Source organism: Monodelphis domestica, chromosome 2 (genome assembly GCF_027887165.1).
Source record: "Monodelphis domestica isolate mMonDom1 chromosome 2, mMonDom1.pri, whole genome shotgun sequence".
NCBI lineage: Eukaryota > Metazoa > Chordata > Mammalia > Didelphimorphia > Didelphidae > Monodelphis > Monodelphis domestica.
The window spans coordinates 529862610-529931054 of record NC_077228.1 but is presented as its reverse complement, the minus strand read 5'-3'; the positions used below and the strand labels follow the sequence as shown (position 1 = coordinate 529931054).

The window sequence follows — 68445 nt, the reverse complement described above, 5'->3', positions numbered from 1 at the left end:
ATGCACAGTTTTATGGCCCTTTGGGCATGGTTCCAAATTGCTTTCCAGAATTGTTGTATTCACTCACAGGTCACCAACAGTGTATTAGTACCCCAATTTTTCCACATCCCCTCCAACATTCATCATTTCCCTTTTTTGTCAAATTAGCCAATGTTAGGTGTGAGGTGGTACCTCAGAGTTGTTTTGATTTGCATTTCTCTAATTGATCATGATTTGGAGTGTTTTTTTCATATGACTAAATATAGTTTTAATCCCTTCATCTGAGAATGACCTATTCATATTCTTTGGTCACTTGTCAGTTTGGAAATGTCTTGTATTCTTATAAATTTGACTCAGTTCTCTATATATTTGAGAATTGAGACCTTTGTCAGAGTCTCATGATGTACAATTTCCCCCAGCTTGTTGTTTTTCCCTTTTAATCCTGATTGCATTGATTTTGTTTGTGCAAGACCTTTTAAGTTTAATGTAGTAAAAGTTATCTATTTTACACCTTGTAATGATCTCATTGTCTCGTTTGGACATAAATTCTTCCCTTATCCATAGATCTGACAGGTAAATTATTCTATGCACTCTAATTTGTTTATGGTTTCACTCCTTATTTCTAAACCATGTATCCATTTTGACTTTACCTTTGTATATGTTATATAAACAGATGGAAGCCATGAAAAGCAGCATAGACCAAACTGAAAGGGAAAAATCAAAAGATTATAGCAGAAAATCAAAAGATTATGGAGAAAAACCAGTCTTTAAAGACCAGAATTAGGCAATTGGAAGCCAATGATCTTGCAAAACAACAAGAATTAAAAAAGCAAAGTCAAAAGACTGACAGAATAGAAGAAAACACAAAATATCTCACTGACAAGATGATAGATCATTGAAACTGGTCACAAAGAGACAATTTGAGAATCATTGTTCTACCTGAAAACCCAGAAATAAACAGAAATCTTGAAATCATACTACAAGAAATTATCCAAGAAAACTGCCCTGATGTTCTTGAACAAGAGGGCAAAATAGACATTGAAAAAGTTCATAGAACACCATCTACACTAAATGCTCAAAAGACAACCCCCAGGAATGTAATTACCAAATTTAAAATTCCAAGCTAAGGAAAAAATTTTACAAGTAGCCAAAAAAAGACAATTCAGATATCAAGGAGCACCAATCAGGATTATACAAGATCTGGCAGCTTCCACATTAAAGGATCGCAAGGCTTGGAATATGATATTCAGAAAGGCATGAGAAATGGGTCTTCAACCAAGGATCACCTACCCATCAAAACTGACTATATACTTCCAGGGGAAAATATGGGCATTCAACAAAATAGAAGATTTCCAAATATTTGTAAAGAAAAGACCAGAACTAAGTGGAAATTTTGATATCAAAACACAAAAATCAAGAGAAACATGAAAAGGTAAATAAGAAAGAAAGAGGAAAGGGGGGAAATGTTTTTTTATTTAACTTTTCTTCTTTAAGGGCTTCAATAAGATCAAATTGTTTATATTAATATATGGGAAGATGTTATTTGTAACTCTCAAAAATTATATTCACTATTATAGTAATTAGAAGAATCATTCATTGGTAAAGATTGGGGTAATAAGTGGTTTAAGATGATATGCAAAAAAGAAAAAGAAAAAGGGAGAGGGGAATAGAAGATAGCACCAAGAGAAACTAGAAGGAATAAGATAAATAAGATAATGGATATCACACAAATGGGAAGGGGAGGGGACGAATACTATTATAAGAGGGAGAAGAAGAGAGTGCTAATAGGAAATACTTAAACTTTACTCTCAATGAAATCAATTCTGAGAGGGAAGAGCATCTAGATCCATTGGGGTATAGAATTATATCTTACCCTACAGGGAAAGTGAGAAGGGAAAAACTAAGGGGGGGGGGTAGTGGAGCAGGGAGTAAAAAAAAGGAGGGAAAGAAGGGAGAAGGGAACTTAATAGACACACACAAAAAATAAGAAGGGAACAAAAAGGGAGGAGACAGAAAGGGAAGTATAATAAGGGTAGGGATTAGGGGGACTGATCAGAAGCAAACCACTGGTTTAAAAAGATAGCAAACAAAAAAAGGGCATAACTAGGAGAGGATATGAATATGTTGGGGAATACATAGGTGGTTATCATAACTCTGAATGTGAATAGAATGAACTCATCCATAAAACAAAAGCAAATAACAGAGTGGATAAGAAATCAGAAATATGCATATGTAATATGGGTATATGCATGTAACTATATTTATATTATACATACATACATACATACTCCCCAATCCCCAGGCAGGGGAAGTGGTATGTATATGTATGTATATTTGCATATATATATATAAAACTGTTTATGTATATGTATCTGTGTGTGTGTTTATGGGGATTGGCCCTCTCCCTGAGGCAACATGAAATCAAGAGGATACTCTGGGAGTAATGGAATAGTGGCTAATAAGCCCAGTCTTTAGGAGTATATGCAGAGTGCTTGGCTAATGTGGTCTCCATGAGGACTTTGAAGCACATATATAGCCCTTTTATAACTGATTTCCTTCTGTCAACCATGTGGTATAGAGGAGCATCTTCAGATAACACAGAGCCAAAACTGGGATTGCATTCCAAAGGCTTTAGCCAACCGGAATATCATCTACTTCTTCCAAACTGTGTGCCATTAAGAGAAGAGAGCCAGTTCTCTAAAGGGAGAAGCCTTGGACCCTCCTCATCCAATGGCCAGTTAAAACATCCCTGGTTCTTTGCTCCAGGATTTGTTCTCTTATTTTAGGTAAAGGATATTAGAGGTGTAAGGGTTAAAATGGAAAAAGTTGGACTAAATATATGAGTGTGGTCACTGAAATGAATATATCTCAAGTCAGAATGACTTTTTATGGTAGTTTATTTACAAAAGGAAAAAGAGTGAAAGTAAGGAAATCAGAGAGAGAGTAGATAAATTACTCAGGCCCAGTCTGAACCAGACAGGGCTTCAGAGGCCCCAGCAAAGGGGGCCCAGAGCTTAACTAAACAAGGGTTCTAACCTCCTCCAAGAGGAGGGTCCTCTCTGGAGACCAGTACCTCCAGAAAAGTCAGAAAAGGAACTCAGCCATTTTTCACTCACCCAGATGAAAAGCAGTCTGAGGTCCCAAGCTGGGGCTCCTTAAGTTCTAAGGTAAAAGAGCTGGCCACAGGAAGTTCTTGCCACTTTTAAAGACCCTTCCTTTCATCACTTCCTGTGCCTTCCTTCCACTTTACATGGACCAATCACAGCTATGGCTTTGCTTAGGACTGTCCAGGGGGCAGTCAGTTGATTCTGATTCATCACTCACTATAGCACATGGGTCACAGAGCTCCCCCACTTAAGGATAAGTGGGGTGGATAGGCTTCTGGTATTTAAATCTAAAAATGGGCAGGGGAGAGTTAATCCCATCTTCACAGAGGCTACAATCTTTTGAGTTTTGAGAGATCAGAAGATAAAGTCACCAGGAGATTCAGGTGTGGAGCCCATACTGGAGTGTAGAGCTAGCCAGTTCAGCTGAGAACTGATGAGTAACTTCCAGGACCTAGACCAGCAATAGCTGACACAAGGAGGCTTGTAGCCACAATCCTGCATTTCGACATGAATTAGGTGGGACCGATGCTATGTAGAAACTCTATTAAGTCTGAACCCACTCTCCCTAGGGACTGAAATAGCATTGGAGAGAATGTGCCTCTGACTGTGTGAGGGAAAGATTTGCTTTATACTTCTAGTCCTACTATTTCTTTGAGATATATGTGAGTGTATGTATATATATGTATCCCTTGTAAAAATTAATAGATTAAATTGATGATGGGTATTAATCACAGACAGGTAACAATAGGCAGATTACACTAGAATGGAGGCTTGAGCCAACAGCTTTAGAGAAGAGATATCACAACTCCTTAGGGGTACCCCTGGGGCCCTGTGGGAAAGCTGAAGCCAAACTGGCCCTGAGAAGTGTTTATATATAGATATAAACATACATAACATATACACAAATACATGCATAAATAAGTGAGGGTATAGGGACTAGACCTGTGGTTTTATTAGCATGGGAAACTTCCAGATAAGGATACTCCCTCTACCAAAGCAGGCTGTCACATTTACCACTTAGAGTTTTACAAAGTTGCTTAGAACACTGAGATGTCTAGTGACTTGCCCAGGGTCACATAGTGTGGATCAGAGGCAGTCCCTGATCCCAGGTATTCTTGAGATTTATAATTTATTTTCTGTTCACTACTCCATGCCATTTCTCATGGGAATAAACCAATGTTGCCTTTAAGATCTTTTAGAGCCAATCTTGAAATTAGTTGAAACCCAGTAGCTAATCTAAGGCAGATTGAAAGAGGAAAAGCTGAAGTCTGAAAGGCAAGTTCCAAGGTCAGCAGAAACAAGCAATAGCTGGTCTGCTATCTTGGAAAGGCTCAGGAAAAAACATTTAGGACCCTGGAGAGTTCCTGGGCAAAGCTCTTCCTCGGGCAGTTTGAGGGCAAACTAAGGCTCTTGACCAACTGATCCCTGTCCAATTTCATGAGCTATACCCTTTCTCTGGAGTTTCCTGGCTGCTAAAAAGGAGATCACTTTTTCCCAGGGTTACGCTCTTCTGACCAAGAGCTTCTGGATCAGGCTGGAAATCTGTCTTCTGGGATCCCATAAATGTACACCCATCATCAATGTCTGGTGGCATCAGGGTTAGGGATTCAGTTTGAAGCTGGATACCTGCCTACATGTATAAAGAAGATCATGAGTGGAGAGCTGAAAGGGATCTCAGGAGGTAGACTGAGGATGCTGAGGCTACTGACTTGGTTAAGGTCACATCTGGGGTAGGATTTGAAACTAAGTTCTCTTAAGCTGCAGAGTCAATGCTCTTTCCATTTTATAGGATCATAGAGTTGAAGCTGGAAGGGACCACAGAGATCATTTAGTCCAGCCCTCTCACTTAACAGAGAAGAGCTCAAATTGAGGAAGGGACTTGTCCCAGGTCCCATCAGTAATAAGCATCATGGAAAGAATTTGAACTCTTATCTTCTGACTTTAGAATTACAAGAACCACACTGTTCCCAACACATTTATATAATGCTTTAAGTTTTACAAAATATGCTACATGCATTATCTCACTGGACCCTCAGAACAGTCCTATTAAGAAAACAGTGATGGAATTATTGCTCCTATTTTACAAATGAGGAAACTGAGGCATAATAGAGATGACATATTTTCAATGATTCTAAGACTAGGAAGAAAACTCTGAAGCCATCTAGCCCAAGTATACTCTCTGGCATTCCCAACAACAAGTGGTCATCTGGTCTCTACCTGAAGGCCTCCACTGAAGAGCACCCCATTGCCTCTTGAGATCGTTTATTCCATTATAAGACAACTCTCTCCTGATATCACACTCAACTCTGTCCCTCTGTAAATTTCTTCCCCTTGGTCCTTGTTTTACTCTCCAGCATCAAACACAGAAATCAAATCCATTTTGCACCCAACAGCCCTTCAATTAGTTGATGACAGCTATAATGCCCTTCAACCAATCCTTTGGACTTGTCTTCAGCTCTCTCTCCCTATCGTGGCCATCCTCTTTTGGACATACTCCAGCCTTATGTCTTTCTGAAATTAGAGTATCCTTAGCTGAACACAACACTTTTGATGTAATGGTTCCTGAGTAGTGGAATATTGGGAAAAGGCCATCTTGCTCATTCTGAACACTGTTCCTTTGTTAATGCAGCCTAAGATAGCATTTGCTGTATGGGCACTATGTCACATTGCTGACTCATGGTGAGAAGGACGTCCACTAAAACCTAGGGGTCATTTTTGTTGAAGCTATTGCCTGGCCACATTGTCTCCATCCTGCTCTTGGAGATTTGACTTTCAAAACCCAAGTATTTATAGACATTAAAAATTTAACTTATTCTATTGAACCTCTTATCCTACTCTGCCAAGATCCTTTTTGGATCTAGACTTCGTCAGCTACCAAATTAGTCATTCCTCATTACTTCTTATCATCTGTGAAGTGGACAAACATGCCTTCATTTAAGTCATTGATAAAAATGTTAAACAGCACAGGACCAAGGACAGATCCCTGGGGCTTTCTACTAGGAAACTCCCTCCAAATTGCCTTTGAACTAGTGATAATCCACCCCTTAGTATCTAGGGGGCACAGAGATAATGGAGTGTATAGAGCATTGGGCCTTGAATCAAGAAGACCTGAGTTCAAGTTGTCTCAGATACTTCCCTAGTTGTAGGACCCTGGGCAAGTCACTTAACACTGTTTGCTTCAATTTTCTCATCTTTAAAATTAGATAGAGAAGGAAATGGCAAATCATTCCCAGGGTCTACCAAGAAATCTCCAAAGGGGATAAGAAGGAGTTGGATATGACTTAAATGACTGAACAATAGCCAATCTGGTCATTTAGCCATTTTCATATCCACCTAATGGTATTGTGAACTGGCCTGTATCACTTGATTTTGCCCATGAGGACATGAGAAACTTTGCCAAATGCTTTGCTGAAGTCCAAAAATATAACAGAGGTTCAATATTTCCCTGATCCAGCTGATGGTTTGGAATTGTGATTTGTTCTTTGGAAACTATTCTAACGAGGAAGCTCTGCTTTCCAGTACAGACAACAGGTTTCCAATCAATGGTCTCAGTGTCTAGTTCTGAAAAGTTCAGAGCTTTAGTCATCTAGCTAAAAAGTGTCAGAGGCAGAATATAAACCCAAGACTGGTTGACTTTAAGACTGGACCTTGAGATTCATTGCCATACTACTACTCAGTCTATTTACACTGTTATAAAAGGGAATTCATTTATCCTGGCACAATCTGTTCTTTATGAAGCCACTCTGACAAATACTCACAAATCAGTCCTTTCACTGATCACTTCTATAATTTTATAAGAAACAGAAGTCAAGCTCACTGCTTACTAGTTTTCAGATTCTGACCCCTTCTCTCTCTCTCTCTTTTTTAAACTAGGACAATAGCTGGGTTGTCAACAACTTCTAGACCTATAGCATCTTTCTACTTTTCAATGATCTTTGAAAGATCATTGAGAGGGCAGCTAGATGACTCAATAGAGATGGAAGGTCCTGGGTTCAAATCTACCCTCAAACACTTCCTACCTGTTGTAAAGATTAAAATTTAGGGGATACTGAGGCAAGATAGAAATTAGTTTCTCTCTGCAAGGAGTATTATATTTTTATGAGGTTTATTAAAGGTTAAGGATTAAAGAAAATACAGAATAAGAAAGCACATGTCTAGGCTAGAGAGGCCTAGACAAGATCACCTCATATCATGAAAAAAACGCGTCTGCTCCAAAACGGAAGTCCAAAAAAAAAGACCAAGCCTATTCACAATCAGATTAAATACCCCATCTCGCTCTCGACCCAGGTGAGAATTCAGTGAGATTAGAAGGCATTCTGGGGAAGTAGAGCAAGGATTTCTGGGGATTGAAGTCTTGGATTCGAGTCTATTTTTACACTGTGTGAACCTGAGCAAGTCACTTAACCACAATTACCCAACCCTTATCACTATACTACCTACTCTACATAGTATCGATTTTTAAAAAAACCTTTCCCTTTTGTCTTAGAATCAATATTGTGTATGGGTTCCAAGACAGAAGAGTGGTAAGGGCTAGGCAATGGGAATTAAGTGATTTGCTCAAGGTCACATAGCCAGAAAGTGTTTGGAGCCAGATTTTGAATACAGGACATTCCATCTCAAGGGTTGATTCTCAATCCCCTGAGCCACCTAACTGCCCCCCCCCCCATTATATTGATTCTAAGACAGAAAGTAAGGGTCTTTAAAAAAAGAAAAGGAAGGAAAAGGAAAGAAAGAAAAGGACAGGAAGGAAAGGAAAAGGAAAGGGAAAGGGAAAGGGAAAGGGAAAGGGAAAGGGAAAGGGAAAGGAAAAAGGAAAGGAAAGGAAAGGAAAGGAAAGGAAAGGAAAGGAAAGGAAAGGAAAGGAAAGGAAAGGAAAGGAAAGGAAAGGAAAGGAAAGGAAAGGAAAGGAAAGGAAAGGAAAGGAAAGGAAAGGAAAGGAAAGGAAAGGAAAGGAAAGGAAAGGAAAGGAAAGGAAAGGAAAGGAAAGGAAAGGAAAGGAAAGGAAAGGAAAGGAAAGGAAAGGAAAGGAAAGGAAAGGAAAGGAAAGGAAAGGAAAGGAAAGGAAAGGAAAGGAAAGGAAAGGAAAGGAAAGGAAAGGAAAGGAAAGGAAAGGAAAGGAAAGGAAAGGAAAGGAAAGGAAAGGAAAGGAAAGGAAAGGAAAGGAAAGGAAAGGAAAGGAAAGGAAAGGAAAGGAAAGGAAAGAAATAGGCTACAAGCATAAAACTTATGATTCTAAGAGGTTTATTAGAATGTAAGTTTATGAGCAAAGGGATGGTTCCACTTTTTTTCTTTGTAGTCTTGGCACTTCACAAAGTGCCTGCCACTTAATGAGTACTTCATACATGCTGACTAACTAAATGATTGAAGGGCATGCTTTAGAGCCAGTAGAGGTCTAGGGATAGGAAGAAATAAGTTGCTTCTCAAGTCTGTGTCTTAAGTTGGATCTCTACCAGTTAGCCAAGGCCATGGATGCTTGTGATCTATGTGTAGAGGAAAAGATAGGGAGTATGAGAGAGGCTCTCCAAGGAGCCTGTAGACAAGAGGTGGATAATTCTCAAAAGTCTCAAGGAAGGTTACAGGAAATTGTATGGTTTTCTACCCATTGTCTTAAAGCTATATAAATGCTGGTGATTATGTAAGCAGCATGGGAGCCAGCTATGTCAGATAACCTTGGAGAAGGGAACAGTTTTTAGCTTTAAACTTCCCTGAAGTTGGATCCCAAGCCTTCCCTTTTTGTACAAAAATCCTGACTCACAGTAGAGATGTTTTGGTTTCTCTGATTCTCAGGGATAGTAGAGCCATGATTGGCTGGATGGGATAGTGAAATCATCCCTCTTATCTCTGCTTATTATTATCTATGATCTGCAGAAGCTAGGATGTTACTAACAACAATAATAATGAACTTTACTTGGGCTGAACAATTATCACAATTTTGGGAAAATGGAGTGAAATAGCCCCAAAAAGACCAAAGATGGAATCCTTGCCAGCATTTTTAGGGAACAGACCTGGCTTCCCTCCCCCAGGAGGTCAAGTTGTTTATGCAGATAACAAACTAATCTCTACTTAGCTTGGGGGCAGGAGACAAAGAGGAATTTCAGGAATATCAAAAGGTCAGGGAACTAACATTTGGCTAATTGAAGATAAATACTCCTTAGATAATCAATCCAGTGAATCTAAGGTTGTCTCCTCATCTCTGACCCCACATTTCTATGTTAAAGTTTGTTTTATTGTCAAATAAGAACCTGTAAAACTCTGTAATATATATAAGCTATCCTGTAATGTCAGTCTGATGCAGTCTTCCATTATGGAATTCTGTCCCAGCTGGTAGATTCTTTATTTCTCTCTTTTATTAATAAATTGGGGTTCCAGTAATTGAAATTCTAGGTGTTTGAACTCATTTGTGAAGTGTACCACTTCAGGAGAAATCATCTCACCAGTGTAGGGATATGAGGCAAAGTCAAATTATGCCAAGGGAATGCCTAACATTAATAGATCATCTACTATGTTCCAGCAGGAATAGCTAAGTGTACAGCTAGATGGCTCAGTGGAGAGAGTGCTGGGTCCAGAGTCAAGAAGAGCTGAATTCAAAGTCCAACCTCAGACACTTATTAGCAATAACCCCAGACAAGTTTCTTAACCTGTTTGCCTTAATCTACCAGAAAAGGAAATAGGAAACCATTCCAGTCTCTGCCAAGAAAACCCCATGGATAGTACTGAGGTACAATGGTCCACAGGGTCATGGAGAATCAGACACCACTGAACAGCTACTATATTCCAGTTGCTTTATGAATATTATTTTCATTTTATCCTCTTAACCTGGGAGGTAGGTGTTATTATCATCTTCGTTTTATTTTGGAGGAAACTGAGGCAGATAGAGGTTAAAGAACTTGCCCAGGGTTATACAACTAGTAAACATCTGAGGCTGAATTTGAATCAGGTCTTCCTGGTTCTGAACCCAGTGCTAAATTGATAGCATCACCTAACTGCCTTAGTAGACCTGCTTCTCAATAGGTACTATAAAGGGGGCAGTTGGGTTGTTCAGTGGTTTGAGAGCTAGGCCCAGAAATAGGAGGTCCTGGGTTCAAATATGACCTCAGACACTTCCTAGCTATGTGACCCTGGGCAAGTCACTTAATCCTGTATATTCATGCATTTATACCTTAGCAAGAGATATCATTTCATTTTGTTCATGGAAAAAGCTTAGCACCTGCAGTCACAAAAATTCTCAGTAATAGGGGGCAGCTGGGTAACTCAGTGGATTGAGAGTCAGGCCCAGAGATGGGAGGTCCTGGGTTCAAATCTGGCCTCAGACACTTCCTAGCTGTGTGACCCTGGGCAAGTCATTTAACCCCCATTGCCCAACCCTGACCACTCTTATGCCTTAGAATCAATTGATTCTAAGACAGAAGGTAAGGGAAGAAAGAAAGAAAGAAAGAAAGAAAGAAAGAAAGAAAGAAAGAAAGAAAGAAAGAAAGAAAGAAAGAAAGAAAGAAAGAAAGAAAGAAAGAAAGAAAGAAAGAAAGAAAGAAAGAAAGAAAGAAAGAAAGAAAGAAAGAAAGAAAGAAAGAAAGAAAGAAAGAAAGAAAGAAAGAAAGAAAGAAAGAAAGAAAGAAAGAAAGAATTCTCAGTAATATATTTTTAAAAGGAAAGAAAAATCCTTGACAGCAAATGCATGTTTACATATATTATTTTAAAGGATATAGAAGGGGCAGCTAGGTAGCATGGTAGATAGAGTGCCAGGCCTCAAGTTGGGAGGACCTGGGTTCAAATCCGAACTCAGAAACTTTCTATGCCACTTTTCCACCTTGGAACCAATAGTTAGTATTGATTCCAAGATGGAAGGTCAGAGTTTAAAAAAAGGTGGGGGGGGGGGCTATAGAAGGGACATCTGTATCATGGATAGAGAGCCAGGCCTGGAGTCAGTAAGGCCTGTAGCCTCAGATACTTCCTAGCTGTGGGACTCAAGGTGAGTCATTTAATCCTGATTGGACTAGCCTTTACTTATTCTTCTGTCCTAGAACTGATACTAGGGCAGAGTGTGAAGGGTTAAAAAATAGATATATAGAACTCCATATAAGACAACCAGAATAGTGAATATAGAGCCAGCCTTAAAGCCAGGAAGACCTGAATTCAAGATGTACCTCTTACATGCTGGTTGTTTGACCTTGGACAACCTATTTAACCCTGCAATAGCTTCCAAACTCTTTTGGTCATCCTGCACCTCTATCAGTAATTATAGCCTGTGGGTTTGGGATTAGGGTATAACTACCCTGGGAGGCCAATGTCTGACTCTGAAAAAGAGTTGGGGGCCTGGGTAGCAGTGGAAAGGGAGTGTTGGGCTGTAAAGGATTAAAGGATAGCTTTGGTTGGGTTAGAGAAAATCCTTATGACTGCTTCTAACAGGGAGAGTAGGATGTGACCCATCTTCTCACTCTCTCATTGGCTGATCATAAATGCCATGTGGTCAAGCCATGAGCCCTCACTTTGAGGCCCTGCTTTGAGGCCCAAACACATGGGTCCTGCTCTAGGCCACTCTCTAGGATTAGAATTTGCAGAGAAGGCTCCTGCCTACATTGGGAGATGGAGTTTTCTCATCTAGGAGTTCCCTTTAGCAATCAAATCACAGGTTCTCTGCCCCAACCTTTGTCTCTATAGAATGATAAAGACCATTTGGAAAGTATTACTCCAACTCAAAATTGGTCATCTCTGTACCATGGTGCACGGCTGCTCTGAAATAGCACCCAACCCAGTCCCCTCCACCCCAAGCTAGGCCTCTCCAAACTTTTTCTTCCTTTCTGTTTCACAGCTGACGCTTTTTTCCTCCTTCCCATCTCATAAAATGCCAGGAGAAGCTCCATCAACTTTGTAAAGGTCAGCTTAAGTCATGACTCATCTGTTCCCAAGAGGATGCATTTATTCAAATAAAGCCCTCCTGGTTCACCAAACCCATCACATATATATAGTCATTACCATGTCCAATTCCCACGCACTGTAAGGGATGGATCAAATCTTCACAGAAGAACATTAGACCCCAAATGGAGAGTGAAAAGACTTTATATAGGTCAACTCAGCTCTTGTTACACCCAATCCAATTTACAGTTGACATTTGCAAGATGAGTGCTGGTCTGCACCAAGGATCTCTGACAAGGACCTGATACTCACAACATGTAGGGAATTAACACAAATACATTAAGACTAAGGGTCAGGGTGGTGGGAGTGGGGGAGGAAAAGAAAATGATCTTTTTTTTTCCCAATAAAAAATGTTTGAAAATGACCAAATAAAATAATGTTTAAAAGGAAAAAAAAAGACTAAGGGTCACTTCCCAATAGATAGGGGGCCAAAAGCTACAAAGAGTTCCTAAAACAAGAATTAATTGAAAACTATTAACAACTATAATAAAAAATAGCTCCAGATCATTAATAAAAGGAGAAATATTCATTAAATCAATTGTGAGATTTCATTACACACCCAGGAAATTAGCAAATATATATTTACATATATATTTTTAACTCTTACCTTCCATCTTAGAATCAATACTATGTATTGGTTCTAAGGCGAGCAGTAAGGGCTAGGCAGTGGGGGTTAAGTGACTTGCCCAGGGTCACCCAGCTACGAAGTTTCTGAGATCAGATTTTTTTGAACCCAGGACTCCCATCTTTAAGTCTTGCTCTCTAAACACTGAGTCACCTAGCTGCCCCCAAATTAGCAAATATTTTAAAAGACTAGAAGAGGCAATACTGGACTGCAAAAAAACAGGTTTAATAGAACAATATTGGAAGCTCTATGAAGGGGTCCAACTATCCTGAAAATAAATTTAGAAATTTTCTTTAAAAAAAATGACAGGGGGCAGCTGGGTAGCACAGTGGATTGAGAGTCAGGCCTAGAGACAGGAGGTCCTGGGTTTAAATTTGACCTCAGACACTTCCCAGCTGCGTGACCCTGGGCAAGTCACTTGACCCCCCATTGCCTAGCCCTTACCACTCTTTTGCCTTGGAGCCAATACACAGTATTGACTCTAAGATGGAAGGTAAGGGTTTAAAAAATAAAATAAAAATAATAAATAAAAAAGTACCAAAAACCTGTACCATATTACTCAGAAATCTAACCAATAGGCCTACAGCCTAAGAAGGTCAAAGACAGAAGGGAGGTTCCATGCTTGCCCAAACTTTCATAGCAGCACTTGGTAATCAAGAATGGGGAACAGAGTAGATGCCCATGGATAAGGAATGGCTAAATACATTGTAGAATATTACTGGGAAAGTGCGGAATATGAAGGTTCTATAAAAGCATGAGAAGACATATATCAACTGATGCAGACTGAACTATGCAGAACAAGAAAAGTGATAACCACTATGACTACAACATTGTAGGAGAGAAGAGGAAACCGAGCATTGCTCAATGATAGTGCCACGCTTGGTCTTCTTCTAGCTCTGGATACGAGACATATCATCCTTGATGACATTTACTCATGTTTCTTTTCAATTTTTTCAGGGGGTTCATATCTATTTATTCTTTTATGGTTGAAGGAGTTGGATTAGATAGCCTTAGAGGTCCCTTCCAGGTCTACCTCCATGATTTTACATAGAAGAATGAAAAAACCAGAGGATTGGATTTGAATCCCCCCTCCATTGCTAACTGCCTTGTGACCTCGGGCAAGTCATTTAACCTCCAAGGGCTTTAGTTTCTTCAACTATAAATGAAAGGATTTTAATTAGATTGCCCTGGGATCTCTTGCAGCTCTAAATCTTACTATCTTCCCCATTTCAACTCTTGGCCAAGTCATCTATCTCCCTAGGGCCACACACACCTTATTCTCACCCCTACTACCCCTTCTTTACCTAAGAGATTACTCTAGTAACCATGCAGCTTTAGAAAACCTAACCCATAGGGGCAGCTGGGTGAGTCAAGCCTAGAGGCAGAAGTTCCTGGGTTCAGATCTGACCTCAGACACTTCTTAGCTATGCAACCCTGGCCAAGTCACTTAACCGCCATTGCCTAGATCTTACTGTTCTGCCTTGGACCAATAAACAGCATTGATCTAAACTGTGTCAACATGGAATCTAGAAACCCCAAACTTGGAGCCTAGTAAGACCTGATGAATCCCAAGTTTCGGGACTAGATTGTAAGTTGGAGCCCCCAAAGCTTGTACTTGTTCCCTGTTCCTGTGAGAATCCACCCTTGAAGGGAATCTTAGGTTAGCAGTTTCAGACTGAATGATGGACCCTATGTAGGTAAAAGACTATCCCAGTTAGGTGGGGCTAAGCATATGCTAAGTACTCTTTGTGTTAGGTAGTCTTCCCCATTGTATCAGAGATCCTTGCCCCAGGAAAACCCACACCTGGGCAGGGACCATCCTTTCAGTATCTAGGGTAAGCAGCCCTTTCCCTCACTTCCTAGCCTCTAGCTATGACTTTTCCCCAAACTTGATTGTATTCTCTCAGTATAGTTTGAACACTCCCATTTTCTTGTAACCATCATAGTGTCAACCAATCATCTTTCTCAGTCCCCCAAATCAGGGGTCCCCAAACTATTTACACAGGGGTCCAGTTCAGTGTCCCTCAGACCATTGGAGGGCCAGACTATAAAAACCTAACCCTAACCCGGCAGCAGTATACACAGTGCGGAATCCCCCCCCCCATCACTGCTCATCATGCTGACGTCTTCCATTGTGCAGACACATAATCCTTTGCACCTCTTTCTCCTTCAGTTACTCTCAGAACAAGGCACCATGCAAAGGATTATGTCACCAGAAGTAGTGCTGTGTGTGAGTGATGCCCCGCTTTGCAGCATCGCCACATACAGTGCTCCCCTCACTGACCACCAGTGAAAGAGGTGCCCCTTCCAGAAGTGCGGTGGGGGCCAGATACATGGCCTCAGGGTGCTGCATGTGGCCCACAGACCGTAGTTTGGGGACCCCTGCCCCAAATGGTATATAGGTTGCCCAAATTCTTTTGTTCCTTGGAATTGTCTTCTAGTGCAGTGGCACTCCCAGGGATAATGTCCCCAGAATCCAGGATGACTCTTGAGTAAAGGGCCAAATATTGGACTTATCCCTATCCTGATTAAACAGTGACTTTTCTGACTACTTTGGTAGTTCGGTGTTATTTCCAAGTTAAAAGCTGGAAGAAAAGGAAAAAATAAAGAAAAGCAAACCTAGGCCAAATTGACATTGCCTGAAAGGCCCTCCTGGCCCAAGATGATGTGGGAAGGTTGGAAAAGACCAGAGCAGTGCTCATATCAAAGACTTCAAAAGTATCACACAGTGAAGTAGTTGGCCAAACATCCAGGGAAACTTAAACCTACAGGATGGAGGAGTCCACTCAAATAAAAGCCTTCTCTTTTTCCTACCGATCCAGAACACTGAGTTTCAACCATAAACTTCTAGTAGTTTGAGTACAAATCGGATTAAAACTTAGACTCAGAAGCCTCAGCCACCTTTTGGCCACAGACCTGGCCAGTAGATGCAGCTGCTGCTATAATAGGGCATACCACACTCTGAAGGGCTCTCTTACAGAGAAGGGACTGTATTTGTTCCATTTTAGACCTGGAGAGGAGAATCAAAAACAATGGAAAGATGCTGACATTGGAAAAAGGCCAGTTTAGTTAGCAGAAAACACTTCCTAATGATGGGAGCTGTCCAAAAGGGAAAGTAGTTGCTTTGGGGAGGGGATAGGTTCTCTCTCCTTGGAGATTTACAAGCAGAGGCTGGATGGTCATTTATCAGAATTGTCTTGGAAGAGATTTCTTTGGTTTATGGGATGGACAAGATTGTCCCAAGGTCCTTCCTACTCTCAAATTCATTATCTTAAGGGAATTCTCTCTGAGAAACAGATTGGCAAAAAGACTGACTTGACCAGAGGCATTTTGTTGGATGGGCATGACTTACAAAAGAGCAAACATAGTCAGAAGAGCTATAAACTGTTATGGGTGTGGAAGGATACCCTTGGGTTCAGGAAGGATGCCTTTTGCAAGCATGCAATGACTCCAAAACTTAGCTTAAAAACAAAAAGAGATTTATTAATTTAGAAAGTAATGTTGAGGGTGGCCAGGGGGATAGCAAGGTAGAACAGCAAGATGGGGGGCAGTTCCTTGAGGGGACAGCATGAAAGGAAAGGCTGTTCCTCCATGGGGACAGCATGGATGGAGAGGTGTCCCCCAGACATCAGTTCTGGGGATTTTATACATTCTTCACAATAGTTAGTCACTCAGGCATGAGGTGGGGTGATCGTACTGGGGTCTGCCTGGGGACATAAAGATTCCTTAGTTTTAGGGGACAAGCAGATGTCCGATAGGATCTAGGTGTGGTCTGAAGGTGCATCTTTCTGACCATCTAGAGGACGATCAGAGGGAGATAGTCATCTCAGGACCCTAGGTGGGGTCATTGGGTGTTTTTAGGCTCAGAGTTAGAAAAACAACAAGGGAGTTTCCTTGACAATAGTTCACCTGGGTTTCTGGGGTACAGTGCCCATGTCATAAACATTCCTTTCCAGGAAGAAATAGCCCAGGAATTGTAGTTCAGGTGAGGCTATAGATAGTCATATTTCAGCAGAGAAGCAGCAAGTGGGAGTAAGAGTTCTTCAGGGAAGCAGTAAGCAGAAGTTTGGAAAAAGAATTCCAGCAGGAGCAGCTAGGTGTCTCAATGGATTGAGAGCCCACTCTTGAACAGGGAGATCTTGGGTTCAAATTTGGCATCAGATAATTCCTAGCTATGTGACCCTGGGCAAGTCACTTAACTTCATTTGCCTAATTCTGCCTTGGAACCAATATATAGTATTGATTCCAAGACAGAAGGTAAGGGTTTAAAAAAAAATTCCAACTGAGATGCAGGCCTGGGAGCAGTTGCTTGAGGAAAGAGTCTGTGGGAAAGTGTGCCCCTTTATAAATGGGGGGGATTTTCCTTGCTGTTTTCTTTTTTTCTTTTTTGCTTCGGATGAATGGATGTTCTGATTTCATATGATAAAAGCTGAGGCATGCTGGATCCAGCTTGAATCAGCTCAAGGGATCTGGTTGTTAATTTTTCAATGTGAGCACTTACAGTTTGGGAAGCAGTAAACACTATAAATCAGGGCTCTATTTATTGTTTTGTCAATTGTCTAGACCTAAGAAAGTGATGGAGAAAATGTTAATAATTCAGATTAAACCTAAAAAGGTGTCATTTTATTAATCATAGTAGCTAACCTTTCACAGCTGATCACCACAGATTGTGTGGTTACTAAGCAAAATGATCTGGTTCTGCTCACTTATCTTTGCATCAGTTCATAAAGGTCTTCTCAGGTTTTTCTGAGATCATCATAGCAAAATAGTGGTATATTCCATCCATATATAATCCCATCACAATGATATACCATAATGTGTTCAATCATTCCCCAATTGACGGGCATCCCTTCAAGTTTTAATACTTTGCCACCATCCAAAGGGCTGCTAGAAATATTGTTGTATCTATGGGCTCTTTTTTGGCAAGTCTGGTCTCAAAGCTTACTGGTAGAAAAAAAAGTAGGAGTACGGGTACAGATTGAAGTTTTTAGTGACCTTCAAGACCCAGCTTCAAACCGCCTCCTCCTTGAAGCCCTTGGCAAAAGAAACTCCATTTGCTGTAATAAAAAAGACTTACTGAATTTAGAGACAGACCAAGCTCTAGGATCTCCACAGCACTTACTTTAGCCATCTTCAAAGCCTTTGGAATAAATTATTTTCATCCTTCTTCTCAAACCAGGGATAGACACTCCCTAACTCACTGACGGGTTTGAGTCCTGGTTGAGCCCTTGGTTTACCCCATCCTGGTTTACTCCATCTGCTGAAAGTAGGCATTTAATAAACGCTTGCTTCCTCCCTCACAGATCAGTACGTGGCAAGTGTAGGTTCCAGCACATTCAGCTTAATAGACGTGTTCTGTGACATGTCGGCTCCAGTTCTCCCCCCTGTAGACTCTGAGCTCCTTGAGAGAAGGGACTGTTTTTGCCTGTATGTGTCATCCCAGTGCCTGGCCTTGGGGTCAGTCAACAAACATTTACTAGGGTGTCAATGGGGTTCCAGATATGGGAATACAAATACAAAACAAGGTGCTCCCTCCTTCCCTTTGAGATGCTTACAGTCTAATGAGGGAAGATGGCGCACCAAAGAGCAGGAAGGGAAGAGCTCTTTGTTGAGGGAGAGTTGTGTTGAGGGAGAAGTCCAAAGAAGAGCAACCAAGTGGAAAAAGGAAGAGACAGCTGGCTGAGGTGCCCTCCTTAAGTGGAGGTTTGGGGAGGGAATTCATCTCTTTGCCCTCCAAGAAGAGGGGCTCTAGGGGTAAAGGGCACAATTTGACTCACACACACTAAGTGCTTCTCTGTATTGATAGCACTTCTACGTGAGGACTTACAGAGCCCTTCTCAGGGCTGCTTATCTACCTTCGGTGCCCACCTGCCCCCTGTCTCTCATCTGTGGCTCTAAGAATTTGGAGCATGTGCAGTGGCAGTGGGCACACCCCCATAAAACCATCTCAGCAGACGTTCTAAACCAGGTTGGGGTAACTAGACAGAACTGACACCCATCAGAGAGTCAGGGGGTGTCTACCCCAGGCATGAGAAGATTTCCCCTGACAGAAGGGGAGGAGAACAATTTGTTCCAGTGGCCTTGAAGAAGGCTGAAGCAGGTGCTGTGAGGACCCTAGAGCCTGGTCAGACATTGAAGATGCCCAGGTCTTCCACAGCATCCGAGGCCAGGCCAGTCATTCTGACTTGTGTCCTACCACTGGACTTAGATGACTCCAGAAGAGAAAGTGAGGCTGAGGACTTTGGGCAACTATGCTTCACTTAAGTCTAATTCTCCAGCAAGTCAAGACATCACCCCATGATGTCATGGGTCCTCTGAAGAACAACAATTGACTGACTCCACCCAGAATAGCACAGGAACGCCCAGGTGCCTTTTCTTGCATCTTTTCTTTCCAGGTTCATGACTTCTGACAACTCTGTACCTAGACCCAAATCTGCTGGGATTCTCCCATCCTGAGACTTCCTCCAATATTTTATGAGGACTCATGAGAGTCATCCAAGGTCTAATAAGGGCCATCTTATGGAACATGCATAAAGTTGTCCTTCCTGCTTGGGCCCAACCAGTGTGTGACTCAACATTTGTGCACTTCCAAGAAGATGGACTCCTTGGCTGCTTGTGCACTCAGCACGAAAGGAATTGGTGCTTTGGGATGATGTGGAAAACCCTGAACCAACCCTTGGACCTCCATCCATCCTGTGATGAGGGTGCCATGGCAGTTAAAAAGAAGAGATAGCTTCTGGCTTATTCTCTTTCTTTGATTCTCCCATATGGCAAGTAGAGATGCTCGCTGCCCATAGATGGAGGATGGAGAGTCATGCCCCTCCACACACACATTCACTTTAGTCACTCCCGCGTGGAGTCTGGACTCAACCAAGCAAGTTTGCTCCTGGACCCCAGGCTGCTTTTTCTTTTTTGGATGCCCCTTCCTGAGCAGGTTCCAGAATCTTTCTTTAGGTGTGAAAGAGCCGATGGGTCTTTGGTCCACTGAGGGATGCCGGCAAGGGAAGTTTCTTCATCACAGAAGAAAGGCAAGAAGGAGCCCAAGTCCTGGTCTGGCTTGCCAGAAGATACAGGCTGGAGCCCCACAAACTGCTTTATTGTTCTGATGAGGTTTAAGGCTCAGCCTCCCACCAGATGGTGACAGCTGAGCCCTGTTTTAAGTCATTCAGTCCATGAGGGCTATGAGTCTTTGGGGTCTTTATGCCTATCTTTTGCAAGTCGGAAATAAGTATCTGTCCCCAAAGTGATTCACTTTATATATTGAGTACATCATACAATACTCTTTTGGGACAATCTGGATATAAGCACGAGCTAACCAATAAATAATTGAGGTGGGGGGTAAGGAAGGGAAAGCAGGCACAGTACTCAATGAGCCAAAGAATCTGAGAAAAGGGAGCCTAACCCCTTTCCTTAGAATGCCCATTCCTCCAAGACTCCTCCACAATCCTGGAATTCATGGACCCAGGACAAAGTGGTGTTGGGGTCCAGATCGTCACCCACCACCATGGAAGACCCACAGACAATGCAATCAAGCAGGAGGGTCCTTTATTCTGGTATACACCAGGGGACGCTCAGCACAAGAGTTCCGCCTGCAGTTGTGAGTGCAGAGTCTTTTATACCCAATGCCTGGCAGCATACCACTAGCCACCATACGTGGCCCACAAGTTTCTCCTGGACTCTACGTTTTGGGCGTTGGCACATTTAAGTTCCCTGACAGGGGTCTGTTGGTCAGATGTTCTATAGTGACAGGCTCCCTGCTTGGGGCTCCTTCATTGGCCCCTTTAGAGAGAGTAGAACCAGTGCCCTGGGGCTTTGAGTCCAGACTAAAGCGCTGGAGTCCCAGAGTTTGAGTTCAAATTCTACTCCTGAAGATACTACTTTTATGACCTTAGACAAATCATCCAATAAGAGTTCTGGTTGGATTTGCAAAGGCAATAATCCCTGACTACCACACAACTCAGTGATCTCTAAAATGGCTCTTCCAGCCCAAATCTATGATCCTTCCATTTCCGTAGACCTTTCTTTTGTGCCTCTCCTATAGCACTCAGGACACACTCCCTGGTGCTATAGTTATTTGCTCAATCACCATCTCTCCTCTCCTAGATAAATCCCCATCAGGGCAGAGACTGTGATTTGGCCTTAAGAAAAACAAACCAAGTTCTTCCCTCTCTGCCACACTTCTTGCCTATGGTGCCCTGATCCAGTGGCATCTCTTCTTTGGCTGTTCCTGAAGAGAGGGAGAGGACCCCTGGGTCCTCCTACCCCACTGGCAGGCAGACTTCCTAAACTGGGGCAGATACACGCATCTACAAGTTCGTGAGCTCATCTGTGATGGTACTTCCTCCAGCAACAAAGATGGCAGCTTGTCCACTCCTTCTTGGTGCTTCCCCAACCCCTCCATGGAGGCCCTGGGCTGGAGGCTTTTCTCTGGCTTTTTCAGCTCCAGATTTCTAGAGCAGTCCTTTGGGGGTCTCTGGAGTCTCTGCTGCTCTTCCTCCAGGACCAGGCTGCCCTGTTCTCTGATGGTACCTGAAGTCCAATCAAGGGGAGAAACAACTTGTTCCCTGAACAATTCTCCCCCTGCCCCCACCCACCCATTATCTAGACTTTAAAGCTCCTGGAGAAGAGTGACTGCCTCACTCTTTGTACTTTTGTCTCTAGTGCTTAGCACAATGCCCAGATCATAGAAGAGCTTATTAATTACTGGATTGGAATGTAATAGACTTCTCTATTAGTGTCAATGCAGTGTCCCTCAACAATCTGCAGGGATCTAGGAGAAAAAACACTATCCACAAGCAGAGGACAAACTGTGGGAGTGGAAACACCGAGGAAAAGCAACTGCTTGACTACAGAGGTGGAGGGGATATGATCGAGGAGAGACTCTAAATGAACACCCTAATGCAAAGACCAACAACATGGAAATGGGTTCGAATCAAGAATACTTGTGATACCCAGTGGAATCGCGGGTCGGTATGGGATGGGGTGGGGAGGAGAAAATGATCTTTGTCTCCAATGAATAATGTTCGGAAATGACCAAATAAAATAATGTTATTAAAAAAATAATTACTGGATTGATTAATTTGCAAAATCAGGTGGATTACAGCCAGGAAAAAAATGTGGTCTTGGAATCAGAGGGCCCAGCTCTACCCATTCCCAGTTAGGAAGACTCCTCCCATGAGAGGCAAAAGAAGGCCTAGGTGTGTTCCAATGGAATGACTCTGGAGTCTGAGGGCTTGAGTTCAAATCCTTCCTCTGAAGCACACCTTAGACAAGTCACTTGCCAGGTTTCCTCATGTGTCAAATGAGGGGGCTGGGATAGAATCTGACCTTTCAGGTCTCTTCTGGCTCTGAATTTATGATTTCTGAGCCTCAGTTTCTCCCCTGTAAAATGGGAATAATACCAATATTACAGGGTTGTTGTGTAGAGAACCAGAAATGAGAGTTATTACTATCCCAATATTCCCCACGATAGGGAACACTGTAGGACCCATAGTATAGTCCAGCTCCAATATAGTAGTCTTCTTCGTATGGTGGGTGAAGGACTAGATGACCACGCGAAGATTAAATGACTACAATTCCCAGAATGCTGCTTGGGGCCCAGCCTTAGAGACACCAGGCGTTCCCGAAACCGCGCACGCGTACTTCAGCTTTTTCATACAGGAACTACAGCCAGTAGCCCCGCCCCGCCCTCCCCAGAGGCTGACAGCTGGAGGGCGCGTGCGCCTTGCTGCCTGCCCCTCCTCTTTTCCCCCTCCCCTCGTTCACACTCACTAGTACACGCGCTCGGGATCCCGGCTCTTTTTTTTTTTTGTCCCTTCTGGGCCACGGTGGAAGCGGCCGGCCTCGCGGAAGCGGCAACAGTTGGTGAAGATGGCGGCTACGGCGGCGGCCTCCCGAGGAGGCAAGCGGAGTGGCGGCGGTGGCGGCGGGGCCGCGGGCCGGAGTGGGGAGGAGGAGGCACCTCCGCCCCTCCAGGCCGTGCTGGTAGCGGACAGCTTCAACCGTCGCTTCTTCCCTATCTCCAAGGACCGGCCCCGGGTGAGCGCGGGGGAGGGTGAGCTCAGAGCTTGGCAGACCTGGGGAAACCCGGGGATCGGAGAAAGGAGGGAGAGTGAAGAGCGGAGTGAACATTGGGGAGAGGTGGGGAGCGCAGAGAGGGGGAGACCTGGAGAGCATTCAGAGTGGAAGGAGAGAGGAGCAACCCCGGAGAGCGCAGGGAGGGGGGTGGGGGACCTGGAGAACACCGAGCCAGGGTTGGGGGGAATTGGGGTGGGGGAACCTGGGCAGCGGAAGGGACTCGAGGAGCAGAGAGCATAGAGGTGGGAGCGGAAGCTTGGGGAAGCTTGAGAAACCACTGGAGGGCTTGGGGTTGCAGGAGGGAGACCAGGGGTCTTCAAAAGGGTGCAGGGAAGACCCAGGAGCTGACTTGGGGCAGCCCTGAGGGAGGAGGCTCCTCTTCTCGGGCAGATATTGAGGGAGGCACCAGAAGACAAGGGAGAGGGGTGTGCTCCTGCCAGTCACATATGGTATTCATTCAGGAGTAGCCCTGGCCAGGGGAGGTGGGGGTTCATCTAGGGACAAAAAGTGTCCTTACCCCCTCCCTACCAGTGTGATGCAGGGAGCAGCCCCCAAAAGGGCTCACTCTTACAACCCAGGTCTGCAGACTGCTCCCCACCCCACCCCAGCCAGCTGTCACTGTCCCCTACCTCTCCTAGACCTTGCATTGAAGTCTGAGTCTCAGGGAGGTTCCTGCCAGCAGGTAGCTAGGGTCCAAGGAGATGACTTTACCTGAAGGACCTCCTGCCCTTAGGGAGACATTTGGCATGATTTGAAGTCAGCCCTTGGCCCTCTCCTCTGCCCATCCCAAATGGGAAAGATGGGCTTCTAAGGCAAGGATGAATGTATGGTGATGGTTCACTTCTTGATGGGGCTGATCAGTTGGAAAGTAGGACCACTGAGGATTCTTCAATGCCCTGTTTTACAAGTGAGAAAACTAGAGGTCCTCAAGGCCAAGTGGCTTGTCTTGAGTCTTGAGTGAGCAGCAGTCTAGTGTGGAACCCACTCAGATAAAGGAAGGAGGAGGCCCTTCAGGAGCTATCGCATGAGAGCTCAGAGCCCCAGGAAGAAGGATTCTGTGTGGCCCTTACTGGTTTCCAGAAAGAAACTTTGTAAATTTGGATTGATATCTCTCCTTCTGCCACACACATGTTCTCCTGTATGTCTCTCTTGCCAGAGAACCCTCCCTTGTATAGTAAAAAAGTGTGCTGTTAGTCTAGTGCTCCTCTCTCCTGGTCTCATGCCTCTTCCAGGCAAGAGAGGGAAGGGTGTCTTCTGTCTCCTCTTTGGGACCAAGCTTGGTCAAGAATGGGTAAATTCTTAAGGGGAAAGAGAACAGAGGCTCATTCTGCCACAGAAGAAATGGTTCTAATTCTACACACACACAGGAATTGTTTCCACTGTTTAGGTGGTTAAATTGACCTTGGCTTCCAAGGCCAACTGCCAGAGCCTGTCAGAGACTCATTTCTGGCTTTCTGTTGGAGGGTTGAGAAATGTGCCAGGGCAAGCATTGGGGCTCTTAGTCCAGGAATGGGTAATCCCAGCCCCCTGGCCCAGCTTTCACTGGTAGCCCTACCCAGTCTAATTGGTTTGTTTTGGTTTGGCCCTGTGAGAAAGGTAGAGAGGATATGAACGACTACCTGGACTGACCCTCTCATTTTATGGATAAGGAAACTGAGTCCCAGCACCAAGCAGTACTGTTTAGGGCCAAATAGATAGGTTGGCATGGTTGGGATCTGAACCAGGATTCAGGAGGGCTAGCTCCAGCTCTGCAGAGAGGGGAAAGGAGCTCCCTCTATGATTCCGTGACTGGCTATCTCAGCAGCGAGCTTGGGCAGAGACTAGGCATGAACCTGGGCCTGACTTCCTGAATCTAAGATCATTGCTGCTCACTCTACTACCATGCTTCTAGTTCCTGGCAGTCAAAGGGCAAGGAAGAAGCTTGATAGGGATAAGGCTTTGACAGGTTTTGCTTTTGTCTAAGAGATCATGGAAGAACAAGAGAGGATGTCCTGCCCCACTTCCCCAGGTTGCTGGTCCTGTAGATGGGCTTTCCTTGGAATGGAGAACATGTTGGAAAATTGTTCAGTCTAAGCCTCCCTCTTTCAGGTGCTTGGTAGTTGTTGATTCTGCAGGGGCATAGGACGCTGAACATAGAGAAGATCTCAGATGCCTCTGAATAAGCTGCTGCTTTACTTCAATCTTTGTTTCCCCATAAGAAGCCAGCACCCAGCTTCAGAGCCTTTTCAGGGGGCTGGAAGCCTTAGTGGAAGCTGAGGAAAGGAAGGAAGGTCCCAGGATATCTACCAACTAAGGCTTTCTCTTCTCTGCTTCCCAGGCCCTCCTGCCCTTGGCCAATGTAGCCCTGATTGACTACACCCTGGAGTTTCTGACTGCCACAGGGGTGCAGGAAACATTTGTCTTCTGCTGCTGGAAGGCCCCTCAGATCAAAGAGCACATACAGTAAGGCCCAGCCTGTCTCTCCCTCAGTTACCATTTCCTTACCTTCCTTCCCCCTGGAAACTTCTGAGTGGGAGGGATGGTAAAGGTGGTGAGGGGAAGATGTGGCTATTTCAGGCCCCTCAGGACATCTCTACTTGTTGGAGGAGAGTGGGCCCAGAGCCCTGGAGAATACCTGGTGGTCCTACCCTGCCCAGCTCAGTTATTGGGTGTCTTCTTCACTGGAAAACTTGAGTCCACGTATAGTTTTGTGACCTGCCCAGGGAATGGCTGGTCTCCCAATGACCACCTCATTGATTTTATTCCCTCTATTGCCTCTTGGGAAAGGGCATGTCTCTGGATGCTTAGAGCCCAGGGAAATGAGAGAAGAAAAGACATGTCTATACATATAGCACCCTGTGGAGTTGGGCCCTAGAGTGCTATTATGCCCATTTGACAGATGAAGAGACTGATATTCAGACAAGTTGCTCAGCTAATATTAGAGACAGGTTTTAAAATGAGATCTCTCTGAACTTCGCCTCCATTGCTTTCCCCATTACCTCAAATGCTACCTCTGCTGTGGGTTCCAACTCTTTTAGGGGCTCTTAGCCCATGGTCTGGAGTCTCCATGCTCTGGAGTCAGGGACTCTGAGATGCAGGGCAAGATAGGAGTATTGACCTCCATCCAGCCCATAAAAGAAGACTGGTGACACCCAGGAAGCTGGAAATCCTAATTATAGTCTCCAGATTCCTTTGAAGTTAGGGACGCTCTGCCAAGTGGGTGGGCGCTGGGAAAACTACCAAGGCCTTTAGCTCTTTCTTCCCAGTCACCAGACTGGCTGAGAACCTGCCTTGGCATCTTTGACTCTCCCAAACAACCTGTGATTTTGATCTGGAAAAGCTCTTACATTTTTAGAGAAGGAAAAGAAGTCTAGAGAGTCTAGGTGACTTGGCCAAGGTGACTGCTAGCAAAGCTGGGATTCAGATCTAGGTCTTGGACTCCAAAGCCCAGACTTTGCCAGAGCTCTTTCACATGCTTGAAGACAGTGGTCATGTTCTCCCAGGGCATCTCTAGGTGAACCAATCCCAGTGTCTTAGCTGAACCACATGTGGATCATCTGGAGGCCCCTTTGGCACCATCTGCTACCTCCTGATTTCTCTTCCTAGATTTGGTGCCCACAACCGTCCCGGGTGCAACTCTCCATCCCACCCCACCCCCAAGCCCTGATGTGGGTTGAGGCTACAGACCTCTCTAGTCCTGGAAGCAGGAGCTCTTTTTAATGGCAGCTCAGGATGGCTCCCCTTCCTGGGCTACCATGTTATTCTTCTGACCATCCAAATAGCCCCCAAATAGTGTTTGGGTCACCTCTGCTTAGCCACACTTCCCCATCTTGCATGGGGCTATTTTTATACCCATTCAATTAGAATCATTAGACTGGGCCCAGCATTCTAAGCCAGCTGGGCTCTTTGGGAATCCAGCTTCTGGCCTCCACCATGATAGCTACTCTTCCTCCCAGTTTTATAAAAGCCTTCTACAAATTTGATACATAAGCCACCAGTGTCCTCATTCGGGTCATTGATACAATGGAGCCCAGTCCCTAGCCCTCACACATTTTACTTCCAAGTCAGCCTTGAGCTCCTAATGACCACGCGCTGAGCTTTGCCTCATTGTCCTGTCATCCAGCTTGACACCTCGTCTGCCCCCTCCTTGGTCAGGCATCACTACTGGCAGCACCGCCTGGCTGTTCTCCCTCCATGGAGTACAGGTGGCATTCCTAGGGCTGGCCATGGCGTCTCCCTGCTCCAGGGCTTTAAATGGTTCTCAGACTTCCCTCTGGCTTTGAAGGCCCTCCAGAGTCAAAGCTGTTTTTTCGAACTCCCTTTCCTTCAATCTGTTTTCCAACCAGACTCTTCTACTCAGTGTTTCTTTTTTCTCTCCCCTCCTTCCTCCCTCCCCCTCCATTTTCCCAGGCCTCTTCTCATGCCTGAAATGTTCCCTTGAAATCCTTGATGTCCTCATGGCCCAACTCACATCTTGTCTTCTCTGAAGCCTTTCTTATGCTTGGCCGTCATCAGTCTCCCCTTCTCTAAACTTTCTTAGAGGGTTTTGGATCTCTGTTTTTGTCCTCGTCACATTCTATACATGTGCCTCCTTGCTTACCTAGGAGAGCCTTTGTTAGCTCCATCCCTACTGCCCTCTGAGACTCTTGGGCTCCTTTGGGCTGGCCCAGGTTGTCTCCTCTTTACATCCTCCATGGCATGCATACAGCAGTTGTTAATAAATATCCATAGAACTGAATTGTAGTCGCACAGGACAAGTGGGAGATAGAGATACGTGTGCCTTTTTTATGGCTGATCTCATCCTCTTCCCTTCCCTTCCCCCTAGGAAGTCCAAGTGGTGCCTCCCCACGTCCCCCAACGTAGTTCGCATCGTGACCTCAGAGATGTACCGCTCCCTTGGGGATGTGCTCCGGGACGTGGATGCCAAGGCCTTGGTGCGCTCTGACTTTCTGCTTGTCTATGGAGACGTGGTCTCCAACATCAACATCACCCCTGCCCTTGAGGAGCACAGGTGTGAGTGGGAGCCTGCTGGAGACGAGCCTGAGCAGGCTGAGCTATGAGACAATCATCTGCAGCCTTCTCCCTCTTCGCCTGTGCAGGTTGCGGAGAAAACGGGAGAAGAACGTGTCTGTGATGACCATGATCTTCAAGGAGTCCTCCCCTAGCCACCCTACACGATGCCCTGAGGACAACATCGTGGTGGCCATGGACAGTGCTACCCACCGGCTTCTCCACTACCAGAAGACTCATGGGCTGCGGCGCTTCTCTTTTCCCCTGGTGTGTCTTGGCCCTCTGGACTGAGGATGGGGCCAGGCTGGGTGGGACAAGCTGGAGGGACTAAGCTGAGGCCCCTCCTTCCTGCTTCCCCCACAGAGCCTGTTCCAGGGTAGCGGGGAAGGAGTAGACATTCGGTATGACTTGCTGGACTGTCACATCAGCATCTGTTCCCCTCAGGTGAGCTTATCCTGCTCACCCTCCCAGGGAAGCTTGGTAGAATGCCATCGCCCCCTTAGAAAGCCCAGCCAGCCTGCTTCTTTGTCCTCTCCCTGCTGCCACCCACTAGTGGAAGCCTCTGGATGCCCTGGGCTTCTCCAGCTGTTGGTGGGGTCTGGGGGCAGCGGTGGGCTGCTCTTGTACTACCAACTCCAGTTAGGTAGAGAAGTACTTAGCCTGACTCTCCCCTTGACAGGTGGCTGAACTCTTCACCGACAACTTTGACTATCAGACTCGGGATGACTTTGTGCGAGGCCTGTTGGTGAATGAGGAGGTAAATGGGGAAAAGACAACTCTGCTTGTGGCTAGTCTTGGGGAGAGAGGGAACAGGGAGGGTCCTCCTGCCTGGCTTCAGGCCTGCAGAGCAGACTAGGCCTCTGGGCAGGTTGAGAATGGGTGGTAGAAAGGCACCAGCTCCAGATGGATCCTGGGCCATCCTCTGATGCTGGTCACCTGACTGGTCACCTAGGTCCTGGGCAACCATATCCACATGCATGTTACAACCCGGGAGTACGGAGCCCGCGTTTCCAATCTGCACATGTATGAGGCCGTGGGTGCTGACATCATTCGCCGCTGGGTCTATCCTCTGACCCCAGAGATGAACTTCACTGACAGCCCCGCCCAGAGTTGTACACACTCCCGACACAACATTTACCGAGGGCCAGAAGTGAGCCTGGGCCATGGGAGCATCCTGGAGGAGAATGTGCTCTTGGGGGCCGGCACCATCATTGGCAGTAACTGCTCCATCAAGAACAGCATCATCGGCCCTGGCTGCCACATCGGTGAGCCTGGCGGGGGCATAAGGGATGGTCCAGAGACACCTGGTACCTAAAAACCAGCCTTGCCCCATCTACTGAGGGAGACATGGGGCCATTCTCCTTTCCTTATGCCCAGGAGGCTTCCCTTTTAGCTTAGAAACTTTGGGTCCTGTGGCCCTCCAGACTCTCTAGGTCCTTATATTTACCAGGCATCACCAGGCAGGTCACTAGCTTAGCTTAATTATGTTTTCTTGGGCTGATCACAACCCACTATGCTTGCACTGGGTCCCAGTGTGAGGATGTAAGATTGTCCTGAAAAGGCAATGATATCAATTTCAGGAATTGGTGATTTCATCCTTGTGGGCATTCCTTTGGACCAAGCAAGCCTCAGGCCACATGCCCTTAGTGGACAGCGTCATCTAATAGAAAGAGGTTCTGCCTTGAACCTCAGCACAGCCATGGGCTATATGGCTTGGCTTAGCTAGACCTCAGCTTCCTCAGTGAAGGTGTTGTCTTAGATCACCTCTGGGGTTCCTCCCAGCTCTTATTCATCTACTCTTGGGGTCCTCCCAGGCTTCCAGCTGAGTAGGGCCTACCTGTCTGAGCATGCTCTCCACTGGCTTAACCCTTGGGGATGTGGGGTCACTTCCAAGTATCCACCTTCATGTCAAGGAAGCATTAGTAGAAATGGGGAGACTCGACTGTCCCTCTGCCTACATTTGATCTGCCTACATTTCATGGAAATCTGTCCTTTGTGAATCAGGTGTTTGCCCTTTGGGAGACGGGGTGCCTTGTCTCAGATGGGGCCTAATGGGCTAAGAATTTTAAGTCTTACTATCTGGGTGTCAGGGAGGGTGAAGGGGAGGGGTGGGGCGGCCTTTTTGAACTAGTCAGGGTTGGGGTGAAGGAAGGAGAGAGGTTGGGCCACTTGAGTTACTTTTGAGTTGGGATGGGCTGGCAGGGTAGGGAGGACTAGTTGGGAATCATTTGGGTCTTTGCCCTCCTTGCCATCTGTAAGGAGGAATCGAGGAATCTCAAGTTAAAAATAGCCCTTTCAGATGATAAGAAGTCCTTCCAATTCCGGGCCAGGTGACAACGTATTACTGGACCGGGCCTACTTGTGGCAAGGTGTTCGGGTGGCCAGTGGGGCACAGATTCATCAGTCTCTGCTATGTGATCACTCTGAGGTCAAGGAGCGGGTTACCTTGAAGCCACGCTGTGTCCTTACTTCCCAGGTGAGGTTCCATGCCATACCTAGATTGGGGAGTAGATAAGCAATCCCAAAGGTGCATCCCTCACCCCCATGCCCAATCAGATGTGCCCCCACCCCACCTGCTCTTACTCTTTAGGGGGGAAATTACCTGCTTCTGCCCAGACCTTCAGCCCTTGGACCTGAGCCTGAGCCTAACCCGTCTCTCTTGCCTAGGTGGTGGTGGGTCCAGATCTCGAGCTGCCTGAGGGCTCTGTAATCTCTCTGCACCCTCCAGATCAGGAGGAGGAAGAGGATGATGACCAATTCAGCGATGACTCTGGAGCTGACAGAAAAGAGAAAGTGAAGTTCACAGGTGGGGGGCTCCCCGGAGCCAACTCCTGGGCCATGGGGTGTGGATGCTCCCTTCCCCTCCATGTAGAACCTTGCTGACAGGGTAGGGCCTTTTTCAGGTTACAACCCCTCTGACGTGGGTGCTGCAGGCCAAGGCTACCTCTGGAGAGCAGTGGGAGCAGGCACCAAGGAGGAGGAGGAAGAAGAGGAGGAGCTTCGGCAGAGCCTATGGGGTGAGTGAGGGCTCTCATTCAGACCAGGCATGGAGATTTCTCCTAGGACTTTGATGTTTTGTGAGGCACCAGAATCTCACAGCAGCCTGCTGGGTGTTACATATAAAAGAGCATTTGCCTTAAACTAGGACCGAGAAAATATGGTTTCAAGACAGTGTCTTGATTTTAAATTAAAAATAAGTGGTCGCCATGGGAAAATTCCCAAATATTAAATACTCAAGTCAGCTGGGTTTATGGAGATTTTAATTAATACAAATAAAAGAATTAATGAAAGGGAGAGACAGAGTAAGAGGAAATAATGAGAAAAGGGCTAGGCCAGCCTAGGCTTAAGCCTTAAAGAGAGAGATCAGTCAGTCTTTAATCCACTCACCACAAGATTTGTCCCAAGCAAGATTCTAGTGTTCAGAGAGACCCACCAGTTCAGCTCCTCAGCTCAACTAAGTTCAGCCACCAAGCCTTACAATTCATTTTTGGCAAGCTGACCCTCTCCAGAGACCTCTTCTGACCTTTTTTTTAAATTAAACCCTTACCTTCCGTCTTGGAGTCAATACTGCGTATTGGCTCCAAGGCAGAAGAGCGGTAAGGGCTAGGCAATGGGGGTCAAGTGACTTGCCCAGGGTCACACAGCTAGGAAGTGGCTGAGGCCAGATTTGAACCTAAGACCTCCCATCTCTAGGCCTGGCTCTCAATCCACTGAGATACCCAGCTGCCCCCTTGACCTCCTTTTAAAGAGAATTTTCTCCTATGTCACCTCCCCTAAGTTTTCACATCTAGGACTGACCATTCTTAATTCACACCTTCTTTAGTTCTCAACTTCTCTGGGTAGACTAAAACTTCTGAGTAAGTTCACACCTCTTTGCCCCTTGCAAGTTTGCAAGTTGCTTGACCTTTTAGTGATTAATTTGACCTTCATAGGTACTTAGCACCCTTTTGTATTAGATCTAAAATTAGACCTAGCTTAGGGTTTTTGCCTCACTATAAGTATGGGTTAAGTACTTTTTCATTGTTCAGTAAGGAGTTTACAACTTTATCTTCCCCTAAAGTATGCTTAAGTATGGGTGGAGTAAGATTAGAGTTCTCACATTCCTGATCAAGTACCTTCATTGTTTAAAATGGGGAATGGTCTTAACCAAATGTTCTAAGGTAGAGTCTGAGAATCTTTAACATTCACAAGTCTGAGAAATTTTAAGATGGGGGGAGAAATAGGTTGGCATTCCAGCCAGTTCTGGCATTCATCACAGATCCTCCCTGAGTGTAACCTAAGGTTCCCTCCTGGGTGGGTCACAGAGGAATTTGTATCTGACTCTTCCTGAGTCTGTCCTGAGTGCTGGGCAGCCTCAGCTCCGCTTCAAATCCTTCTTCCTTCCCCCCCATCACCCACTCCTAGGACTCGTGGTGGACACGGATGAAGAGAGTGAAACTGACAGTGAGCGCAGCATTGGCTCTCAGGAGATGGATAGCCGGGCAGGCTCACCACAGCTGGACGACATTAAAGGTGAAAAGCACTGGCTAAAGGTAGAGACAGGGTCAGTCAGTTGGTCAGCAGACATTTACTCTGTGCCAGGCACTGGGCTTGGCACTAGGGGTACTGATAAAAATCAAAACAGAGTCCCTGCCCTCAGGCCACTTACACTCAGTGGGGGGAAAAGGGCCTGAAGGAAGCAAAAAAAGGGAGGCACCCAGTGCCAGGGCTGATGGAGAAGTCCTAAAGCTGTAGAGCTGGTGGGAAATGGGGCGAAAACTATGGAGGCCTCCTTAAGTGGAGAACCTGGAGCCTGTGGCCCTGCCTTCTAGTATCATTCAGTCCCTCAGACAGAGATGGAGGAACCTGAGGAGATGTGGAGGCCAAGCAGTCAAGGTCCAGCAGCAGAGTGGGATTTCCCAACGATGTTCACATGGGGTCCCGAAGCCCCCATCCTATCTGTCTTGACCTAACATAAGGCAGCATCCTGCTGCCTTCTTTGCTCTTGTCTTTGTCTTCTTTAGTCCAGCTCCTGCACAGTGGCCCATTCCACAGCACTGTCTAGAACCCCTGCTCTGATGTCAGCTGGACTCTCATCCTTGTCCCAGAACTTTTTAGCCAGTCCTGTGGTCCCCATTTAACCCCCTGCCCAGCCACACTCTCCGGCTGCCCCTTAGAGCCATCCCCCCAGCCAGGCCATGCCCACATAGCTCTGCCTTCTCCTCTTGGGCAGTCTGCACATACCCTGTCCTTAGCCTCGCTGCTGCTGCTGTCCCCTAGTAGCCCACATATTTTGGGAGGGGGCTCACTGGCCCATGGTTCCTCCTGTGGCTGTCCTCTGCCATTCTCCATTAGAGACAAGCTCTCCATTTCCCAGCAACACACATTTGTCTCCATCGTTTGGAATTCCAACAGCTCTGTGATGGGGAGCTTTGAAATGTCTTCTCCAGCTGTCTCTTCCTGGCCATCTTCCGTTCCTTTGGAGTCTGGCCCCTGGCCATCCCTCTGCCATCCCCTTGCCCCACGTTCCACCATGACTGCCTGGACAACCACTTTTCTGTTAAGAGTCCTAGGCTCCCCTGACCTTCCCTCTTCATCCTTAGGTGACACCCCTCCCCCCATCAGAACTCTTCATTCTCCTTCTCGGGCTGCTGAGAGTCAGCAAAGCAAACCCCAGAATGGAACTTCCTTCTATCCCCAACAGCTAAAGCGCCTCAGCTGGGGCCCTGCCTGACTCCCTCTCTCCTTACTACAGCAGCATCTGTTCTTGGCCTTTTCTCCACTGCGACCCACCCACATTTAGAGCAGACGATGTCACCTTCTCTGTCACTGACAAGACCGACAGAGACCATCTTAGGAGAGCAGCCCCAGAGCCTCCCATTCATTCCTTCTCTTTGTGGCAGCCGGTTCCCAGGACTCCTTCCAGAAGCAGCCTCCCTTCCCCTTTGAGGCTAATCCCCTCCCTGCCAGTGTCCCCCATCCTGCTTCCTCCAGAACCTTGTTGTGGCAGCAAGCATGTCTTCATTCTCCCCTTGATAATTGGCTGCACCCTCTTTGTTGAGAAAATGCTCAGGACTCCTTCCTCCTTCCCACAGCCCTTCCAGGCACTGTCTGCCTCCTGCCTTCCCCTGTCAAGCTTCTTGAAAAGCTTTCACTGTATTAACTCTCTTCAACCCTGCTGGTCTGCCTCCACCCACTCCTGACCTCCCACACACTCTCTCTGGCTGTCTTTTTGCCTCTCCCTCTCTCTGGCTCTCCCAAATGGTCCCTCAGTCCCCCTTCTCCAGGTTCTCTCTTGCCAGGCTCATTCCTTAGGCCCATTCTGTGCTTCTCTGGCCCAGACCTACCACCTCCTCCTCTACACAGGCTGGCTTTTGGGTCAGGTTCCCCTCTGTGACGCCTTGTAACTATCCCTGCTGTCTTCCATCCACCCTTGATTTACTGCAGGAGGTATAAGAGGTTGGACATGAAATCAGGAGGAGGTGGAGGCAGGACCAGAGGCCATCTGGTTTGGTTTTGGGGTGGGGTGGGGAGGTGCACTTAAAGGGAAGCACATGGAGACACGCCCGGGGAGATGGAGAGGCACCAGGCTGTGGTAGGCCTTGAATGCTGCCTCCAGGAGTTGGGCCGGGGCTCAGTCCACTGTCTTTGTCTTTCAGTGTTTCAGAATGAAGTGGTGGGGACCCTGCAGCGAGGCCAAGAGGAAAATATCTCCTGCGATAACCTGGTCCTGGAAATCAACTCTCTTAAGTAAGAAGTTTGGGCCTTGAGGGTCTTGTGCATGGCCCCTTGGGAGTGGGCCAAGCAGGCTGAGAACAGCCCCCTGTTGTTCACTGATGATAAGCAGCATGAAGGCAGGGAGGTCCGGTGGCTAGAGAGCCAGAGCTAGCCTTGCAGCCCTGGTGCTTGGAGCAGCTCTGCCAAGGTGCCAGTAGTGTTGGTTCAGGCAGCCTACTCACCTGGGGATGAAATCGCACCTCGTCCTCCATCCTGTTTTAGTCATCTCTGCCGTCTGCTCTGCGCCAAGCACTCCCCCAGGGGCTAAGAGTTCTAGGTGAAGGTGGCATTGGTGGGGCATCGAGAAGCCTCATCAGCCTCACTGGTACCAGGCGGCCAGATGGGCCCCTCCCTGGCAAAGCATTTCCACAGTTCAACTAGTCTTTATTAAGCCTCTGCCCACTGCAGGGAGCCTTCAGGATACAAAAGCAAACAGGAAAACTCCCTTGAGGAGGTCATGGAATCATTGGCCTGGAGCTGGAAGGTCTTCAAGGTCTTTGAAGCTTCTGGGGGGGATACATCAGAGGAGGAGGATTGGAGAAGGATTCCAGTTAGGACACTTCCTGTAGCCTGGAGGGAAGCTCCAGGGGGGGCGGGGGGAGCCTCGGGCAATGGAGAGACAGGGCAGAGCCACCCAGCCCCTGCTTAGACACTTCTGCTTTGGCTGGAACCTAGGCTGAGCACAGACATAGCACCTGTGAGGTGTGGGCGGGCAGCCGGAGCCCATTTGGGGAGGGAGGGAGGGAGGGAGGAAGAAGCCCTGCCCATGAGCATCTGGGGCAGGGGGCTAAGAGATAAAGCCGATCAGGGGAGGAGGCAGCTCTGCCCTCCACAGCCACCTGCCTGACCTCCCCTTGAGCCTCAAGCTTCCCAGGCCTTGCCCACCCCAAGGGGCCCCGTAAGGCCGACAGCAGCCCAGTTGGATCTCTGTGTTTGCTCTCCCTCTGGCAGGTATGCTTATAACATCAGCCTCAAGGAGGTGATGCAGGTGCTCAGCCAAGTCGTCCTGGAGTTCCCTCTGGAGCAGCTCAACTCCCAGCTGGATCCTAACCGCTACTGTGGACTCCTGCTACCTGTGAGCAGAGCCTCATGCAGCCAGGCGAGGAGGGCTGGCAGGCCCTGAGGACCCCTGTTAGTCCCCTCCTGGGGGACCTCCAGAGTGACTTGGGTTCTCCAGGCTGAGGGGGCCCTAAGTTGTGAAAAGCGATTGAGCCGGGGCCAGACGGTATCCCAGTGAGAATAGGCAGGAAGTCATTGCCAGCCTAGACTTGGGATCCAGGAGGGAACAAGCAGCATCTCTTCTTCCAGGAAACGTGTCCTTTGTCCTTGGTGCTGCGCTCGGGGTCCAGGGTGGGGCGGGATGACATGGCAGGGAAGGTGGGGGAGGACAGAGAAAACACCAGGACTAGATGAAGGGCTGGAAGGAATGCCTGCATTCACGGCCGTGGACAGTGGACAGTCAGCAGGCCTCCCTCACACAGCCCACCTTCTTCCTTCTCAGCTGCTCCGGGCCTGGAGCCCTGTGTTCAAGAACTACATCAAGCGTACAGGAGACCACTTGCAGGCTCTGACGGCCATCGAGGACTTCTTCCTGGAACATGAAGGCCTGGTCACCTCCATAGCCAAGGTGACTGGGATCCCTGGGCCCAGGCAGGGAAGAAACCATGTCTAGTGCTGGAGAAGCTCTGCCTGTCTGCTATCTGCATGCCTGGCACACACATGCACGTGCCACTGGGCTGAGCCTGGAGAGCGTCCGAGCTGCCTCTCGAGTGTCTGCTTAGGAGGTGACGATCAGGAGCGGGGAGGCCCAGAAGGGAAGGGCCAGCAAGCGGCACCAAGCACCAGTCTGCCTGCCTGGGACACAAAGGACAGGGAAACCGCTGCTGCTTCCAAAGCCACGAGAGTGGGGAAGACAGCACGTGCACATACAATGTACTCCCCAGGATGTGCAGAGTAGATGGGAGGCCATTTGGAAAGGACAGGCACGGGTGGCTGGAGGGGCCAAAATGACCTTACGAGGGTCTGTGAATGGAGACTTGAAGAAAGTCAAGGCTTGGGAGGCCGAGGTGGGCAGGAGGCCAAGTGAGGAATAGAAGGGGGAGGAGGCAAGCCAAAGGCTAGAAAGGCGGGCAGGGGCCGTGTCGTGAAAAGCTTGTCCCACTGGCCCTCCACAGGTGCTGATGACCTTCTATGAGCTGGATATCCTCGCTGAGGAGACCATCCTACAGTGGTTCAATCAAAGGGATGTGCCTGATAAGGGCCAGAAACTTCGAAAGAACCAGCGGGTGAGTGTGGGCCCCCCTGAGGAGCTGGGCTTCAGGGATCAGGACCGTGCGGCTCGGGGGATTCCTCGGTGCTGTGCCCCTCCCTCCAGGAGCCCTTTGCTCTGCTTTCCACAGCTACAGAATTTCATCCGGTGGCTCAAGGAGGCAGAAGAAGAGTCATCGGAAGATGAACGAGACTGAGGCTCTGCTAGGGCTGCCCGCAGACGTGGCCTCCCATCCTGGTCCCTGCAAAAGAGCACGTGTGGATGAGCAGCCACCCCCCAGGCCAGGACACAAGCCCCAGGCCCTCATCAGCAATGGAGTTTGGGGCCTGGGGAAGAGGTGATGACCTGCAAGGAAGAAGCATCTGCAGGGGACAGAGTGCCCAAGTCCAGGGCTTGGGTCTGTGTCAGTCTCATCCCCAGGACACTGACCCAAAGACCACGGGCTCCCCTTCGCTCACCTGACCTCTTGGGGCATTACAGTGAGCCACTGGGGCCCCTTTGCTGCTTGTATTGACAATTTGAAAAAAAGTGTGTTTTGTTTCTGCCTTAACTGGCTCCTGAAGTGTGGCGTGGGGGGGCAGCCCCCTTGAGTCACAGATCCCGGTGGAGCTAGGGGATGGTGATGGGGCTGGCTGTGGGCCTGGGGAGAACCCTCCCTCCCACCCCAAAGCTATGGGGCTTGGTGCCAGGGCAGGGCCAGATGGAGGAAGTGAAACTTAAGGCTTTCTTCCCCGGCGGCCCTGTGTTCAGACACCTTGGACTGCTGTTCCAGGAGCCCGGTGGGACTCCTAAGGCAGGGGGTCGGGTGGCAGGCAGCTGTGGGGACCCAGGAAAGCAGCCCTTCCTGCCTGTCTCACCACCAGGAAACAAATAAATCTTGGCTGTTCCATCCTTTCTAAGCCCCTCTACTTCCGGCAGCCCCTGAGGAGCACAAAGGGAAAGAAGACTGGCTCTGCCCTCCCCGAGGCTGGTGGGGTGGGGTAAAACGGGAGCACAAATGACGGGTCAGGCTGTACAGCAGTAAACAAATGGCCCAGGAAGCCTACTGATGAGTGTTCAAGGCATTCAGAAAGGGAGGCCCTCGGAGGAAGCCTCCCTGCGCCCCAACAGGATTTCTATAGACCAAATGCAGGGGAGAAACACCAGGAGGAATAGCCTGAATAGGGTGAGCAGAGAAAGGTTTGGGCCCCTGAGTGGGCCATTCCATGGAGCTGAGGAAAGTAGGGAAAGATGGGGAGGGCCTGGAATCTCCCTCCCCTTCCGGGGTCCTTAAAGCAACGACTCCAGATAGAAGATGATGGGACAGACCCAGGGTTTGTTTGCCCAACCCTTCAGGCACAGAACTGGGCTTTAAGGAAGATTTCCAGCCCTTGGCCCAGGGTGATGCCTGCAACTGGCCTGGAGAGCTGGCTGGAGGCCAGGCCATTCATCTGATGGCCACTGGTACTCCCAGCATCAGTCTTCCTCCATTGTAAGATGGGAATTGTATGGTCAGCCCTACACGGACATATACTGACAATGAGCCGAGTAGACCAGGCCTTTCCTGGCCCTGCCCTTCCCCTGTGAGACCCCCAACTTGGGGGCCCTGTTAGTCTGAGGAGGGAAGAGAGCCCGGATCCCAGCTCGCCTCTGCCCTCCGAGCCCTGGTTCGGGGTTGGCTAGGAGGTCTAAGGGCTGGTCCCCATCTGGAGCCAGTGGGCAGCTGGTCACCGGCCTCAGGTCCCCCGGGGCCCTTCCCTGCCCTCCGGGGCTCCCTGAGGAGCTGTCAGCCCCCCATCCATTCAGCTCACAAAGGATCGAGAGCTGGCAGAGGCCTTGGGGCTCTTCGGGTCCGGCTCTCTCGCTTTGCGGAGGAGGAAACTGAGGCCTCGCGCCTCGGGGGCGGCGCCAGGTCCGGGGAGCAGAGGAGGGACGGTGGCCCGGGAATCCCGGGGCGGGGCTGCTCGCCGGAAGAGTCCCCGTCGCCTCCAAAGCCAGGGAAATTGGGAGAGCGGAAGCTGTGGCGGGCAGCTGGGGAGGGGGAGGCGGGGAGACGGGCGGACGGGCGGCGCTGGGACCCGGGGGCGCCCGGAGAACAAGGGAACCGCGGCTGCCGCGGGCCGGAGAGCGAGGAGCTGAGCCGAATCCAGCACAGCGCAGCCGGGCCGAGCGCTCCGGCCGGGGCCGAGGCCAGGGCGCCCAGGCGCAGCGGGCAGCAGCGGCGGGACCATGGGGGAGACCAAGATCATATACCACCTGGACGGCCAGGAGACGCCGTACCTGGTGAAGCTGCCCCTGCCCGCCGAGCGCGTCACCCTGGCCGACTTCAAGGGCGTCCTGCAGCGGCCCACCTACAAGTTCTTCTTCAAGTCCATGGACGACGACTTCGGGTGAGCGCGGCCGCACGGGGGGCACCGGGCCAGCTGGCCGCCCGGCACACAGCTGCTGCCCGGGGGGCGGTGCCGCCGCCGCCGCCGCGGCTCCATGGGCTCCTGGGCTCCGGTGTGCTGTGATCGGGAAGGGGCGGCCAGCGGTACCCATCAAGGGGAAAGCTGCAGGCTGGGGCTCCCCGCCATCCCCTTCGGGGCCTACTTTCTGCTCCCAGCCAGCTCCCATGGCCAGCTTGGGGGGGGGGGGGGTATTTAGAAACGAGCCTGCCCCTTTAAGAGGGGATGGAATGTTGGAGCGAGTGCTGCTGCAGCCGGAAGGTTCTGTAGCAGCTGGCCTGGAGAGGCACCCCCTCCCCCTCCCCCTCCCCCCAGCTCCCCTGGGAATGGGGGAGGGGCTCCCACTCGGTCTGGCAGGCTTATGGACTGGGGGCTACGCTAGGAGGCCCAGTGGGGTGGCCACAGCCCAACCTCCCAGGCCCGATGATCTGCCTCCTCCGCAGCCCCCATCCTGGGCTCTGGCTCTGGCTCTCTATCTCACTCACTCTAGCTCTCTGTCTCTTCCTCTCCCCTTTCTCTCTCTTTCTCTCACTTCCTTTCCTCTCTCTGTCTCTTCCTCTCCTTTCCATCTTTCTCTCTCCTCTCCTCCTTGTCTCTCTCCTCTCCATCTCTCACCTCTTTCCCTCTCTCTGTGTCTCTCTTTCTCTATCTCTCATCTCCTTCCCTGTCTCTGTCTCTCTCTCCTCCTCTCTCCTTCTGTCTCTCTCCTCTCTCTTTCTCTCCACTCCTTCCCTCTGTCTCTGTGTCTCTCTCCTCTCTCCTGTCTCTCTCCTCTCTTTCTCACCTCCTTTCCTCTCTCTCTCTCCTCTCCTTCTGTCTCTCTCCTCTCTTTCACCTCCTTCCCTCTGTCTCTGTGTCTCTCTCCTCTCTCCTTCTGTCTCTCTCCTCTCTTTCTCTCACCTCCTTCCCTCTCTCTCTCTCCTCTCTCTCAACTCCTTTCCTCTCTCTCTCCTCTCCTTCTGTCTCTCTCCTCTCTTTCTCTCACCTCCTTCCCTCTGTCTCTGTGTCTCTCTCCTCTCTCCTTCTGTCTCTCTCCTCTCTCTTTCCTCTCACCTTCTTCTCTGTCTCTTTCCTCTCTCTCTCCTCTCCTTCTGTCTCTCTCCTCTCTCTTTCTCTCACCTCCTTCTCTCTGTCTCTTTCCTCTCTCCTCTCAACTCCTTCCCTCTCTCTCTCCTCTCCTTCTCTCTGTCTCTCCCTCCCTCTCTCTCTCCTCTCCTTCTCTCTCTCTCTCTCTCCCTCTCTCTCTCTCTCTCTCTCTCTCTCTCTCTCCCTCCCTCTCTCTCTCTCCTCTCCTTCTGTCTCTCTCTCTCCCTCCCTCCCTCTCTCTTCCCTCCCTCTCTCTCTTCCCTCCTCCTCTCTCTCTTCCCTCTCTCTCTCTCTCTCTCTCTCTCTCCCTCCCTCTCTCTCTCTCTCTCTCTCTCTCTCTCTCTCTCTCTCTCTCTCTCTCTCTCTCCCTCCCTCTCTCTCTCCTCTCCTTCTGTCTCTCTCTCTCTCTCTCTCCCTCCCTCCCTCTCTCTCTCTCCTCTCCTTCTGTCTCTCTCCTCTCTTTCTCTCACCTCCTTCCCTCTGTCTCTGTGTCTCTCTCCTCTCTCCTTCTGTCTCTCTCCTCTCTCTTTCTCTCACCTCCTTCCCTCTCTATCTCTGTGTCTCTCTCCTCTCCTCTCTCACCCCCCCCCCCACTTTATTGAAGATCATGAGTTGTGGGAGGGGGTTATTCATCATGCAGCCACCCTCTTCTGGGCTGGCCCATCCCTTGGAACAGAGGATCAGAGGAGCAAATGCTGTCCTATGGAAAGTGCTCCCCTTCTTCTTGTCCGGCCCTGGCCTGAGAGGGCTTCGTTTCTCAGCCCTCCCCTGGCTGGGTGATTCGGGGCCTCCCTGACCGACAGTGCCTGAGCTCTCTTAGCCCACGGACCCAGAGGGGTGTTCAGAGAGGCTTCTGGGAAGCGTCTGGCAGCAGGGAGGTTTGGGCTCCTTTGGTCAGCTCGAAGGTGAATTCCCCAATTAGATGTCTGCTGTGTTCCTGACACTAGAAGTCAAGGAGAAAGCGGAAGAGCCAGGCCCTGCCTTCCAGGAGCTTCTGCTCGTTGGAGGAGAGATTGAGGGAGGCCTCCAGAAGTTTAGATGAATTTATGGGAAAGCAGGAAAGGCTTGAGATTTGCAGGAGGCGTTAGTGGAGGAGAGGGCGGCATCGCGGGGATCTGCTGGAGTGTTCTGGAGGAGGGAGAGATCAGGGAAGGCTTTGCTGGTCAGAAGGCTATTAAAAGCAGAGTGGAGGAAGGAGGGCGTCTCAAGCATGGAGGTCTCCTGGACAAATGCCTCGAGGTAGGAAATGGAGGCTCCATTCTGGGGAACAGCTAGTAAGCCAGTTTGGTATGTAGTGGACAGAGAGGAGTAGAACTAAAAGCCAGGATGAAGAGTTCTTCTGTTATCCTTATGGCAGTCGGAAGCTCCTGAAGTTTGTGATCATGGAAGTGACACAATCAGAAACACGATTTTACCCCTGCATGGTGGATGAATAGGAAAAGAGGAGAGACAGGAGGCAGGGAGGCCAGTTAGGAGGCTATCATAGAGGCCTGGAGAAAAATATTGAAGACCTTTTGAGTGGAGTTAAAAAAAAAATGGATTCTTCAGAGATTTGGAGGTAGAATTGGCAACTAATTGGACTTCTCCTATGAGGAAGAAGGAAGAAGGAAGGCTGAGTGTGAGATAACCACCCTGGGGGCCTAGAGAGTTGGTGGGGCCCTTAACAGACCAAGGGAAGTGCGGAGGAGCAGGTTTAGGGACAAAGGTAAGGAGTCTTGCTTTGAAACACCAACAGGACCACTAAGGCCAGATGTCCCAGTTGTTGGTGGAAGAGGAGATTTGTAAGAAAGAAGCTGACGAAGGAGGTGGGGGTGAATGGAAGAGGGAGGGGTAGAAAGGTCAGAGTAGATGGAGCAAAACAAATGTTGGCGTGCCCTAAGGAGGCCAGCTTTGGGACTCCATGGGGCCAGAGGTGAGTTCGAAGGCCACCCTGGAAATATGGGTGTGGAATACCCAGGCCTGATCAGAAAGACTTGACTGTTGCCTGCCCTCATCTGCTGCCCCCAAAGGAGCCTTTGAACCCCACTGGGCACCAAGGGTGTCTTAAAGCAAGACCAAGGGGCCTCGCCCTTGTGCTAGAGATGAGGAAGGTCCGCAGGGACTCGGAGGGCACTATTGGAAAGTGTGGAGCGGAGACATCAGACAGACGTGGAAAGAGAACAAAGGAAGGAAGGAATGTGACCTAACGGAGATGCTGATGGAGCTGGGCTGGAATTCTGAGGAAGGTTCATCTGGGTGCCTTAGTGGCCCAATGAAGACACTGCAGAGGGGCCAAGCTAGGTGGCTCAGTGGATAGAGAGCACCAGGCTTGGAGTCAGGACGACCTGGGCAACTCGCTGGCCTCCTTGCTCTTCTTAGAACTGATGCTAAGAAAGTTAGGGTTTAAAAAGAAAAAAAGATGCTGGGGAGAAGGGAATGAGAGCAGGTGGTCAGTGTTTCACCTGTGAGGTCCTACACGCCAAGGAGGCAGAGCCACTCCCCACGTCCAGGGGTCCCCAAGTCTGCTGAGTGCCTCTCCTCTCATCCTTGGAGCTCCCCACTTTCTGCCGAGTCCTCTTAACTCCTCGTGAGCGCGTCTCGTCCTCTCCTAGACTCTCGGCTCCTGGAGGACGGGGCTGATGGCATTTTATCCCTGGCATCTTGCCTAGGGTAGGCGCTTCAAAAACATTTGTCAAATCTAACCATTCCTTTCAGTCTAGAAATCTCTTCCCTAGTCGGGTGACTATGGCCAAGAGCCAGACTTAGGGTCCGGAGACCCTGGTTCAGATTCCGCCTCTGACACTTTCTAGCTGTGTGACCAGACCTTCCCCTCCCTCTGCCTCAGTTTTCTCGTGTGCCAAAGAATTCTTTTCATCTCTCCGAATAATGAACGGCAACTTCCCTGTGGGACATGCAAGGGAAGGAGATTCATTCTGTGCCTGTCCTTGAGAAAACCATAACCTAACTGGGGAAAAGATTGAAAAGGAAAATCCGAGGTGGCTGTTCTGGTTCTGTGGTCCCACGCCATATCAAGAGTTAGGGAGACCTGGGTTCGATTTCTGCCTCTTCAGCGTCCTATCTTCAGGTCTCTGGGCAAGTCACTCAATCTCAGAGTGTAAATGGTGGAGTGGTTGGAGATCTGCTTTAGTAGAAGGAGTCCTCTCACCCAGGACTGCCTAATGTTTATGTGGTGCTTTGAGGTTTACGGTGCCCTTTTACTACCTCCTGCCATTTGGTCTTCAGAACAGCCCTGTGAGGCAAGTCCTACAGGTATTTGCCCCGTGTTATAGATGAGGAAGCAGGCCTATAGAGATCAAGGGACTGGTATACAGTCGCCACTGATGGGAAGTGTCAGAGGCAGAACCTGAACTCGGGTCTCTGCGCCCCACTGAAGCATGCTGCCTAAAACAGAATCAGCAACCCCTCTAGTCCTCCCCAAAGGCCCTCTCGCGTCAGATAACAGACCGATGGAAAATGTCTTACAAAGCTTTGGTGTTGGTTGCGGCTGTGTTTTTGTCCATACCTGGCCTTTCTTCCGTGCAGAGAGCTTGCAGAGGAGGGAATTCCCTCCAACAGGGCAGGTGTGTGTCCCTGGGAGTCCTAGGGAGTGCCTTAGGGACTTGGGACTTGCCCAGGGTCTCCCAGCCAATGGGAGTGGGACATGCTGACCCGTGATGACAGGGCTGTTCCCCGGCCTGAGGCTCCTCAGCCCTCATCATGCCCACACTGTTTGACCACTCTAGCCAGCCAAAGAAACCTTATTTGGGGAAGGAAACAATCAATGGGTGGGAGGAGAGCCCCGGGGGATGTCAAGAAGAATCTGAGAGCCTGAGATGCAGAAAAGAAAGCGGACCTCGAAAGTTGGTACCGAGGGGCAGTGGGCAGAGCGTCAGATCTAGAGAGAGCTGGTCCTGGGTTCAAATGTGGCCTCAGACACTGCTTAGCGGGGTGACTCAGTCAATCATTTCACCCCACGTGCCCAGCCTTTACCACTCTTCTGCCTTGGAACTGAGAGTAGTGATTCTAAGATGGAAGGTGAGGTTTTACACATTGAACAAAGGAAGTTGGTAACGTTCATCTCCCAGCTTTTCCCGTTCCTTCTGGCATTAGCCTTAGGCAAGCCCTCTTTGTTTGGTCTCTGGGCCTCAGTTTCTTCCTCTGCAGCATGGGAGGGTCCGATCTCCAAAGACCCTTCCAGGGCCGAATGTCCCCTGGAATGCTGTGGCCGGAAGTCCAGCTTTGGCCAGTGTGGGCAGAGGGCGAGAGTCTCTGCCGATGCTTTAGGAGTTGGTGGAGTTCCGAAATGCTCAGAACAGGGAGCATTTATTCAGCTTCGACCCACAGAGGGTGCTCAGTAAATATTTGTCCAATGGATGGAATGGAGTGACTAGTCCTGAGCGAGGTGTTATGGGGCATGCACAGGAAAGAAGGGAGGAAGGAAGGAAAGAAGGGAGGAAGGAAGGAAAGGAGGGAGGAAGGAAGGAAGGAAAGGAGGGAGGAAGGAAGGAAAGGAGGAAGAAAGGAAGGAAGGAAAGGAGGGAAGAAGGAAGAAAGGGAGGGAGGAAGGAAAGAAGGGAGGAAGGAAGGAAGGGAAGAAGGAAGGAAGAAAAAAGGAAGGAAAGAAGGGAGGGAGGAAGGAAAGGAGGGAGGAAGGAAGGAAAGGAGGGAAAAAGGAAGAAAGGGAGGGAGGAAGGAAAGAAGGGAGGAAGGAAGGAAAGGAGGGAGAAAGGAAGGAAGGAAAGAAGGGAGGAAGGAAGGAAAGAAGGGAGGAAGGAAGGAAAGGAGGGAGGAAGGAAGGAAGGAAAGAAGGGAGGAAGGAAGGAAAGAAGGGAGGAAGGAAGGAAGGAAAAAAGGAAGGAAGGAAGGAAAGAAGGGAGGAAGGAAGGAAGGAAAAAAGGAAGGAAGGAAGGAAAGAAGGGAGGAAGGAAGGAAGGAAAAAAGGAAGGAAGGAAGGAGACTCCTTCATTCTGTGCCTTTGAGAAGCCCAGAGTCTAGCTGGGAAAGAAGGTGTGTCTATTGGAAAAGATGGCAGGACTCCAGTTGTATCAGAATAGATGTCACACCAATCCAAGGGACTGTGGAGCCCTTTGGGATCAAAGCCTCATTTTATAGGCCTGAACAAGCCTGTGTTCGACATCTGCTGTAGCCTGAGATGCCCATGAACCCTGCCCTCAGGGAGCGCACCTCTCTTCTTTTTTTCTTTTAAACCCTTATCTTCGGTCTTGAAGTCAATACTGTGTATTGGCTCCAAGGCAGAAGGTAAGGGCTAGGCAATGGGGTCAAGTGACTTGCCCAAGGTCACACAGCTGGGAAGAGTCTGAGGCCAGATTTGAACCCAGGACCTCCCGTCTCTAGGCCTGGCTCTCCATCCACTGAGCTACCCAGCTGCCCCCACCTCTCTTCTTTTTTAACCCTTATTTTCCATCGTGGGGCCAGTGGTTCCAAGGGAGGAGAGGGTCGGGGCAAGGCACGGGGCTCACGTGACTTTAGGAAGTGTCCAAGTCACATCTGAAGCCAGGACTTCCCCTCTCTAGGCCTGGCGCTCTCCCCTGAGCCGCCCAGCTGCCCAAGGAGCTCCCTTCTAATGGAGGGAACAAAACAAAGCGGAGAGATCGCCAACAGAGGAAAGGCACTTAGATCAGGGCATCGAGAAAAGCTTCCTCTGGCAGGCGGGACTTTAAATAGGACCTGAAGGAAACGAGGAAGGGAAATGGAGAGCTCCGCTAGGGAAGCTGCCTGGAGCCTGGGAATGGAGGGACTTGTTTGAGGAGGAGAGGCCGGCCGGCCACCACCTCTCGAGGACGTGACGGGACCAGCTTATGGAGGGCTTTTAGTGCCTTGAGGAGGAAGCAGGTCCCTTCTCCGGTGCCAGGGGAACCCCCAGCGCTGCTGTCCAGAAAGGCGACGCCCGGACTCTCCGCTGATGTGCCTCGACGCTGGCATCCTTTGGGCCCCACAACGCCCCTTTGGCAAGGGAGGAGACAGTCTCGGCGAGTGGCCAGCCTGGAGTCTCCATCCTGGGAAGCGCCGATCCCAGCCTTCCCGCCTCCAAGTCTCCAGGGTGCCCTGAGCCAAGCACGGTTGGAATTGGGAGCCAGACAGACGTCCGGAGGAGGGGCTCGGCTCCCTTGGAGCCCCTCGAAAGGCCCGGCGGGCCTCCGTCCATCACCAGCAGGCCTGTCTTCTGCCCTGGCCCCCTGTCGCCCTCTGATGGGGAGGAGGCACAGCGGGAGGAAAGAGGGGCGCGGCGGGGGCTGGAGATCAGCTCGTTCTGCAAGCTTGGCCGAGACTCCAGGAATGGGAGGTTCTGGGCGGCCAAGAACGTTTCCTCCTCCAACCGGGAGCGGCTGCGCTTTGGAGGGGAAGCGGGCTCGTCCGAGCCCCCGCCCGCCCCCTTCCTCCCCCCTCAGCGCCCGTCTTCCGGGGCTCCTCGGACTTCCGCTGCCCCCACGCGCCAGACCTCCAAGAGAGCTCGCTCAGGCCTCTAGCCTTTACGGAGCCCCTCCTGGGCGCCAGCCGGGCACCGAGGGGGCGAGGACCAGACGGCCCTGGGCGGCCGCGCCGGCTCTCCCGGGAAAACCGCAGACGTTTGCGCAGAAGCCATCGGGCGAGAGGCGGGCGGGTGGACAGGCAGACAGGCCGCACGCGCACACGCACACCCGTGCACACACACACACACGTGCACACACACACACACACACACACACACACACGCATGCAGAGTCTGGGTTCCTGCCTGTGCCCAACGTACAGGGAATATGAAATGTCTCCCATCTGTCTTCTCTAGCTAGGCGTGCGTGTGTGTGCACGTGTGCGCGTGAGTGTGTGCGTGTGTGTGCACACACACAATCAGTGTAAATCTGGCTATCTGGGAGGTCGAAACGGAGTCCTTCTAGATGTTTCCACTGAGTGAACTGCTTGCCACGGTCGCCCCTAAACAAAAGCTGTTGGGGGGGCAGGAGTCCTCATAATTTATCGGAGGATAAAGAGGGGGCAGCTGGCTGGATCCGTGGTTAGAGCCAGGCCTGGACACGGGAGGTCCTGGGTTCAACTCTGGCCTCAGACGCTTCCCCGCGGTGTGACCCTGGCCGAGTCCCTTAACCCAGCTCTTCCGCCGTGGAGCCGATCCAGTGTTGAGTCTAAGGGGAGGTGAGGGGGTAAAGCCTGCCGCGGGCTGATGAGCCCCCCTGGGGTACGGCTGCCGCCCTCCAAACGCGTCAGCAGAGGGGCCAGGGAGGCCCTGCTTGGGCCGGGCGCTGGGCTGGGGGCCCCAGCAAGAGAGAATCAGGGATTGGGGGGGCGGGAGAGCCACGAAGCGCTCTGAGCGTCACCCCGCTGGGAACGTTTCTGGGGGAGGCCTCGGAAGTGGGGGGCTCGGCATCTGCCCCCCCTAACTGGCTCCCCCTTGTCCTCAGGGTGGTGAAGGAAGAGATCTCCGACGACAACGCGAGGCTCCCGTGTTTCAATGGCCGGGTGGTGTCCTGGGTAAGGCTCTCCCCAAGCTCCTTCTCCCACTTCACTGGCCCATCCTGGGGAAGCTCTGCAGGCTCCGTGGCCTGGTCACCTCCCCGGTGCCCTTCCGTAGTGCTGGGTGCGGCCTCACGGAGCGCGACCGTCTCATTTTACAGATGGGGAAACTGAGGCCCACAGGGCCGAGCCGAGGCCACAGGGCCGAGCGGGTCCCTCTCCAAAGGCAGGGCCACGACCCCCCCCCTCTGCCCCCAGCCCCCACCGCGCACGCACTCCAGAATAACCCGGCTTTCCTCCTGCCTTTGCTAGCTGGTGTCCGCGGAGGGCTCGCACCCCGAGCCCGGCTCCTTCTGCCCCGACAACCCTTCGGAGCTGCCGCCCCCCATGGAACGCACCGGCGGCATCGGGGACTCGCGGCCGCCCTCCTTCCAGTGAGTCCAGGAAAGCCGGGGGGGGGGGGGGGGGGGGCGCCCGGGGCGGGGATGAGCCTCCAGCTGGCAGGAGGGGAGACCGAGCGTCCTCCGGCCGGGCCCAGCTCTGCTCCCGTCCCCCAATGTGGGTCCCTCTCCCCCTGCAGCCCTCACACTGGTGGGGGGAGCCAGGAGAACCTGGACAATGACACTGAGACTGATTCCCTGGTGTCTGCGCAGCAGGAGCGGCCCCGGCGGAGGGATGGGCCCGAGCATGGCGGTGCGTACCCCTCCCCCCACCCGGCCCCCTGCCCACCCCCAGAGCTGGCGGGGGCGGGCGCGGCCCCCCCGGGCCCCCCCAGCGCGTCCGCCCCCGCTGACGCCGCCACGTCCCTGGGCCCCCCCGGGTGTGCGCGGCCCCCCCGGCCTCTCCCATGCCCTGCCCCCTCCTCCACAGTGGCCCGGATGAACGGGACGGCCAAAGGGGAGCGCCGCAGGGAGCCGGGGGGCTACGACAGCTCCTCCACCCTCATGAGCAGCGAGCTGGAAACCACGAGCTTCTTCGACTCCGACGAGGACGATTCGACCAGCAGGTGAGCCGCCCCCCCCCCCCCAGGGATGCCGGGGGGGGGGGGGGGCCGGAGCCGCCGCGCGCTGACTGGGCCCCCCCGCAGGTTCAGCAGCTCCACGGAGCAGAGCAGCGCCTCCCGCCTCATGAGGAGACACAAGCGGCGCCGGAGGAAGCAGAAGGTGGCGCGGATCGAGCGGGTACGGGCCGGGCCGGGCGGGCGGGCCTCGCGGGCCGGCCGGCTCCCCGCCTCACGGGCTTCTCTCCCCGCAGTCCTCGTCCTTCAGCAGCATCACCGACTCCACCATGTCCCTCAACATCATCACCGTCACGCTCAACATGGGTGAGTGGGGCGGCCACGGCCCCCCCCCGCACGAGCCCCCCAGCCCGCCCGGCTCTTGGGGCGTCACCCCGCCGCCTCTGGGGCCCCTCCTGTCCCTCTGCAGGAGCCCCCCTAGAATAACCGGCCGGGGGGCTCCTGGTCTCCCGGCCTGCACCCTTCTGGAAAGGGGGCCCCGGGCGGGGTCTGGCCGGGGTGGGTGTGCCGTGCCCCGCCTGCCTCTGGCGCCCCAGGACCTGGATTCGAGCGCTGCCCCCCGGCCCGGTCACGGGAAGGAGCTGGGCGAGGCGCCCTGCGGCCCTGCCAGCCTTCGAGCCGGGACCCTCCTTGGAGCGGAAGCCTTTCTGGAGTCAGAGCTCGGCTCTCCCCTCAGACGGGCCGCCATTAGCCCTCCGGGGGCGGGCATCGAGGCCCCTCGGCCCCCCTCCCTCTCAGCCTGTCTCCTCCCCCACAGAGAAATACAACTTCCTGGGCATCTCCATTGTGGGTCAGAGCAACGAACGGGGCGACGGGGGCATCTACATCGGCTCCATCATGAAGGGGGGCGCCGTGGCCGCGGATGGGCGCATCGAGCCGGGGGACATGCTGCTCCAGGTGCCCGCCCCTGGGGCTCCGTCCTGTTCCCCGAAGGCTGGGTCTCCTGCGGGGGGGGGGGGGAGATCCGGCCCGAGCTCAGCCCCTGCTCTCCCGCCTTCCTCCGCCAGGTGAACGACATCAACTTTGAGAATATGAGTAACGACGACGCCGTCCGGGTGCTCCGGGAAATCGTGCACAAACCAGGGTGAGGAGGGGGGCAAGGTGGGGGCTGCCCCTGCCTGGGCGCCCGTCCCAGCAGACCCTCACTGAGTCCCGGGCCTGGAAGCAGAAAGCGGCCCCAGAGGCCGGCTAGGCCAACGCCTGCATTTTTCAGAGGAGGAAATGAAGGCAGGCGGGATAGGTGACTTGCCCAAGGTCTCACAGCAGTCGTGCGAAAAGCAGGATTCAGATCCCACTTCTGGGACTTCCCACCCAGCAGGTCCCCTGCATCGTGCAGGACGCTCTGGGTATCGGGAAAGGGTCTGTAGCCTGCCCTGAGCTTGTCCCTGGAAAAGTGCGTGTTGTAGGGGAGTGAGAGGAGGAGGCGGGGGGAGACGGGGAGAGGGGGCTGGAGATCAGAGACGGACAGACAGACGGACAGACAGAGGAGGAGAGATCAGAGGGGAGGAGACAGCGAGAGAGAGACAAAGAGGGAGAGAGAGACTAAGAGGGGAGAGACACAGAGAGACAGAGGGAGAGAGAGAGACAGAGAGACAGAAAGAGAGAGAAACAGAGACAGAAAGAGAGACAGAGATTAGAGAGAGACAGAGACAGAGACAGAGGAAGATTAGAAAGAGAGACAGAGGGAGAGAGACTAAGAGAGGGAGAGACCCAGAGAGACAGAGGGAGAGAGAGATCAGAAAGGAAGAGAGACAGAGGGAGAAAGAGAGAGAGACAGAAAGAGAGAGAGGAAAAGGAGAGAGACAGAGAGATTAGAAAGAGAGACAGAGGGAGAGAGAGAGAGAGAGAGAGACAGAAAGAGAGAGAGACAGAGAGACAGAAAGAGAGAGAGACAGAGAGACAGAAAGAGAGAGAGACAGAAAGAGAGAGAGGAAAAGGAGAGAGAGAGAGAGATTAGAAAGAGAGACAGAGGGAGAGAGACCAAGAGAGGGGGAGACCCAGAGAGACAGAGGGAGAGAGAGATCAGAAAGGAAGAGAGACAGAGGGAGAAAGAGAGAGAGACAGAAAGAGAGAGAGGAAAAGGAGAGAGAGAGAGAGATAAGAAAGAGAGACAGAGGGAGAGAGACCAAGAGAGGGGGAGACCCAGAGAGACAGAGGCCAGCGAGTCAGAGTGTCTGTAGGCAGCGGCTGCAGCCCGTGCCCTGATCACCGACGTCTTGGTTGCAGGCCCATCACCCTGACCGTGGCCAAGTGCTGGGACCCCAGCCCCCGAGGCTGCTTCACCCTGCCCAGGAGTAAGTGGATGGGGGAGTCGGCCCTAAAGCTGGTGCCTGGCACATGTGAGCCCCTGTCTCTCCTACTTCCTGCGTCTGCCGCCCCGGGGATGTCTTCCCACACCCCAGGGAACAGCGTCCTCTCAGGCGTAGCCAAGCAGAAGGCTGAAAGGCAGGAAGGGAGAGGCAGGAGCAGACGCAGCCCTTCAGATCCCTCAAACCTGGGAGCGTAGGATGGGGCCCGACGCGCCCTGCTTTCCCGAAGAGAGTGCTGAGGCCCAGAGAAGGGAGGTGACTCTGCCCGGCAGTCCCCTTGGCCCTCTCCCTCCTCAGTCCCTCGGTCGGGGTCCCAGGCTTCGGGCTGGCGGGGAGCCGGGGAGGAGAGGGACGAGTGACTGACCTGTGTCTTCCCCCCTCCCAGGCGAGCCAATCCGACCCATTGACCCTGCGGCCTGGGTGTCCCACACGGCAGCGATGACGGGCACCTTCCCCGCCTATGGCATGAGCCCCTCCCTCAGTACCATCACCTCTACCAGCTCCTCCATCGCCAGCTCCATTCCTGACACCGAGCGTGAGTGGCCGCTGCCGCCCGCCCTTCCCTTCCCTCACAGGCAGACGGAGAGGACGAGGACGAGGAGAGCCTCACTGGGAGCCTCACTGTCGGCCCTCCTTAATTAAAGGGGGTCAGAGATTGAGAGCTGGAAGGGGCCTCTGAGGCAGGCGGACGCCGAGGTCGGGCATGCTGGGAACAGGGCCACAGCCAAGAGGGTTTCCATGTTTCCGTATCTCTGGCACCTTGTGCAGCGTCTGGTACATCAGATATACGTCATTCTTTCTTACTGGATTTAACTGAATTACGGGAGGCAGGAGGCCCACAGCTAGCCTTTCCTTCCATTCCGTTCTACTTCGAACAAAGACTTTCAGGGCTAGAAGTGACCTTAGAGGCCCTCTTAGAGTTCCAAAAAACCTTGTTTTACAGATGAAAAAACTGAGGGAGGCAGAGAGATTCTGCAGGTTTCCCCAGATGGAAAGTAGCTGAGGCAGGATTTGAACCCAGGTCCTCTTGATTCCAGAGCACTGGTTCTTTCTGCTTCCCACTGCTCTGCTCTCTGCCCTCCAGGCCTCGATGACTTTCACCTGTCCATCCACAGCGACATGGCCACCATAGTCAAAGCTATGGCTTCACCTGAGTCTGGGCTGGAGGTCCGAGACCGAATGTGGCTCAAGATCACCATCCCCAACGCTTTCATTGGTGAGCTTGGGCCCCACGATGCTGACAGCTCCTGCCGAGGAGGATCCAGCTTCGGGCCTCACCGTCCCCCCGAGATCCTGGGGCGAGGTGGGGTGGGGCTGGGGGCCGGGACCGGCCCTCTCGGCCGGCCTCCCCAGATGTTGGGTTGCTTCTAGGTTCAGATGTAGTGGACTGGCTGTACCACAATGTGGAAGGCTTCACAGACCGGCGGGAGGCCCGGAAATACGCCAGCAACCTGCTGAAAGCCGGCTTCATCCGACACACAGTCAACAAGATCACCTTCTCGGAGCAGTGCTATTATATCTTTGGTGACCTCTGTGGCAGTATGTGGCCCCCCTCCCCTTCCTCTCTCCCTCTCTCATCCCCCCCTACCTTCTCCATTCCTGGAAAAAGTCATGAGCTGATAAACTGGTGAGGCGGGGCTTCCTTGTCAGTGTAATTGAAAGGATGGCTTAGTTGAATTCTGAGGCCACTCTGAATCTATGATCCCTGGACCTCTGTTTCTTCATCTGTAAAATGAACGGGTTTAGGGGCAGCTAGGTAGGACAGTGCATAAAGCTCCAAGCCTGGCATTGGGAAGACTCGAGTTCAAATGTGACCTCAGACATTTCCTAGCCATATGACTGTGGACAAGCCACTAAACACTGATCGCCTAGCCCTTGCTGTTCTTCTGTCTTAGAATTGATACTAAGAAGGCAAAGGTTGTTTGTTGTTGTTGTTTTTTTAAAGAAAAGGCCAGGAGGTAAGAGATGGAGTATCTTGTTCAAGAAACAAGAAGAACAGAGTCAGTGTATCACAGGCTGTGCAAGGTGTAAGGAATCTGGAAAGAGGTGGATGCCAGGTTGTGAAGGGCCTTGAATATCAGAGTGGATTTCATATTTTATCCTGGAGATGACAGGAAGACCCTGAAGGTGGCATGATTAGACCTGTGCTTTGGGAAAATCACTTTGGTGGCTGAGTGGAGGACAGCCTGGGGTAGGGAGGGACTTGAGGCAGGCAGACCCTCCCTCCAGCAGCTATTACAGTCCTCCAAGCCTGAGGGAATGAGGGTGGGTACTAGGGTGGCAGTGGTGTTAAAGGAGAGAAGGAGGTGTAAGGGAGAGATGATTCAAAGATGAAACTAAAGAGATGGTGAAGAGGTGAAATGGACAAGAGATGCTCTAGAGGTGAAATTAATGAGAGGTGCTTCATAGGTGAAATTGATGAGAGATGCCCCAGAGGTAATATTGATGAGAGATCCTCCATAGGTAATACTGATGAGAGATGCCCTAGAAGTGAAATTGATGGAGAGATCCTCCATAGGTAATATTGATGAGAGATACCCCAGAGGTGAAATTAATGAGAGGTGCTTCATAGGTGAAATTGATGAGAGGTGCCCTAGAAGTGAAATTGATGAAAGATGCCCCAGAGGTAATATTGATGAGAGATCCTCCATAGGTGAAATTAATGAGAGGTGCTTCATAGGTGAAATTGATGAGAGATGCCCTAGAAGTGAAATTGATGAAAGATGCCCCAGAGGTAATATTGATGAGAGATCCTCCATAGGTAATACTGATGAGAGATGCCCTAGAAGTGAAATTGATGGAGAGATCCTCCATAGGTAATATTGATGAGAGATACCCCAGAGGTGAAATTAATGAGAGGTGCTTCTTAGGTAATATTGATGAGAGATGCCCCAGATGTGAAATTGATGAAAGATGCTGTAGAGGTGATACTGATGAGAAATGCCAACCAGAGATTAAATGAACAGGGCTAAACCACAGATTGGATATGGGGCGGGGGTTGGATCAGAGATAGTAAGAAGTCCAGCATGACTCCTAGGTTGCAAGCTTGGGTGTCAGGGAGAATGGTGGTGGCCTTGATAGTTATGGGGAAGCTCAGAAGAGGGGAGGCTTTGGAGAGAATGAGAATGAATTCCGTTTTAGAAATACTGATTTTAAGATGTTTAGTAGATAGCCAGCTTGAGATGTCTAGTTGGCATCTGAAGTGGTGAGTCACTCTGAGAGAGGTTAACCCTGGCTGAGTGTCTCTGAGAATCCTCAGCATGGAGGTGGTAATTGGATTCATAGGAGCTGATGAGATCACAAATCAAATAGTATAGAGGGAGAAATAGGCATGACCCGATGAAGACCCAACCAGGGAGACAGGAAGGGAAGTCAGATGGGGAGGGGGGTCTGAAAGCCTGGAGGGAAGAGAGTATCCCCGAGGAGGGCTGAGCAACAGTCTGGCTGTAGATGACAAGAAGGAGAACGCGGAAAAGACTCGGATTTGGCAGTTAAGAGACCCTTCCTTGGCCACTTTGGAGAAGGCAATTTTGATTGCATGAGAAGGTTGGAAGCCAGAGTTAGAACCGAGGAGGTGGAGGCCCCTTTTGTAGAGGGTCTTTTCAGGGTGTTTAGCCTTAAAAGGCAGGAAAGATAGAGAGGGGATGGCCGGATCAAGTGCGGGGTTGTGGGCTGTGGGGGAGACACGGACGTGCTTCAGTCAGTCAGTGAACAAGCACTGATTAAGCACCCACCCTGCGGGAGGCATTGTGCTAAGTACTGGGAATACAAATGTTTGTGAAGTAAGGGAGAGAGGGGGCGATCTGCTGGAGAAGACGCGATGGAGCAGGGTTTGGTGGTGCTGGCGAGGAGAAGGACCACCATGAAGGAGGACCCGGTGACCGAAGGAGGGGTGAAGTGGGATCTCACACCAAATGGCCTCTTGGGGATTTTTCGGTAAAATACCGACCAGTGTCCTCATCTGTAAAGTGAGGCCATTATGCTAGACGGGCTCTCGGGTCCTCTCCAGCCGCAGAGCTGGTCCTCCCGGTTGTCCAGTCCTTTGGAGGGCGTATTACACGGAGAAGAGCTGGGAATGTAGAGGAGGCACAGCCCGGAGGTGGGGAGCCCTTAAAGGGCTGCGGGGGACAGTAGCGGGCTGGGGCCAGCCTCCGGAGCCCCCTCTGGTTCTCTTCCACAGACATGGCTAACTTGTCCCTGCATGACCAGGACGGCTCCAGCGGGGCCTCGGACCAAGACACGCTGGCTCCTCTCCCACACCCCGGAGCCGCCCCGTGGCCCATGGCCTTCCCTTATCAGTACCCGCCCCCCCCGCACCCCTATAACCCTCACCCCGGCTTCCCCGAGCCCGGGTACAGCTACGGCGGCGGGGGCAGCGCGGGCAGCCAGCACAGTGAAGGTAAGCGGCCCCCGGGCGCCCCGGGCCGGGGGGGGTCCTTCCCGGGGTCAGACCCTCCCTCACGCGTCTCCCTCCCCCCGGCCCCCACCAGGCAGTCGGAGCAGCGGCTCCAACCGCAGCGGCAGCGACCGGCGGAAGGAGAAGGACCCGAAGGCCGGGGACTCCAAGTCCGGGGGCAGCGGCAGCGAGTCGGACCACACGAGCCGAAGCAGCCTGAGGAGGGAGAGAGCCCCCAGCGAGCGCTCGGGCCCGGCCGCCAGCGAGCACAGCGTGCGCAGCCACCACTCGCTGGCCCACAGCCTGCGCAGCCACCACACGCACCAGTCGTACGGGCCCCCGGGGGTGCCCCCGCTGTACGGCCCGCCCGTGCTGATGATGCCCCCTCCGCCCGCCGCCATGGGCCCCCCAGGCGCCCCCCCGGGCCGAGACCTGGCCTCGGTGCCCCCAGAACTGACCGCCAGCAGACAGTCCTTCCGCATGGCCATGGGAAACCCCAGTGAGTTCTTTGTGGATGTGATGTGAGCGGCCCCCACCCCTTCTGGCCCGTCCTGCCCCCCCTCCCAGGGCTGGCCGCCACCAGCCCCCTCTTGACTTGTCTGGTAACTAAACAAGGGAAATAAACAGAGTGAACTCAACGGGCTAACCTGGTGTGGGGCAGGGAGGGGAGGGGCCCCGGGCCGCCGCCCCCTCCGCCCTGCCTCTAACCCGCCTCCGGCCGCCCGCACGGCTCCCCCTAACCGCTGCCGGAAGCCCTCCGATCGCATGCTCGGACTCCGCGCCCCTCCGAGGTCCTGCCGGCCCTGTGAGTGCCCCTCGCGGGTGGCAGCGGACGCCGGCGGCCTCCCGGAGCACCCGGGCAGACCCTGACTGACGGACAGACACAGACGCCGGGCGGATGGACAGAAGCACCGACGGACGCACTGACCGACGGACACGGGCCCGGAGGACCCAGACCGAGCCTCCTCCCTTCCCCCTCCCTCCCCCCGCCTGCCGCCTCGGCCTCCCGGACCCGGTGTCGTCCGTCCTCACTAACCCTCTGCTGCCGATGCCTGCGCTGGCCGTCTGCCCGTAACGCCACTAACCAGCGGGCCGCCCTCTCCTCTGGCCTGAAATGTGTCTTTTCTCTCTGTTTCTCCTCAACCAAGCCAAGAATTTCGGGCTTTTTGACTTTCTCTGAGCACCCAGCATGGGGAGGCCCCGATCCTGAGGAGATCCTGCGGCAGCCCCACTCGTGGCCCCCCGCTGCTCCCCGGAGATGTCCTGCCCCCCCTCACCATGACCCCTCGGGCCCCCCGTGTCCTCAGCAGGGCGCCCCGTCTCGGAGACTCCTCCGCGAGCTTAGACAATCCTTCCCCACCCCCGCTGACCCCCAGGACTCTCCGAGGCCCCTCCCTTCCCCTGGGCCCCCCCACTGGGCCTCGCTGTACCCTCCCCCCTCCGCGGTACCGAGTCAGCCAGGAAGGCCCAGATCCTCCCCTTCTCCCTCCCCGGAGGCCTCCCTGCGCCCGAGCAGGGCCCGAAGCCGGCCGGCCGCCCTCGGTGTGGCCCGTCCTCAGTACGGTCATTTCTCCGCCATACACGCCCCCAGGGACCCGGCGAGCCCCGCCAGTGACTGGGGGCGGGGGGGCTGCGGCCAGAGGCCGGGGGGGGCCCAGGGGAGGCCGCAGCAGCGAGAAGCCCGAAGGCCGGCCAGCGAGCCAGGACACGGAAGGCCTTCAGAGGGACGAGGAGAGCGCAGGAGGCCACAGAAAAGGCCAGCAGCGGCCGGAATCCGATTCAGAGCGAGAGTCGCCATCCGAGGACGGGAGCAGAAACGGGCCCGGGAGCCGGACCCAAAGGATTCTGGGAGAGGAAGCTCCGTGTGGTCCAGAAATGGGCCTCCGTGTGGCCAGAGGGCGCCGCGGCGGCTGCTTCCGTGCCACTTTCTGCCCGCGGTTCCCCGTCCTTCGAGCCCAGAACTGGGGTCCCCCCCCCTGCCTTAAGCACGGGGCAGGGGCGGGCCGGTAGATAGCCCACGCCGGCCTCTCTGGCCCTCCTCAGCTCTCCAGCTCTGCCTGGCCCACACTCGCCCAGGCCCCTCCGGCAGGCAGCATCTTCCCCCAAATCCCCTTTCCCAGCAGGGCGGCGCCCAGCACTCGGAGCCCTGAGTTCAAATGTGACCTCAGGCCCTGGCTGTGTGACCCTGGGCAAGTCTGTTTCCTCCCCTGTCAATGAGCTGGCCGACACCCAGGATCTCTGCCAAGAGAAGCCACGTTGGGCCGCAGGGATTCGGACATGACCAAAAACAACCGGGTCGACAGCGACGCTTCTCGCAACCTCCCTTTTAGTGGCTCTGCCAAGCAGGACTCTGGCAGGGTCGGCCTCTCCCGCCTCCGTGCCTTTGCCTGGACAGGGCTTTGCTCACTTCCCGTCCCTTCTTCAGCGGCCTCTCCTTCTAGCCCCACTCAGATGCCACCTCTGGGAGTCAAATCTCCCTTCCACACGCGGGGAGGGCCGGGGAGAAGCATCGGGGCGGCCCGCGCCCGGCTAAGCACCTCCCAGAGTCTCCTTGCAGCCTGCGATGATTCTCTCTTCTTTACGGTTGAGGAAACTGAGGCAAGCGGCGGTTAAGCGGCTTGGGGGAGGGGTCGGAGCCCAGATCCGCCCTCCAGGCGCTGTCCCACCGCAGGGGCAGGGTTTGTCCTAGGGGAAGGCTTTGGACCATCCCAGCCTCCTCCTCCCGGGAAGCCCCTCCTTGGAGGACAGACTCCCTCTGGGCGGGCATCCCAGGGCCAGGCTCAGGCTCCTGGGAAAACCTTTCGGTGCTGAGTGCGAATCACAGGACTTTTGTGTGGGAGGCTCTTCTCAGGAAAGGGCTGAGAACTTGGAGCTCCGGGACGTCCAGCGGAGGCCAGGCCATCGGTCAGCCAATTAACACACCTTTAGGAAGCATTTATCCTGCGCCAGGCCCTGGGGTTACAAATGAAATTAAAGGCCGCCCTTCCCTCACAAAGATTTCGTTCTCTGCCCGTGTGCTCATGTCCCCAGCCCGAAAGGGAGACGAGGGAGGTTCTGTCCTCTAATGGACTTCTGGGGGATGGTGGTCCCGAATTAGAATCCCTGGTGGCGGCCAGTCAATCAGTCACTCAACAAGCATTAGGCGAGGGAGGGAGACAAAGCCCAAACCCCCAAACGGCCCTCCTCCTCGGAGGACTCTGGGAAAAACCGCAGAAAAGTCAATACAAAGTAATTAGGGGATGTCCGGAAGACCAGTCTGGGAAGGGAGGGGCTCGGGAGGGCACGAGGAAATGATGAGAAGGAAGGAGTGCCTTTTGGGGAAGGGGACAAAGGCTCGGAGGTGGGAGACAGAAAGGTGAGTTGGAGTAAGTGCCTGAAGAGGAGTGCCGGAGCGTAATCCTGGAGAGCGGAGCCCGAGCCAGATCGGAAGGGCTCGGGAGCCAGCCAGGTTCCTGTTTGATCCCGCTGCCAAGAGGAGTGCCGGAGCTCCTGGCGCAGGGCAGTGACGCTGCCGCCTTCGCTTTAGGAATTTGGGCTCCAGAAGTTTGTCCCCTTTGCCTCGGCGAGGGTTTGTGCCTGGAGGAATGCCGGCCGCTCAAGATCGCTCTGGCACAGCCGCCGGGCGACGGTGGAGCTGTGCAGCCGGAGGACCTGGGTCCAGTCCCTTCTCTGGGGCTGGGCGCTCACCTCTTAAATGAGTGGCCTCAGAGTTTCCTCGTAGTTCTGACCCCATGCTTTTGTTTTGTCGCGGGTTGGGGGAAGTTTCCCCAGAGTCCTGAGAAGGAGATTTGAAGTCACAGGGAGTGGGTTCGAATTCTGACTGAGATTCCCTATGTGACCTTGGGCAAGAGCATTTTATTGTGTCCCCTAGGGAGCCAGGCCTCGGTTTCCTCATCTGTGAAATGAGAGGGCTAGACTTGGATGGCCTCTAAGGTCCCTTCCAGCCATAATCCCTGGCTCCTAAAACCTCTAAAACCCCTTTTCGTTCTCAATCCAAGCTCCTATGGGATGTAGGCAAGGAGGGACGTAAACGGACTACATTTCCCAACAAGCTCGGTGGGAAAATGGAGCGAAGCTTTCTGGGACATTCCATTCCCAAGGGAGACGGGGTTGGCGAGAGAAGGCTCCCGCAGCCTGCTGGGAGCTGTAGTGCGGTACAGCCTGCGCATGCCTAGTGCTGGCGCCGAAGAGCCCGCCGGGAGTCGTAGTCCTCCGGGAGCGAATGCGCGTGCGCAGTGGGCCTGGCCGGGCGGGGCGGGCGGGCCGGGGCGGAGCCGGCACTGCGGTGAAAGCTGAGGCCGCGGGCGGGGGGCGGGCGGACATCTTGGGAGCGGCGACGGCGGCAGCGGCAGCGGCGGCAGAGCCAGATCCAGAGCCGCGTCCTCGCACGGACAGACTGACCGAGCGACAGAAGGACAGACGGACGGGCCGCGGCGGCGCCTGGTGAGCGGGGGCGCGGCAGGAGATCAATAGATGCTTCGGGGCTTGGCGGGGGAGGGGTGGGGAGCGGGCCCGGACTTCCCCCGCAAGGACGCCCCCCAGTCCTCCAGGACGCCCCCCCCACTGTTTCCCCCCCGGGACGCCCCTAAAACGCGCGCTCTAAGCGTCGGGGTTGATCCATCCAGGGAGACCCCAGGACCCCCAGGACCTGGACGGAGCCCTCCAGGCGAGGACACCGAGGCCCCCCCCCAAGCTTTCCTTGGCTGCTCCCCGCCTAGTCTCCTACACCGGGGGCCTGACCTCGAGGACCCCCTCCCCCACTACGAGAGGGGGCCAGGAAGAGACACCCCCCCTCCCCCGCCAGCTCGGAGACGTTGATGCACACCCTGCTGTATTAAATTAGAGCCCGCGCCCCTCATCGCGGGGGAGGGGGGCCCTCCCCCTCACTGCCATCCATCCTTGGCAGACCCCTCCCCTCCCTCTTCTCCCCAGACCTACGGGTGGAGCATCCTCCTCCCCAGGACAGCCCCCCCTGTCCCTGCTCTATCCCAGGGGCACCATGAGACAGCTGACACCGCACTGGTTTGGGCGGATCTGGGTGCTAATCCGGCCCCTGCTTCTTAATGGCTGTGTGACCTGGGGCAAGTCACTTTTCCTTTCTGGGATTAAGGTTCCCTTTTATTTAAAATGAGGAGACCCCCTTCAAGACCTCCTTCAGGTCCAGACTTAGGACTCTGTCCCCTTCTCTCGGCCCTCCAAGACTGATCCATGCAAGCGGACAGCCCTCCCCAGGGTTGCAGGAGAGCCCCTTGGCCGACCCTTTTGGGGGCAGGCACTCTAGCGCCCACCTGCTGCCTGCCCAGAGAGCCTCCCATCCCCACGCCATTGTCTCCTGTTTCCTGACCAGCTCGGGGCCTTCCCCCACCCCTGGACTCCAGCCCTGGGACCTCTGGTGGAAAGGTCTTGCCTCTACCCGCCCCCAGCAATGGGGCTGATGGCTGTCTCCCAGGGAGACCCCCTGCCTAGGAGCCCCTTCCTTCCCTGCCTCTCCCAGCTCCCACTGGCCTTCCCAGAATTAGCAGCCCCCGACCCGGGGCACTGTCCTTCTGGGCTCCCCCCGACCCGGGGCACTGTCCTTCTGGGCTCCCCCCCCACCCGGGGCACTGTCCTTCTGGCCAAAGCCTCCCACCCTGATGAGAATCTCCTGGCCTGCTTCCCTCCAGGGCCGACCCCACCCCGCCTAGGAGAGGCCTCTTCCTCCTTCCCCCCTCAAGCCTCCCCCTCCCCCATTGGGCCACCTCAGCCTCGTCCTGGCCTTCTTCCCCCTCTTCCTGATTTCCCCGAAAGAGTCCCCTGCCCATTCCTGGCTGTCCTTTCTCCGGAGGGGAACTTCCTCCAGGCGACCTCAGCTGAAAATATGCACCGTCAGGCCTTTCTCGGTGCTTCTTGGAGCCCAGCTGGGGCTGACTGTTCCCGAGGCCCGCAGGGTCCCCTTCCCTCTCCCCGGCCGCTGGCCTCCCAGCATGCCCTTTTCCCCAGTGCCGGCCGGCCCTGTGGCTGGTCTCTGAGCCTGACTGCGGCCATTTGTGCGCCCGGGCCCAGACCTCGCCTTGGGGGGCCAGAAGGGGCCTGCGTGACCAGCCTAGCGTAGGCCTCCCCTTGTGCAGCTGAAGAAATCGAGACCCAGAGGTGGCCGGTGGGCCGGGGCCTTCTGCTCTGGGCCGCAGCTTCCCAGAATCGGGTCACGGCCTCTGGCCACCGCTCTTTCCCTCCTCAGCCGCCTGCTTTGGCTGATGATTCTATAAGCTGCTTAAGGGACTGCCCTATTTGGGGCGTCACCCCGCGGTGCCCAGGCAGAGGCCTCTCTAATCTGCCCTGCCCACTCCCCGGGGGTGCCCTCGATGTTCCGGGGGCGGGGCGGGGACTAGGGCAAAGGAGGTTCTGGGTTCCGAAGGCTCCCACAAGACAGCTGGGGGGCAAAGGTGGGAAGGTTGGGGGTGCTGGCCACAGATGCCGGCTTCTCCTGTGACTCCTCGAAGACCACCCAGAGCAGGACCCTGAGGCCTGAGGCTGGGTGGGGGCGTCACAGGACTGGCCTCCAGAGCTTCTGATCCGTCCCATCTCTCCCCGGCTCCTGGGGGGGGGGGGGCTCCTCCGGTGACCTCTGCCCTCCACGCCTCTTAATAAGGGGCGGGGCCTCACCTCCTCCCCCTCCCCTTCCCCAGGTCTGTTCTGAGCGCCATGGGCAGAGGAGACTGAGTGGCCACCATGATCGGAGGGCTGTTCATCTACAACCACAAGGGGGAGGTGCTCATCTCCCGGGTCTACCGAGATGACATCGGGTGAGTGTGCCCCGAGACCCCCCGCATGTGGGCGCAGCTCCCTCCCAGAGGGCCCCGCCCCGCCCTGTCACAGTGCTAGCATGCCGGGCGGCCGGTGCCCCCAGCTGGCATCTTCTCGGGGTCCTTGAAGAGCTTCCCCCACTGGGAGCGCCGGGCAGGAGGGCTGGGCAGCATGGAGCCTGGGCCCAGTCTGCAGAGTCCAGCGGCCAGGATGTGGCTGCCGGGACACCCACCAGGCATTCCCACAGCTTTGCAAGAGCTTGCTGGCCTTCCGAGACACCAGCTGGCCTGCTGCTGCAGCGCCCCCTGCTCCGAAGGGCAGGTCGAGGCTACCCCGAGGACGGCCACAAAGGACTCTGGGAGAACTGAGGACCAGCAAGAGTTAGAAGAGCCCTCAGGGCCAGGCGGGGCGAGGCACTTGCCCAGGGTCACTGGGGTAGCAAGCATGGAGGAGTCTGGAACCTGAAGTCATGGCACTGGTTGTGTGACCTTGGGCAAGTCATCCAAACCCATTTCCTCCTCTGTAAAAGTGAGGAAGGAGGTGGGAGATGTCTGAGAGCCCTTCCAGGCCTGGCCGCCAGCGGAGCTACTCCTAAAACCCTCACCAGGACCCCCTGCCGCCAGCTGGCCTCTTCTCTGGGGGTGCCCAGCTCCAGCCCAGGGCTTGGCTCCCCAGTGCCCCGAGATGTGGTGAAGTCAGCGCAGCAGCGGGTGCCAAGGGGGGGCAGCGGCTGCTTTGACTTGTGAGGCTCAAGGAGCGTTTGTTCTGCCCACCCCAATGGCCTTGCTGCCCTCTGCATGCCAGGCCCTTGCTGGGCATCCTCGTCTCTCTGTCACCCAAGGCCTCTGCCTGAGCCTGACTGGTGTGCCTCCTTTGTCTGCGTGTCTGTGTGTCTGTGTGTCTGTCTAACCCTTTCTCTTGTTGCTGTCACTATTCTCCTCGCTGGCATCATTTTTCTCATCCCATCTCATTGGCTGCCATAGCAATAGGTAAGCGGCCTGCCAGCTGCAGCCTTTGGCATAGGTGGGCATGGGGCGTCTTGCCCACAACCCTGATTTTTGACCTCCCTCTTCCCTCTCCCTCCACTTGCCCAGGAATCAAATCCTGATCCAGGTTGGCTCTGGGTCGCCCCCTCCCCTCCCCAGATGGTGGGCCACCTCTTTGGCCCTTTGGGGGCCAGCTAACAAGATGGCCTCTACGACAGCCATTTGGATTGTTCATCTTTTCCTCCACTGAGTTTCTTGGGCGAGCTGAATGTCCGTTTCACCAGGGAGATGGGGCTGGCACCTAGCGGGGGACTTAGGCCGAGGCCCGGCAGTCACATACTGTTGGGCCTGCCCTTCTCTAGTCCTGTGACCCTAGCAAGGAGGGTGGGGGGCGGGGGGCAGATGGGGGTGTCGCCCCGGGGCCGATGCCCTGCCAAGCCCTGAGCAGCCTCTGTGCTCCCCTCCCCAGGCGAAATGCCGTGGACGCCTTCCGCGTCAACGTGATCCACGCGAGGCAGCAGGTGCGCTCCCCCGTCACCAACATCGCCCGCACCAGCTTCTTCCATGTCAAGCGCTCCAACATCTGGCTGGCGGCTGTCACCAAGCAGAATGTCAACGCCGCCATGGTCTTCGAGTTCCTCTACAAGATGTGTGACGTCATGGCAGCCTACTTTGGCAAGATCAGTGAGGAAAACATCAAGAACAACTTCGTGCTCATCTACGAGCTTCTGGACGGTGAGGGGGGCCGGGGAGCCCCAGAACGCGCCGTCACTCCACTCAGTGGAAATCTCCCCAACACCTCTCAGGCCCCTGCCCTTTCTGCTTTCCAGGGCCAAGGGCTGCCCGCCTGCCCATTCTTTGGCTTTGGAATATGTTTCCCTGCCAAAATAACAGCCCCAAGAAAAATCCACCAAGCTGGTGCCTCTGGGAGCCACTCTGGGGCGCTTATGCCCAGCCAGCCCCTTGTAGGGAGGAGGGCAGCCTGTGTGCTAACAGCCAGTGTCTTCCCCCCACACAGAGATCCTGGACTTTGGCTACCCACAGAACTCCGAGACTGGGGCTCTAAAGACCTTCATCACTCAGCAAGGCATTAAGAGCCAGGTACCAGAGCTACTCGGGGTTTCGAAGTGCAGAGCTGGTCCAGTTGCCGTGGTAACTGGCTCTTCTGAGAGGCTACTTGGCCTTCTCCCAGTCCGAAGGAGATCAGCTGAATCGCCATCCCTATTTCAAGGAATCCAGGCACAGCTCTCTTCTTCCTGGCATGGGGAAGGAAGAGGAAGCCCACCCCTTGGGGCCTGGCCGGGGGAGGGGAAGGGCTTTTAGGCCACCAGAGCCTCCTGGTCCTGGATCACTGCTTTTCTGTGGCTTGGCCTGGGAGCCCCAGGGTTGGTAAGTGGATGATGCCCCTCTGGGACCATGCCTGACCTGCTTCTCTCCCTTCTTCTTTCCTTCTGTTTCCATGTGGATTCTCTTCCGGGCCCCTTCCTGTCCCCTGTGGCCTTTTTTCAGCATCAGGTAAGCAGCTGGTGTCTGTCTGGCTCCTCCTGGATTTTGGAGGCGAGTGGGCAGGATTCAAGGGAAACTTGGATTGGAGTTGGGGCTGGCACTGAGTTTCCTGTGACCCCTCCCCAACCCCTCCATCCAGACAAAGGAAGAACAGTCTCAGATCACCAGCCAGGTGACAGGGCAGATCGGTTGGCGCCGTGAGGGCATCAAATATCGTCGGAACGAGCTCTTCCTGGATGTGCTGGAGAGTGTCAACTTGCTCATGTCTCCTCAAGGTGAGGACAGGCCTCAGGGCTGGGCCCTGGCCTGGGCCCCTTGCTTGAAGGCTGCTCTCCAGACGGCCTGACTCTCCCTCTCCCCAGGGCAAGTGCTGAGTGCCCATGTGTCTGGCCGAGTTGTGATGAAGAGCTATCTGAGCGGCATGCCAGAGTGCAAGTTTGGGATGAATGACAAGATTGTCATTGAGAAGCAGGGCAAGGGCACTGCTGATGAAACAGGCAAGAGGTAGGCGGAGGCCTAGAGGGCTGAGGGTGGCCCTGGGTGCAGGATTTGGCCTTTTGATAGTTCCTTGGTCACTGAGCCCCAGGGCAGCTGCCCAGGACTTGGGAGATGAAGTTCTTGGTTGGGCCCTTCACAGCTATAGGCTAAGCTCTGAGGAGATTCTTCCCAGACCCTTGGACTAGCTTCCTTAGAAGGCCCAATGGGGCCAGTTTTTGTCCCTCCTTGTGTTTCCCCCTTTCCTCCAGCCATTCCTTGCTCACACCTGGGCTTCCACCCTTTCTGCAGTGGGAAACAGTCTATTGCCATAGACGACTGTACCTTCCACCAGTGTGTGAGGCTCAGTAAGTTTGACTCGGAACGAAGTATCAGCTTCATTCCCCCCGATGGAGAGTTCGAGCTTATGAGGCAAGTACAGCATTGGGTGGATGGGTGGGGGAGGCACCCCTGGGCCTTCCACTGCTTCCTGACTCCCCTGACCCTTCTTTTTCCAGGTACCGGACCACCAAGGACATCATCCTGCCATTCCGGGTTATCCCCCTGGTTCGGGAGGTGGGAAGGACCAAGCTGGAGGTCAAAGTCGTCATTAAGTCCAACTTCAAGCCCTCATTGCTGGCCCAGAAGATTGAGGTGCGGGAAGGGAGCTAGGAGGGAGCTGGGGAAAAGGGAGGCCTTATGTTGACTGGGGGATGACAGTAATAGGCTTGTGACCCCCAGGTCCGGATCCCAACACCACTGAACACCAGTGGGGTTCAAGTGATCTGCATGAAGGGAAAAGCCAAGTACAAGGCCAGTGAGAATGCCATCGTGTGGAAGTGAGTGTGTGGTGGGGGTTTGGGGGGGGGTGTCTCTGGGCACACCTCTTCATCTGCATTACAAGAATGCATCCCTCTATACCCCCTTCCTTTGCTGCCTTGTCTCATCCCATGATGCCTTAGTGTTCTAGCTTAAATAATTCCCAAGCATATGGGCATTCTTCCTCCAATGTTTCTTCAAGATAAACTGAGCAGGTGACATTATGCCCATATGAAAGATAAGGCAGTTGAGGCCTAGAGAATTAAGTGTACAACTTGGCCAGACTAGAAAGTCCTGGCCAGGATTCACCTGCTCCCTTAAGGGCCCCTCCAGAGGGTGGTATAGAAGCAGCTGCCTCCAACTCTGTACCCATAGGATTAAGCGCATGGCAGGAATGAAGGAATCCCAGATCAGTGCTGAGATTGAGCTGCTACCAACTAACGACAAGAAGAAATGGGCCCGACCTCCCATCTCCATGAACTTTGAGGTGGGTATGTCAGGGCAGGACAACTGAGGTCCTCTGAAGCCACCTCATTCATTGGGAGTGAGGCCCAGCTAAGGCCAGATCGAGGCAGAGCCAGAGTAGGACAGGACCCAGAGAGCCAGGAATACTGCAACAGAACCCAAGCATTGGGGTCTGGGGGTACAGGACACTCTGGGTGTTGCTGAGACATTGGGGGGCTAAACAGAAAAGGAAGCCTAACTTTCTTAGTGAAAAATTATCCTATCTAATCAAAGTTTTTTTTTTTAACCCTTACCTTCCGTCTTGAAGTCAATACTGTGTATTGGCTCCAAGGCAGAAGAGCGGTAGGGGGTCAAGTGACTTGCCCAGGGTCACCCAGCTCAGAAGTATCTGAATCCTGAGTTGAACCTAGGACCTCCCATCTCTAGGCTTGGCTCTCAATCCACTGAGCTACCCAGCTGCCCCCTCTAATCAAAGTTTTTGATACATCACTTGGCATTAACATTTCAGAAGGAAATACCTTCCTGGGCTCTGTAGGAATTCACCCTGCCCTGCTCCATTCAGTTGCTCTGGGGAGTAGAGCAGCCCTGAGCTGCCACTTTGCCGGCCTCCTTTCCACCATTTCAAACTCCAGTTGCATTGTAATCTTCCTGGCTTATTTATCCCTGCTTATGAACTTTGTAAAATAATTGAGGGCATTCTTGGGCTCTTTAGCCAGGCAGACTCTGTAGAGAAACCAGTGGGTGGAAGCACCTTCTTGGGCCTAAAATCCTTGCTAAGCTCACACCAGGCATTGCTACCATTCCTGGCTTGGGAAATGAGGCCCCTGGCGAAACTGAAGGTTGTCTTTGCACCCACATAGGCAGGAGGAAGGACTCTGGGAAGGTGTCATTCATTCAACAAACATTTATTAAAGTGTCACTATGGCCCAGCCATGCATGGGTTTACTCCCCCAAAGTCCCTGCTCTCAAAGAGTTTACATTCTTCTGGAGTGGTGGGGAAACAGATCTTTGCAGCTTGGGAGAAGCAGGGTGAGAGGCCTAACAAGCGGCAATAGGACCGAAGATCTCCAGTAGGAGGTGACCCTGGGCCCAGGCCTTGAAGGGATTCCACAGACAAGGCAGGCCTCCTGACTTCTTCCTTACTTTCCAGGTACCATTTGCACCCTCTGGCCTGAAAGTGCGATACTTGAAGGTGTTTGAACCCAAGCTGAACTACAGCGACCATGATGTCATTAAATGGGTCCGCTACATTGGCCGCAGTGGCATCTATGAAACCCGCTGCTAGCTGCCCAGCCATGGTCTCACCTCACCAACCTGGGTGCCCCCTGGAGAGGAGCCTGGCTGGGCGGTCTGCCCCAACTCCTCCCTGTTGGTGTCTCCTCCTTCCTGCATCGCTGCACACCCCCTGCACAAGCCCCTAGACTAGGTCTGGACTGACCCTACCATGAAAGGGATGAACAGTGTGGTCCCTTGGGCTCCCTGGGCCCCGAATTTCCTTAACCCTGATTTCGTCCGTCCCAGCCCAGCACTGGGCTCTGTTTGAGTTTTGTGACCAAAGCCAGGCCAGGGTCTCTTGGGTAGCTGTGCCTCTGCCCTTCTCCTGGGGTCGGGGTGGGGGGCATGGACTGCCAGAGCCCCCCACCTCCGCTCCTCCCTGACAGGCCAGTAACTGCCTCCCACCCCGGCTCCGCCCCCCCCCCCATGCCCCCTGCCCCCTGCTTTGGGATAGTGTGAGCTCCATTTTGTACACGTGTGACTTGTCCAGTTCTCAACCCAATAAATTCTGTAGAGCGGAGGTTCTGGGCCTCGAGTCTTGCCTAGGGAGGGTGGAGAAGGCTTAGCAGGAGCTGCCAGATGCCCTCATCTGCTCCCTATGACAGATCAAAACTACCCATGGTCGGGGCGCTCTGGCTTGCTGTGCGGCTATCTGGGGTGGGCACAAGGGAGACATAGGTTGCTGCTGGGGGAAGACCTGGGGCTCCAAAGAACCTGAGCGGAGTGGGGGGCAGCCCAATGTGG

General features: G+C 52.6%; 3 protein-coding genes across 9 annotated transcripts; all 3 read left to right on the top strand.

Moving 5' to 3' along the window:
* The first annotated feature begins 22275 nt into the window (after positions 1-22275).
* EIF2B5 (eukaryotic translation initiation factor 2B subunit epsilon) lies at positions 22276-37606 on the top strand. The gene is made up of 16 exons (XM_001374454.4): positions 22276-22659; positions 25016-25140; positions 27503-27688; positions 27777-27954; positions 28051-28131; positions 28367-28444; positions 28640-28952; positions 30018-30163; positions 30355-30493; positions 30591-30704; positions 32092-32199; positions 34326-34416; positions 35395-35518; positions 35945-36070; positions 36618-36728; positions 36843-37606. Exons 1-16 carry the CDS (start codon positions 22492-22494, stop codon positions 36906-36908), a joined length of 2154 nt encoding a protein of 717 aa, XP_001374491.2. The 5' UTR covers positions 22276-22491; the 3' UTR covers positions 36909-37606.
* Positions 37607-38712: 1106 nt separating this feature from the next.
* Positions 38713-58390, top strand: DVL3 (dishevelled segment polarity protein 3). 7 transcript variants are annotated; one of them, XM_056819908.1, is made up of 16 exons: positions 38713-39081; positions 47619-47688; positions 47983-48104; positions 48251-48363; positions 48541-48676; positions 48758-48833; positions 48925-48994; positions 49446-49585; positions 49696-49772; positions 50915-51027; positions 51383-51532; positions 52082-52213; positions 52369-52536; positions 55178-55396; positions 55488-55892; positions 56542-58390. In XM_056819908.1, exons 1-16 carry the CDS (start codon positions 38921-38923, stop codon positions 56571-56573), a joined length of 2184 nt encoding a protein of 727 aa, XP_056675886.1. In that variant the 5' UTR covers positions 38713-38920; the 3' UTR covers positions 56574-58390. The 7 variants fall into 7 exon arrangements, with proteins under 7 accessions (XP_056675886.1, XP_056675887.1, XP_056675889.1 ...); XM_056819911.1 differs by having other exon boundaries at positions 38714-39081; positions 50915-50982; XM_056819906.1 differs by having other exon boundaries at positions 38714-39081; positions 48758-48851.
* A 1264-nt stretch (positions 58391-59654) lies between these two features.
* AP2M1 (adaptor related protein complex 2 subunit mu 1) lies at positions 59655-68221 on the top strand. The gene is made up of 12 exons (XM_003340546.4): positions 59655-59836; positions 62059-62175; positions 63632-63897; positions 64181-64263; positions 64672-64677; positions 64808-64943; positions 65031-65172; positions 65455-65574; positions 65661-65796; positions 65884-65981; positions 66337-66448; positions 67577-68221. The coding sequence occupies exons 2-12, from the start codon at positions 62102-62104 to the stop codon at positions 67709-67711; spliced, it is 1308 nt and encodes a 435-aa protein (XP_003340594.1). The 5' UTR covers positions 59655-59836; positions 62059-62101; the 3' UTR covers positions 67712-68221.
* The last annotated feature ends 224 nt before the right edge of the window (positions 68222-68445 follow it).

What these genes read in the sequence shown, in the direction of transcription:
- EIF2B5 (XM_001374454.4), top strand. Translation starts at nt 22,492, where the DNA reads ATGGCGGCTACGGCGGCGGCCTCCCGAGGAGGCAAGCGGAGTGGCGGC. An exon ending in CGGCCCTGGCTGCCACATCG is followed by an intron (nt 28,953 to 30,017) that starts GTGAGCCTGGCG and finishes ATTCCGGGCCAG; the next exon opens with GTGACAACGTATTACTGGAC. An exon ending in ACTGTGGACTCCTGCTACCT is followed by an intron (nt 35,519 to 35,944) that starts GTGAGCAGAGCC and finishes CTTCCTTCTCAG; the next exon opens with CTGCTCCGGGCCTGGAGCCC.
- DVL3 (XM_056819906.1), top strand. Translation starts at nt 38,921, where the DNA reads ATGGGGGAGACCAAGATCATATACCACCTGGACGGCCAGGAGACGCCG. An exon ending in GAGGACGATTCGACCAGCAG is followed by an intron (nt 48,677 to 48,757) that starts GTGAGCCGCCCC and finishes GCCCCCCCGCAG; the next exon opens with GTTCAGCAGCTCCACGGAGC. An exon ending in CTTTGGTGACCTCTGTGGCA is followed by an intron (nt 52,537 to 55,177) that starts GTATGTGGCCCC and finishes TCTCTTCCACAG; the next exon opens with ACATGGCTAACTTGTCCCTG.
- AP2M1 (XM_003340546.4), top strand. Translation starts at nt 62,102, where the DNA reads ATGATCGGAGGGCTGTTCATCTACAACCACAAGGGGGAGGTGCTCATC. An exon ending in GGAGAGTTCGAGCTTATGAG is followed by an intron (nt 65,575 to 65,660) that starts GCAAGTACAGCA and finishes TTCTTTTTCCAG; the next exon opens with GTACCGGACCACCAAGGACA. An exon ending in CCATCTCCATGAACTTTGAG is followed by an intron (nt 66,449 to 67,576) that starts GTGGGTATGTCA and finishes CTTACTTTCCAG; the next exon opens with GTACCATTTGCACCCTCTGG.